General features: G+C 43.4%; 1 protein-coding gene and 1 non-coding gene across 2 annotated transcripts; one reads left to right on the top strand and one right to left on the bottom strand.

The window, feature by feature from the left end:
- Positions 1-24,310: 24,310 nt before the first annotated feature.
- On the top strand, positions 24,311-71,347 carry IL1RL1 (interleukin 1 receptor like 1). Its single transcript, XM_029048882.2, has 12 exons — positions 24,311-24,484; positions 41,691-41,744; positions 45,210-45,282; positions 45,551-45,761; positions 48,961-49,126; positions 49,229-49,391; positions 53,395-53,463; positions 54,349-54,496; positions 54,607-54,746; positions 62,387-62,533; positions 66,372-66,539; positions 70,869-71,347. The coding sequence occupies exons 3-12, from the start codon at positions 45,219-45,221 to the stop codon at positions 71,195-71,197; spliced, it is 1,605 nt and encodes a 534-aa protein (XP_028904715.1). The 5' UTR covers positions 24,311-24,484; positions 41,691-41,744; positions 45,210-45,218; the 3' UTR covers positions 71,198-71,347.
- On the bottom strand, positions 33,433-33,570 carry LOC114809706. The gene has a single exon (XR_003757483.1). It is a non-coding gene; the product is annotated as a small nucleolar RNA SNORA7 (small nucleolar RNA).
- Positions 71,348-72,089: the final 742 nt, after the last annotated feature.

Genomic DNA, 72,089 nt, shown 5'->3' with positions numbered 1-72,089 from the left:
CAGTGCTTGGCACATAGTAAGCACTTAACAAGTACTGTAATTATTATTATATATTTAAAAAATTATCTGGACAGAAGAGTGTCATTTAGATTGGAGAGGAGAGGCATCAAAGACGAGAAGGTCAGGGAGGAAGCTGAAGCATTAATTGAGTCAGGATATGAAAATTGCTTGGACAAGCATAGTGGCATTCTGGAAGGAGAAGAAGCATTTCTTCTGGAGATGTAAAGGAGAGCTTTAATAATTTAGTGACATAATATGGAGATTGAAAGAGAGAGAAGAGTCAATCAATCAATTATATTTATCGAGTACTTACTGTGTGCAGAACACTGAAGATAATACTCAGGTTGCAGGTTTGAAAGATACAGATGGTAGTGTTGACAACAGCGATGGAAAAGGTAGGTGGAAGAGAGGCTTTGGTGAGGATATGGGAGAGAAGATGAAGAGTTCATTTTTGGATCTGTTGAGATTGATGTTCCAACAAGACATCCAAGAAGAGGTGTCGGAGTTAGGAGAAGATGCAAGATTGTAGAGGAGAGAAATTGGGGCTATTAAGTCAGATTTGAGTGTCATTCACATAGAGGTGGTAGTTGAAACCTTTAGAGTGATGAGTTCCCCAAGGGAGTGGGAGTGGGAGAATAGAAGGGGACAGAGAACCAAGCCTTGAGGGACACCCACAGATAAAGGATGGGAAACAGAGGAAGAACCAGTGAAAGAGACTGAGGAAGTTAAGAGGAGGATCAGGAAAGGATTGTGTCAGGGAAATTAAGATTAGGTAGTCCTTCCGGGAGAATGGGATGATCCACAATGTCCAAGACAGCAGAGAAGTCAAATGGGATTAGGACAAACTCAAGTCCATTAGATTTGTCAAAAAGGGTCAATCAGTCAATTAGTGATTTTTATTGAGTGCTTACTATGTGCAGAGCTCTGCAATAAACACTTTATATCATTGGTGCACTTAGAGAAAGTATTTTCAGTGGAATGGAAGAGAGGAAGTGAAATTGTAGAGGGTCAAGGCATGAGTTGAAGAAGAGAAAGAAGAGAAAGTGAGTATAAACAAATTGCACGAGGAGTTTGGAAAGGATTAGTAAGAGGGATATGGAGTGATGGCACAGGAACTGGAGAGACTGTTAACTGGATTATGAGACACATTGATGTGTTTGAAAACAGAGAGAAAGGAACCATTAGAAAGGCTTGAAAAAGATCAGGAGCCCAGGAGGCCAATTTGGAATAGCAACAGGCCAAGCAATTGCTAATCAATCAATTAATCAATCAATCCATCAATCACATTTATTGAATGCTTATTGTGTACAGAGCACTGCACTAAGCGCTTGGTAGAGTACACATACCAGCATTACAAAAGCAACCTTTTTGTGCATATGGTATGGAATGGAGTCTTGTCTCACTTTTGTTTTTTTTCAGCTACATAAATACATTTATAGGCCTTCACGCTTTGGAAAATGCAGGACGACCTCACCAATGCACCCCAGGGAAATTAACTAGTCTCCCAATAACAATTCAGGATTATTCTTTCACTTATGATATACATTGGCAGATGACAATTTTTGCTCTAGTTTCCATGGAACAGAATACCAGACTGAGCAAAAATGAGTATATCAGCTAGAGAAAGTCTTATAACTTTTTCTGATGCTCTGAATTCTGAGAACCTATAAACCAAATGAAATTACACATTAGTTTACTTAGACCACAAGAAGTGATATTTCATTGCATCATTGCTTTGGTGGAAAATGATAGAGGTGAAAATCATTTGTTTGCCACCCAATCTGAAATCAGCCTTGAAACCAATCCATTGATCTGAGTCATTAGCTAGGTGGATCACTTTCCTGCATACTGAAAGATGCTGCTGTTAGTTTTGCTACTGCTGTAGATAGTGTGGTTGAGGAAATCGGTATGTTAGAAGATGAATTTGGGAGGCACTGTGGCATAGTGGAAGGAGAATGGGACTGGGAATCTTGAGAGATCAGTTAAGACAAAGTTTTGATTCCATCTCACCAATGTGCCATTCCTAAATTCATCACCCCAGCCTGTCAATAAACATGTGCTCACCTCCCTTCTCTCCTTCTACATCCCAGCCTGCACACTCTGCTCCTCTGGTGCCAGCCTTCTCACTGGGTCTGTCTCACCGCCGACCTCTGGCCTGGAACGTCCTCCCTCCTCAAATCCACGTATCACTCTTCCCCTCTTCAAAGCCCTACTAAAGGTGCACCTCCTCCAAGAGGCCTTAGAGCCTGGGTTTAGGAGTCAGAGGTCATGGGTTCGACTCCCGGCTCTGCCACTTGTCAGCTTTGTGACTATGGGCAAGTAACTTAACTTCTCTGTGCCTCAGTTACCTCATCTGTAAAATGTGGATTAACTGTGAGCCTCACATGGGGCGACCTGATTACCCTGTATCTCCCCCAGCGCTTAGAACAGTGCTCTGCACATAGTAAGCGCTTAACAAATACCAACATTATTACCTCGTCTCACTCCCTTTGCTCTTCCCCTACCTCCCTGTCCCACAGCACTTATGTATATATGCAAATATATATAATTCTACTTATTTAGTTTGATGCCTGTTTACTTGTTTAGATGTCTGTTTCCCCCTCCTCTAGACTGCAAGCCTGTTGTGGGCAGAGATTGTCTCTCTTTATTACTGTATAGTACTTTCCAAGATCTTAGTACAGCGCTCTGCACACATAAAGTGCTTAATAAATATGATCGAATGAATGAATGAATGTGCTAAGCTCCTAGTGTACACATGGTTCTCTAAGAAGAACTTTCTCCAGGAGAGAAGAAGCATAGCCTAGTGAAAAGAGTTTAGGTTTAGGAGTCAGAGGATGTGGATTCTAAACCTGGCTCTGCCACCTGTGTGGATAAATCACTTTACTTCTCTGTGCCTCAGTTATCTCACCTGTAAAATAGGGGTTTAGATAGTGAATCCCATGTGGGACAGGGGCTGTGTCCAACCTAACTACCTTATATCTACCCCAGTACTTAAAATAGTGTTTGGCACATAGTGTACTGGACGATTTACTATCCTGTCTCTGTTCTGTCTCCTTCCATATTGTATTAGACAATTGACCATCCTGTCTCCGTTCTACCTTCTTCCAGTATTGTACTAGACATCCTGTCTCCATTTAATCTCTTTCCTGTGGTAGATCAATCAGTTAAGTTTGGGTAGCAGTGTGTCAATTACATTACCTTATGCAGACCACTCCTAAGGACTGGTTCTGATTGGAGGGTGGAGTACGGGCAACACAAGAGGAATTGGGTAGGATTTTGGGTGCGCTCTGGAAGAGTTGCCGTCGAGTGGAATGTGGAAATGCTTGCAAATAAAGGTACCAGGTTGGGGATGGCTCGGTGCTGTTCATCACTCGTACCCCCTTGGGGTGAACGGGCGGCAGCCACTTTCCACCCTTTCCTGCTCTCTCGGCTCGCTCTCTTGAGTCTGTTCATTTCTACACCAAGGTCACAAAACCCTCTCATGCGATTGCGAGATCAGAGTCGTATTCTCTGATGAAATTCCGTAACAATAGTAAGTGCTTAACTAATACCATAAATGTTATTATCATTATTATTATTGTCCCAAAGTTTGGTCATCTTTGTCAGCACCGATGTCATCATCATCAAGAAGATTGACTGAGTGACAGTTGTGTATGTAGCCTACTGTGATAGTTTACCAGGCCTAAGGACATCTCTTCTAATCAATCAATGGTATTTACTGAGTAATTACTGTGTGCAGAGCAATGCATTAGCTCTTGGGAAAGTACACAGTTGGTTCATGAGATCCCTGCCCACAGAGAGCTTACTAGTTCAACTTGAAACAGTTTTAGGACCACCTGCTGAAACCTGGGCCACAAGTCTCTGTTTTGAAGGAGAAAAAATGTCTTCTACATTTTGGATGACTGAATTGTTCATCTACATCCAGGTGTCTTTCTCTCTCCTGTGGTAAGGAGCAAAGCTGGAGTGGCTTTCTCTGTCTGCTCACCAAAGTCACTGACACAATTGTCATGTTCCTTCTTGTTACTGGAATGGTGACTGGGGAATGTTGCTCGGGATTATAAGAGTGAAAATTTGAAGTTTTCATTTAGAATCTGAATATGGGCAATGATGAAGCTGGGTCCTCTTGACTTTGGGGAAAAAAAGAGTACAATTTAAAAGATGATATGATGGCCTCGTCATTAAGATCATTTTGCCCCCTCCTACCTCACCTTCTTTCTCTCCTCCTACAGCCCAGCTGGCACACTCCGCTCCTCTGCCGCTAACCTCCTCACCGTGCCTCATTCTCACCTGTCCCGTCGTCAACCCCTGGCCCATGTCCTACCTCTTCAAAGCCCTACTGAGAGCTCACCTCCTCCAAGAGGCCTTCCCAGACTGAGCTTCCCCTTTTCCCTCTGCTCCCTCTGCTCCCTCTCTGCTCCCCTTCTGCCCTCTGCTCCTTCCCCCTTCCCCCCTTCACCTCCTCTCAGCTAAGCCCTCTTTCCCTCTGCTCCTCCCCCCTCTCGTCCCCTCCCCTCAACACTGTGCTCATTGGTATATATTTTTATTACCCTATTTATTTTGTTAATGAGTGTACATCCCCTTGATTCTATTTATCATGATTATGTTGTCTTGTTTTTGTCCATCTGTCTCCCCCAATTAGACTGTAAGCCCATCATTGGGCAGGGATTGTTTCTATCGGTTGCCTAATTGTATATTCCAAGTGCTTAGTACAGTGTTCTGCACATAGTAAGCGCTCAATAAATACTATTGAATGAATGAATGCCCTCCCCCCCCAACATCCACCAAACTAACTCTCTTCCCCTCATCAAATCCCTACTGAGAGCTCACCTCCTCCAGGAGGCCTTCCCAGGCTGAGCTCTCCCTTTCCCTCTGCTCCTCCTTCCCTCCCCACTGCCCCACTCCCTCCCTCTGCTCTCTAACCCCTTCCCCTCCCCTTAGCACTTGTATATATTTGTATATATTTGTTGCTTTATTTATTTTATTAATGATGTGCATTTATCTATGCTTCTATTTATCTATTTTGATGGTAGTGATGCCTGTCTACTTGTTTTGTTTTGTTGTCTGTATCTCCCTTCTAGACTGTGAGCCAATTGTTGGGTAGGGATTGTCACTATCTGTTGCTGAATTGTATTTCCCAAGCGCTTAGTGTTCTGCACACAATAAGCACTCAATAAATATGATTGAATGCATGAATATGGAAAAGCAAACCTGATACACATGATTCAGTTTAACAAAACAGTTTTGGTCAGCCAAGGGGGAAGGAGAAGAGAGTTCCCTTTAGAAAACTAGCAAATATTTTGGATTACTCTCATTTAATGTTTGCAAATGATACAGAGGAATGAGAAAAACTAAGTACTGTTCAGCATGCAAAGTATAATGAACTCATGGGAAAGGAATTGCTACTATTTTTCAAAGAAAAAAAATTACTTTAGAGAACAGTTGTGACAAATTTTGGCAAAGTCTGCCTGAGAGAAACCACTTTCCATGAGACTGTGAGAATGAGCAAGCTGGATCAGTTGGGAATATAGGAAAAGAGCAAAAGAACCATTCCCCTCCTAAAAAGGGTTGGAAACTGCGAATGTAGAGTTCATTCATTCAGTTGTATTTAGCAAGTGTTTACTGTGTGCAAAGCACTGTACTAAGTTCTTGGGAGAGAACAGTACAACAGAGTTGTCTTGGACCATGTACGGTGTTTACATCAAAATCATTCATTTAAACAATCAATAGTATTTACTGAGTGTCCATAGAGTGAAGAACGCCATACTAAGAACTTGGCAAATTAAATTATAAACAAGCACATGTCTCATATCCTCAAGGGGCTGACAATTTAATAGGAAAGACAGACCAAGCCTCAGAACTTCTTCCTTCCACCTTCTTCTCATCATTTCATTCTCTTTCTCCTCTCCGCAGCTGCTGTGCATGCGCCCCCTTGGCACCCTTCCCTGTCCAGTCCTAGCCCCACCGAAATTGCATTCCCAGAAGACAAGGAGTGCTAGCCTGTAGAATAGGGCAGAGCAGAGTGCTGCTGCCATAAATCTTCAAGTTTATCCCTGCATGTTTCAACTCTGCCCTTTCCTTTGCCTGGCAAATTATTTCTCCATCCTTATTGACACCCATGCCCATTGCCCTGGCCAGTTGTTCCAGACGTTTAACTCCCCCCTCAAACTCCCTGCCCCCCGACCTCCCCTACCCCTGGCCACCTACTTTATTGACCTCCTTCAGATAGGTGGCCTACTGGGCCACTTAAATGAGAAAATTGACACTATCAGGCGTAATCTCCCTAAAATCTCCTCCACCCCTCCCTAGTACCTTGCCCCTTCTGCTCCTTCTTCAACTCTCCCATTTTTCCCAGCAGTAACTCTTAGGAGAATTCCTGCCTTCTCTCAAAATCCATTCCTTCCATCTGCACTTAGAACCCCATTCCTTCGCACCTTATCAAAACACTTTTGACCCCTCCCTTCTTTCCTTCTTAACTGCCATATTAAACTGTTTGCTCTCCAGTGGCTTCTTCCCGACTGCTTTCAAACATTTCCTCTACCCTATAAAAACCCTCCCTTGACCCCATGGCTACTTCCAGTTATTGCCCCATATCCATTCTACCATTCCTCTCCAAACTCCTTGAGTGAGTTGTCTACACAAGCTGTCTCAAGTTCTTCTCCTCCAATTATCTCGTTGATTCCCTCCATTCTAGCTTCTGTCCCCTTCACTCCACAGAAACAACCCTCTCAAAAGTCACTTGCCAAACTCCTACTTGCCAAATCCAGCCTCTACTACACCCTAATCCTCCTTGGCCTCTCAGCTGCTTTCGACACTGTCTACCATGCCCTGGTACTGGAAACATTATCCAACCTTGGCTTCACTGACACTGTCCTATCCTAGTTCTCCTCCCATCTCTCCGGCAGCTCATTCTCAGTCTCTTTCATGTGCTCCTCCTCTCCTTCCCACCTCCTAACTAACCCAAGGTTCAGTTCTGAGTCCTCTTCTATTCTCCATCTACACTCACTCCCTTGGAGAACTCATTCACTCATGAGGCTTCAACTACCACCTCTATGTGGATGTTACCCCAAAATACATCTCCAGCCCTGATCACTCTCCATCTCTGCAGTCTCAGGATTTTCTCCCGCCTTCAGGATCTCTCTACTTGGATGTCCTCCCACCACCTCAAACTTAACATGTCTAAAATAGTACTTCCTTTTTTTTCACCCAAACCCTGTCCTCCCTCTTTCACATCATGTAGACTACAACCATCCTTACTGTCTCATGAGCCCATAACACTGACGTTATCTTTTGTTCCTCTCTCTTATTTAACCCATATATTCAATCCATCACTAAATTCTGTCGGTTTGGCCTTCACAACATCACTAAAATCCCCCCTTTCCTCTCCATCCAAACTGCTGTCACATTAATCTAATTTCTCATCCTATCACATCTTGATTACTGTATCAGCTCCTTGCTGAACTTCCAGCCTCCTGTCTGTCCACACTCCAGTCAAAACTTCACTCTGCTGCCCAAGATGCCTTTCCTGACTAAACCGTCTTTTCCTTTTCTTCATCTCCCTTCTGCATCACCCTGACTTGCTCTCTTTATTCATCCCCCCTTCCCAGCCCTGCAACACTCATGTACACAGTTGTAATTTAATTATTTATACCAAGGTCTGTCTCCCACTTTAGACTATAAGGTCGTTGTGGGCAGGGAATGTGTTATATTGTTATATTGTACTCTCCCAAGTGCTTTGTACAATAAGCACACAGTAAGCACTCGATAAATATGATTGACTTCCTGCCTGGAAGTGGCAGCAGCAATGAGGGCTAGAGCACTGGAACTGTGGAAAGTTGTAAGATATGATAAAATTGGGAGTAGGTGCACCAAGGAAGTAGGCCAAGTGAACTCAGAGGGTGTGGAGAGGGGGTTGGTGAGAAAGAAGCAGAAGTAGGGGGCAGCTGGGCTAGGAAGAAGGGGGTGGGGCTACTTCCTTGGAAAATTCATAAAGCAGGGGCTTTTAATCGGCCATCACTTTGAGAGGAAGTGATTTTGGCTGGGTTGACATGGAAACTTCAGAATGGGGGAGAGACTTCTCTACAGCTCTGTTAAATAAACCAGTAGTTCTATGAAGGCTTTGAAGTGGTTAGAAGAGATAAAAGGAAATGAACTTTGGCTAAATTCCCCAAGCACAGGAAATGGAAGGGGAACTCCAATTCAGAATGGCAAAAATGAATGAAACTTGAGCAGGGAGAAATGAGTCAGACAATACACTACAGAGAACCCAGGAGAGTCTGACTGAGGTAGAGGCTTTGTATGAAATCAAGCCTGATCTGAAGTAGATCAAGCAGAAGGAGAGCGGTAATGTCTTCTGCCCTCTGTCATTGTCTTGCAGACTTGGGACCACTTGGATGTTGAGTCTTACCAGTTCTGAACAGTTTGCTTTTCAATGATTTTCTATATATGGCCACTGAATCCATGTAGTGAGAGAGACTGAGTCTTTTTGATAAGTGTAAAGCACCTAGCCTACTATCTTACTACCATTATGCCTTCGGGCTTGGTAGGCTTGTGCTGGCAACCTAAAAAAAGTGAAATAATTCCTCCCCTGCATTATCTTCTTCGATTACGAGCTATTTAAGTAGTAAAAACACCCCAGAAGTACCATATGTACCAACATGCGGTCCCAGCACCCCAAGGCAGGATCTCCAGGGTTTACACAAGACTTAGTACAGTCCTCTGCACACAGTAAGCACTCAGTAAATTTGATTGATTGATTGATTGACTAGACTATGCCCAATGTGCTAGCCACAGCGCCTATCTCAGTGAAAGTTCCATCCTTGAGGTCCGCCATTTTTTTGATAATATTTGTTAAACGCTTACTATGTGTCAAACACTGTTCTTAGGGCTGGGATCGATACAAATCAGTCAGGCCAGACAGAGTCCCTACCTCACATGTGACTCACAGTCCAAGTAGGAGGAAGAGGACATTACCACACTGAGGCCTATTGGAATGGAGTGTCATAGGTTAGAAAATAGACAGTCAGGAATGGAGAGGGGCCTGATCACTAATCTCTCTCTCTTTCTCTCTTTCTCTCTTTTTCTCTTTCTCACTCCTTCACTCTCCCTGTTGCCAGCATCTGAAGTCACAGCTGTCAGAAAACAAGCTTTCTCTTCCTGTGTTAGGGGTGATATCCAGGGTGTGGTTATGGCTGTACCCCAAGACCAAAGTTATGTATATAGATTGGCCCCTTGACACAGTCAGGCGTCAGAAAAATCATCTGTAGTGAGTTGGATTCCTGGAAATGATTTTTTTGTTATGTACAGGCTAGGGCCAAAAGTTACTGAGGAGATTGCAAAACAGCCAGTCCCTTGGTAACTTTCTGAGAGAAGTTGGTTTCTGAAGAAAAATCTCTGCTCCATTTACCTCTGTGTCCAGCTAGCCATAGAACATAGCCTATAACTGTCCTTCAGTTTGAATAGTCTGCTGTTGATAGTAAGATTATAATCATTAATTTGATCTCTTGCACACTGTGCCCATGAAAATACTATTGGGATCTTTCTATGTTTCCTGGCCATTCAAGAGAGCATTACTGAGACATAAGTGGTTAAGAAGGGAAAGGAAGGCCTACTTCCAACAGAACCCACACTGGAATAGTTTGTATAGCCAACTGCACTGAGCCAACCACACTCTCTCCCAGACCGCCCTGTAAAGTAACAGCCATCGCAAGGTGGCTGGTAGGCAGAATGCAAAACAGATTATGAGGGACCTCGTAGAACACTAGAATCTATTCAACAGATTTTCTCTCTAAGGGTCCTAGAAGAGGAGGGGCTGGAAAATTGGATTAAGGAGGAAAGCCTGAAGGAGCAGCCAACATTTGTTTTAGGTAAGAAGTTATCAGGGAATTTAGTGAAAGCTTTCAAATCTGTCCAGAGTCTGGTGACTGGTTCTCCTTTTACTCTAGCAAGGACCAAGCCCCCCCCAAAATAGGTTAAATTTTTTGGAGAGGGGTTGACTTTAGTACTATAAAGAAGACTGTCCCTCTGTTAAACATAGGAATAGTTACTGAGAGAGGCTGGGGCGCTGGATAGTATAGTGGATAGAGCTCAGGTGTGGGAGTCAAAAGGTCATGGGTTTTAATCCTGGCTCTGCCACTTGCCTGCTGTGATGTGCCACTTGGGCAAATCACTTCACTTCTCTTCTCAGTTACCTCATCTGTAAAATGGGGATTGAGTCCCTGAGCCCCACATAGGACAGGGACTGTGTCCAACCCAATTTGTTTGTATCCGCCCCAGTGCTTAGTACAGTGCTGGCACATAGGAAGAGCTTAACAAATGCCACAATCATTATTATTATTATGAGAACAGTCATCACCCAGGAAGGATAGCACTACTTTCAGCAGGTGGGCTCTCTGGGTGTGGAATCAATATTGCAAAGTTTGGCCAGGCAGTGTGACTTAGTGAAAGATTAATCAGTGGTATTTACTGAATGCTAACTGTGTGCAAAGTAATAATGATTATGGTATTTGTTAAGTACTTACTATGTGCCAAGCACTATATGTAGCGCTAGGGTATATACTAACTAATCAAGTTGGACACAGTCTCTGTCCCACATGGAGCTCACAGTAGTAATCCCTATTTTACATATGAGGCAGCTGAGGCCCAGAGAAGTTAAGTGACGTTCCCAAGGTCACGTAGCAGCCAAGTGGTGGAGCCAGTATTAGAACCCACATCCTTCTGACTCTGAGGCCTATGCTCTATCCACTAGGCCATGCTGCTTCTCTACTACAAGCAATACACAATATAATTGAATTGGCAGGCATTATCCCTATCCTCAGTGAACTTATAGTCTAGAGAGGGAAGACAGACATTTAAATAAATTACAGATAAGGGAAATGCAGAATAAAACAATACATATATGTGCTGTGGGGCTGGGTTAAGTATCAAAACTCTTTAAGAGTACTAATCCCAAGTACATAGGTGAAGCAGAAGGGAGGGTGAATAGGGTGGGGGGTATGAGAGATTAGTAGAGAAGGCCTCTTAGAGGAGTTATGATTTTAGGAGGTCTTCGAAGATGAGGTGAGCGGTGTTCTATTGGACATGAAGGGGAAGGAAGTTCCAGGCCAGGTGGCAAGAGTGGGCCAGGTTTCAGCTGTGAGACAGATGTGATTGAAGCACTGAGAGTAGGATGGAGTCACAGGAGCTAAGTAGGCAGGCTGGAATGTAGTAAGGAGATCAGTGAGGTAAGGTAGGAATTAAAGAGGTGTTAGAGAACCTTAAAATCAGAAGTTAAAGTAAGGAACTCCTATTCAATGCAGAGGTGGCTGGAGAGCCACTGGAGGTTCTTGAGGAGTGGACTGAATATTTTGGAGAAAAATGATCTGGAATGCAGAGCAAAGTATGGGCAAGAGTGGAGAGAGACCATAGGCAGGGAAGTCAGCAAGGAGATGACTCAAGGAGAGAAGCACTGGATCCTCTTTGTTTGGCAAAGGTCTTGCCTTGTTGAAGTGGTGGTTTATCAAGAGGAGGTGGATTGCAGTCAACTAATCACTTGAGAGCAGGCCTTCCAAGTCTACCCAGAGGTACCAGGAGTTAGAAGTGTCTCAGGTTGCTGCATGACCCCCTGAAGGGACCACTTTTGCCTTCCTATTTATAGATCCCCTAGTATAATGCTCTTCTTTTAACACTTCTTTTGCACTACGGTGATTGAATAATATTGCCTGTATTAGCACTTTCTCACTCAGGATAACACTCTGGCTTTTCAGTCAGTGCTGAATGTTAATGTTTTCAACACCTCACTCTCTGTACATCCCCTGTTACTGAGCAGCTATGCAATTTTAAGTGAAATGACGGGCATTCAAATGAAGGGTGTGTGCTCAACATTTAACCATGATTTATTTGCATCAGGCAGAAAAGTCTTCTTTTAGGAAAGCTCCCCTTTAGTCTAAGGACCCATGTCTTGCCCCTACCTGTTAATGAGCTGCTTTTTCTTCACATGCGTGCCCTGTCCAGACTGTCTCCCCTTCAAGCAATGTTTCCCTCAAACCTAAACTTTCCTATACCTTTCAAAAATTCTAACTTGACTAGAAAAAGTAAAAGATGGTTTCAGTGACATTCAATGGGAAAGCTGAAGAATGACAGTACAAAGAAACCCTTTTACAAATAGGATGTGAAAGATAAACACTGGGACAATTAAATCTCTACACACATGTATGCAGAAATATAATCCACACATATAAGGAGCAGTGTGGCTTAGTGGGTAGAGCACAGATCTGGGAGTCAGAAGGTCATGGTTTCTAATCCTGGCGCCACTACTTGTTTGCTTTGTGACTTTGGGCAAATCACTTAACTTTTCTGGGCCTCAGTTATCTCACCTGTAAAATGGGGATTGAGTGTGAGCCCTACATGGGACAAGGACTGTGTCCCATCTGATTAGCTTGTATCTACCCCTGCATTTAGAACGGTGCTTGGCACATAGTAAGCACATAACAAATTCCATTATTTTTATTATTATTATCTTTTGTTGGTTCATATTTATGCTGCTCTTTGACCATGTAACACTAATTATTGTGTTTTTTTCACTTTTAAAATATAATGACATTTCTTTGATAATTTTTTGGATCCAAGGTACATACCACTGTATTTTTTATTTCCCATGGAAAATATACTTTATTTAACAGTCTAATAAGTGTTTTATTTTCATAGGACCAATTAAATGCCCTAGCCAGGGTGTATTGGTGCCAGGGAAAGTGTATTTGTATGGCCAAATTCTGCATTCTCTGTCAGCTATTTCTAGAAGCAGGCACACAGGGGATCATGTGAGTAGTTGAGTCAGACCCTGTGCAAACCACCAGTACTACTGCCAAAGAAACCCCTTTACCCACTGGTGTCTCAGCAAACTCATCTGAAAAGGCAAAGATCCAGAAAAGGTATTTTTTTCACCAGCACAGAGTGCAAGAAAGAATGAGATTCCCTTTCAAGAACACTCACACTCCTGGATGTATTATCACTGACAGAGGGATTGTCTTCAAACCAAATGACAACTCTACTCCTGAGACAGTTGGTGTGGAATTTCTTCTTTAAAAATTGGATGGATTATTCTGTCTGAGATAGTGTAAATCCTGTCCTCTCCCTGACTTTCCCTTCACTGTGGATGACATTACCATCTTTCCCATATCACAAGTTCACAACCTTGGTGTCATCCTTGACTCTGCTCTCTCATTCACCCCACATATCCAATCTGTCACCAAAACCTGCTGGCCTCGCCTTCACAACATCGCCAAGATATGCCTTTCCTCTCCATCAAAACCGCTGTCTTGTTAGTACAGTCACTCATCCTATCCTGACTGGATTGCTGCATCAACAATTTTCTGATCTCCCAACCTCCTGTCTCTCCCCACTTCAACCTATACTTCACTCTGCTGACTGGATTATCTTTCTACAGAAATGCTCCCCTCCTCAAAAATCTCCACTGTTGCCTATCAACCTTCGCGCGAAGCAAAACAACACGCTAGGCAGTGGGCCAGGGGTCGAAGGTGAGACAGGCGAGAGCGAGGCACAGTGAGGAGGTTAGCCGCAGAGGAGCAGAGTATGCAGGCTGGGCTGTAGAAGGAGAAGAGGGAAGTGAGGTAGGAGGGGGCAAGGTGATGGAGAGCTTTGAAGCCAAGAGTGAGGAGTTTTTGCTTCATTCATTCATTCAATAGTATTTATTGAGCGCTTACTATGTGCAGAGCACTGTACTAAGCGCTTGGGATGAACAAGTTGGCAACAGATAGAGACAGTCCCTGCCGTTTGACGGGCTTACAGTCTAATCGGCGGAGATGGACAGACAAGAACAATGGCAATAAATAGAGTCAAAGGGAAGAACATCTCGTAAAAACAATGGCAACTAAATAGAATCAAGGCGATGTACAATTCATTAACAAAATAAATAGGGCAATGGAAATATATACAGTTGAGCGGACGAGTACAGTGCTGTGGGGATGGGAAGGGAGAGGTAGAGGAGCAGAGGGAAAAGGGGAAAAAGAGGGTTTAGCTGCGGAGAGGTAAGGGGGGATGGCAGAGGGAGTAGAGGGAGAAGAGGAGCTCAGTCTGGGAAGGCCTCTTGGAGGAGGTGAGTTTTAAGTAGGGTTTTGAAGAGGGAAAGAGAATCAGTTTGGCGGACGTGAGGAAGGAGGGCGTTCCAGGACCGCGGGAGGACGTGGCCCAGGGGTCGACGGCGGGATAGGCGAGACTGAGGGATGGTGAGGAGGTGGGTGGCGGAGGAGCGGAGCGTGCGGGGTGGGCGGTAGAAAGAGAGAAGGGAGGAGAGGTAGGAAGGGGCAAGGTGATGTAGAGCCTTGAAGCCTAGAGTGAGGAGTTTTTGTTTGGAGCGGAGGTTGATAGGCAACCACTGGAGTTGTTTAAGAAGGGGAGTGACATGCCCAGATCGTTTCTGCAGGAAGATGAGCCGGGCAGCGGAGTGAAGAATAGACTGGAGCGGGGCGAGAGAGGAGGAAGGGAGGTCAGAGAGAAGGCTGACACAGTAGTCTAGCCGGGATATAACGAGAGCCTGTAGCAGTAAGGTAGCCGTTTGGGTGGAGAGGAAAGGGCGGATCTTGGGGATATTGTATAGGTGAAACCGGCAGGTCTTGGTAACGTTTAGGATGTGTGGGGTGAACAAGAAAGACGAGTCAAGAATGACACCGAGATTGCGGGCCTGAGAGACGGGAAGGATGGTCGTGCCATCGACGGTGATAGAGAAGTCTGGGAGAGGACCGGTTTTGGGAGGGAAGATGAGGAGCTCAGTCTTGCTCATGTTGAGTTTTAGGTGGCGGGCCGACATCCAGGTGGAGACGTTCTGGAGGCAGGAGGAGATGCGAGCCTGAAGGGAGGGGGAGAGGACAGGGGCGGAGATGTAGATCTGCGTATCATCTGCGTAGAGATGGTAGTCAAAGCCGTGAGAGCGAATCACAGAGTTTTAATCATATAGGGTAAGGGTGGGAGCTTGAGATGAGAGGAAATGGCAGGGACAGGCCCTAGAGTTGAAGAGAAGCATAAATAAGGAGGAGAAAACAAAGACAAAGTGAACTGGGCAATGCAGAAATTTTTTTCTTCCTCAGTTAAATCCTGGCAATGAGCCATCAGTAGAACCATTTCTGTAAGTGTAACCCAAGATAATAACCTGGTGTGGCAACCTGGGGTAGGGGAAGGTGGTATTAGAGTCAGGAGTTTCTGCCTTTAAATGTACTCCCTCGTCCCTTCCTGAGGGACTCCCAGCACCCCTGGGCTAGGCAGTGTAGGAGATCATGCCCATCCTGCCAAACAGCACTATGGGCAGGTGTCATCATATGAGGGTCACGAGGGAGTTGAGGGAAAAGAAGCCAACTCTTGAAGCTCTGACTCTTGCTAATGCTCATGCCATTCCCCAACCTAGAATGCCCTCCTTTCTCAGCCTTACCAAATCATACCTATTAGTCAATCAAAGGTATTTACTGAGCACTTACTACATACAGATCACAGTATGTAACCCTTGGGAGAGTACAGTACAACAGAGTTGGTAGACATGTGCCTTGCTCCCAAGGAGCTTTCAGTCTAGAGGCAGTGTTACCAAGTAGAAAGAGCACAGAATAAAGAAGCAGGAGACCTAGGTTTGAGTTCCAACTCTGTCCCATACTGTTAGACCACAGACAAGTCACTCAGTTTGCCTTAGTTGTAGTTTCTTCATCTGCAAAATGGGAAAAGATAGATTATAAGCTACCCTAGGAGAGAGGATGTGTCCAATCTCATAGCCTTGTATTTATCTACATCAGTATTTAGCACATATAGGTGCTTGGCAAATGGCAAAATAACAAATTATTGTTATTATTTACCACTGGTTCTTGTTATCTTGATATGAGAAGCAGCGTGTCTCAGTGGAAAGAGCCTGGGCTTGGGAGTCAGAGGTCGTGGGTTCTAATCCCTGTTCCGCTGCTTGTCAGCTGTGTGACCTTGGGCAAGTCACTTCACTTCTCTGTGCCTCAGTTACCTCATCTGTAAAATGGGGAAGAAGACTGTGACCCCTTCATGGGATAACCTGATTATCTTGTATCTACCCCAGTGCTTAGAACAGTGCTTGGCACATAGTAAGTGCTTAACAAATACCAACATTATTATTATTACTATCTTCATTCACTTTTGCTTACTTGTTTTTAGTTTCTTTTCATCTTTTCTTAACTACCGCAGGTCAGTTTTATGTGCTTATCTTTCCCAATCAATTATAAGGGCAGGGATAATTTCTTAATACTATTTCTATATACACCACATGTTTCTAGTCCAGTGCTTTGCATAAAGTAGATAATCAGTTCTGAGTAGGATCAGGAGGTCAGTGGTAGCAGTGTAAACAGAGCTGCCAGCTTAGCAGCTCTGTGGGCCATTAGACCTTCAGAGCCTTAATAAGGTCACATCTCTGCCAAGAGACCTTCCCTGAATAAGCCATCTTTTCCCCAACCCCCTCTCCCTTCTGTGTTGCCTATGAACTTGGATCTGTACCCTTTAGGCACTTGACGTTCACTTCATCCTCAGCCCCACATCACTTATGTACATATCTGTAATTTATTTCTATTACTGTCTGTCTCCCTCCATAGATCTAAAGCTCCATAGATCGAACGTGTGTACCAACAATGATGCACTGTACTATCCCAAGCCCTTGGTACTGCTCTGCACACAGTAAGCACTCAGTAAAGACACTGCTTAAAAATAAATATGAATTGATTAATGGATTGATTGGTTCATGACCCCCATGGTGACGGGTCTTCAGTGGAGTCTAAGTGGGAGCAGAATGATACAGAGCAGAGCCCTAGAAGTCTGTCCCCTTTACTTTCAGGATAGGCAAAGGTCATTTCTATGGGGCAGAGACTGCATCCAACCTGATAACCTTGTATCTATCCCAGAGCTTAAAACAGTGCTTAGCACATAGCACTTTACAAATACCATTATTATTACTATTATTATTATTATTACTATTATTTCTGTAGGGTACAACCTTGGGTGCCTCCGTCTCCCACTCTATCTCTGCTCACCTAGAAAGGGGAGAATTCCATGCTTCTCCAGATGGGTTTGGGTAAAGCCTCAGGCAAATATACCCCTCATATTTGACTGAAAATACTGATAAATAGGTGGGAACTCAATAATACATAGGGGCAGAAGTCTGGCACGCTTTATATAGATAGGATTTTGGGTAGACCAGTAGAGGATTTACACCTTTGGAAATAAATTTAGCAAGAATAATTTATTTGCTGCTGTTGCAGTTGTCACCGCTGCTGCCACTGTGATAAAAATGAGATAAAGACTCAACTAGGTTTGAGGCCCTTTCATACCAAAGAGGAGCTGATGAAACCGTTAAGAAAGAAGATTATCTGATGGCGCTTTTCTTATCATGTTCTCAGAAAAGTGTCATTTAATTATGTTGTCATCTCTTCAAAAGAGCAAAAGGCCATAAGCGGTGTCAGGCCTAATGCCCCTCCAGCCTACGTTTTTATCTTGGAAAAGGAATATAAAGTCTGAGTGGCAGAATCACATGATGTTTGACTTTCTGGGAATCCATCATCATCATCATCATAATGGTATTGGTTAAGTACTTACTATGTGCTAAGCACTGTTCTAAGAGCTGGGGTAGGATACAAGGTAATCAGGTTGAACGCGGCCCCTGTCCCACATGGGACTCACAGTCTCAATTCTCCATTTTACAGATAAAGTAACTGAGGCACAGAAGCTAAGTGCAGAGCCGGGATTAGAACCCACATCATCTGACTCCCAAGCCTGCGCTCTTGCCATTCACCTTCAGTATTAATGTATACACGTATTCAATTCATTCATTCACTCATTTGTTCAATCATATTTATTAAGCACTTACTGTGTGCAAAGCACCATACTAAGCAATTGGGAGAGTAAGTATAACAACAAACAGACACAGTCCTGCCCACAGTGAGCTCACAGTCTAGAGGGGGAGACTGACAGATATTTAAAGATATATACATATGTTTTGTGGGGGTAGGAGGGAGGATGAATGAAGGCGCAAGTAAGAGTGGCACAGAAAGGAGCAGGAGAAGAGGAGAGGAGGGTTTAGTTAGGGAAGGCTTCTTGGAACAGATGTGCCTTCAATAAGGTTTTCAAGTGGGGAAGAGCAATTTTATGTCTGCTATGAGGAAGGAGAGCATTCCAGACCAGAGGTAGCATGTGGGCAAGAGGTTGGCGGTGAGATAGATGATAATATTCAATTTGGTCACTTCACCCCAATATAATGATGTTACTAATCACTACATCCTTGTTCTTGCTCCTGCTACACCTACATGATTGACATCTGCTGCCCCACTAGGCCCACAGTAGGGATCATGGTTTTGGCACATGGCTGTGTTTGCCAGAACAGTAAGCACTAAAATACCAGCCACTGTCTTAACTAACAATTAATCTCAGTATAACCAGTGTAGTCAGAAGGTCCTGTCTGATTAGAGCTTTGCTTATGAACTTAATCTTTAAGAAGTGTGACCTAGATAACACTGTAGCATGACTTATAGCCACAGCCAATTTTCTCTTGACCAAAGAGGTCATTTCTTGGCCACGAACCGCCAGTTTTCTCTTTATCTAATGGTGTATTTCAATATAAGTTTCGAATGATCCTAAATTCTATAGTCCTTATATTCAAAATAAGATCCAGGTCATCCACCTAATGAGAATAGGAATCTCACAAAGAGACCTAGTCCTCATCTATAAAACCCACTGTTTAGTTCTTGGGTTTTATGCAGGCAGTATTATGGAGACTCAGATCTGACCTAAACTCCAGATGTCTGCTGCAATAAGCATCTTCTTGCTTTAAAGGTTCAAGACATAGCCTTTGATGATGAGAGCTTTTTGTGATTATCAGAAACATCCTTCCAACATGGCTATGCAAATTCCACCACCTTTCAACAGGAGCTTGATGACCTGCTGAAATAGCATACAACTGTTCTGAGGGAATAGTGGCCTGGAGAATCCATTCTTCAGTGTGGGCTGACTCTCAGTCAGCAATGAACGGTTGCTGGCCTGCTTTACTTTCTCCTTGCTGTTTTGTGCTGTGTCTTCCCTGCAGCTGTCCCTCAAGGGGAGGGGGGGAGGAGGTGGAGGGGTCTCACTTTCTCCCATTCCTCTCTTCTTTCAGGAAAAGGGGAAGGATCTGGCCTTCTCCCCACCTTCTGTGGGCTTGTACACTCCCAAGCACTTAGCACAGTGCTAGGCATTCAGTAGGCGCTCAATAAATACCTCTGATCACTTCTAGCATAATGAAGTTGTTGTGTTATTTCTTAAAGTACCTTGGGTTATGGGGAAATCATTTCAAAGTACCTATTGATTTAATGATATAGAGGGTAATTAGTCTGAAGATATCATCATAACTGACATTTTCTATATTCCTTTTTTTAAGCATACACCACTAGAATAATGCTTTCTATCCTTGCCACTAATTGTTCAGTAGTGCAAATCTGCAAAATGACACAAAATAAAAGTATGGTGCAGTACAGTAAGGCTGAGGTAGAGGCTGGGAAGTGTAGCTGCATCATGATTTTAAAATTCCACAGGCATTCTCATAAGCATTTCTTCCTAGATTGCATCAATTTACGGATAGTGATAGCAGATACATGTTATGGGAATAATATTCACTCATACCCCATCATGAGTTTGAGCTTTCACATTGAAGTTAATTCTAGGAAGAAGTGATCATTATATTTAGAATATGTGGTGACAAACATTATGTACATATAAAAGGAATCCTAGCTGCATTGTAACTAAATTGGAATCTGTTTTATTAAAAAACACAGATGGCCGGGAAATGTCACTTCCTGGATATCTGGCGAGTGTTGTGAGCTTAGATGGATGACGTCAGTGGATGCAATCATCACTGGAGAACAGGGTAGAATTCTGGTCACCTCATTTAAAAGAGAAGCAAGAGAGGTCTCAAAAAAGAGGCTCAAAATTCACTCAATCAGTGGTATTAATTTAGTACTTTAGGATGGAGAGTGCTTTAGTCATGTTTCTACAATGTGGGGGTACATTCTTAGTATATTTTAATTTGCAAAAAAAGTTAAGGTATTAGTTTTTCAATCCAGAAAAGAGAAAGTTTGGTTACTCAAACAATTAATGGTATTAATTGAACACTTACTTTGTACAGAGCACTGTACTAAGTGCTCAGGAGAGAGCAATTCAACAGACTTAGGCGATATGTTCCCTGCCCACAACGAGCTGACAGTCTAGGGGGCAGACAGACATTAATATGAATAAATTTATAATATATAATTTAAAGATATGTACATAAGTGCTGTGGGGTTGAGGGTGGTGTGAATATCAAATGCCCAAAGGTAACAGATCCAAGGGGGCAGATAAATCAGATGGGGTGAAGGCAGAGGGAGTCAGGGGAAAGGTTTAATCAGGGAAGGTCTCTTGGAGGAGATGTGACCTTAATAATGCTTTGAAGGTGGGGAGAGTTGTGGTCTGGCATATATGGAGAGGAGGGAGTTCCAGACTAGGAGAAGGACATAGGAAAGGGGTTGACAGTGAGGCAGATAAGATGGGGAACAGAGAGTTCCCCATCTTAATGGGCAGTAATTAAGGGAGCAAGTCAGGGTGGGAGGGGGTGGGGGGGGTGCAGGGAAGCTGTGGTCTCCTTCCTGGTGTTTTTGGTAGGCTTCCGAGCCCGGGGCTAGGCTACAGGTATTGTGTTCCAAGGCAATATCCGCTTACAGGCCTCTTCCACTATTGGGGTTGTTCAGTTATCAGACTCTTCTGTTTATCAAGGTCTTGCTATTGGGGAAACCAGTGAAAGAGCACGGGCTTTGGAGTCAGGGCTCATGAGTTCGAATCCCAGCTCTGCCACTTGTCAGCTGTGTGACTGTGGGCAAGTCACTTAACTTCTCGGTGCCTCAGTTCCCTCGTCTGTAAAATGGGGATTAAGACTGTGAGCCCCACGTGGGACAACCTGATTCCCCTGTGTTTACCCCAGCGCTTAGAACAGTGCTCTGCACATAGTAAGCACTTAACAAATACCAACATTATTATTATTATTATTATTATTATTATCATTATTGGCAGTACGGGGAATGCAGAGAAGGCACAGGCTAGTCCGGGAGTGCCCCAGGTTGCCAACCTGGAGAAGCAGAGTGGCTCAGTGGAAAGAGCACGGGCTTTGGAATCGGAGTTCATGGGTTCGAATCCCGGCTCGGCCACTTGTCAGCTGTGTGACTTTGGGCAAGTCACTTGACTTCTCGGCGCCTCAGTTACCTCATCTGTAAAATGGGGATGAAGACTGTGAGCCCCACGTGGGACAACCTGATCCCCCTGTGTCTACCCCAGCGCTTAGAACAGTGCTCGGCACATAGTAAGCGCTTAACAAATACCAACATTATTATTATTATTATTAGAGTTAGCTTTTGCTTGAATGTCAGCAAGTAGGAGGATACAGTGTAATCAAGGCAGGATAGGATATGTGCTTAGATTAACATAATAGCAGTTTGGATGGAAAGGAAAGGGTGGATTTTAGAGATGTGAAGGTCATAGACACAGTGGTAGTAGCTGAATACTAATTAATGAAATCTCCTCCATGCAGAAGAAGGTTTGATTTGTAGAGGGTGGGTAGGGTTATATGTTCTACATCACTCTTCAGGATAGAATGAGAAGCAATTAACTGAAGTTGCCTTGTGTAAAATTTCAGTTATATCAGAAATACATTTCTAGTTAGTGAGTCTTGTTCTGGGTGAAATGAATTTGTGAAAGAGGGTAAGAGGTAATTTTGAAGCAGGTCTGGGGTGGCTCTTCTTAATGGTAGGGGCCTGGCCTAGACTACCTAAGTGATCTTTCAAGGTACTTGATTCCTAGGTTAGAACATTCAGATATTGATCGATGCTGCTAATTCCACTAGGAAATCTGCTTCTCAATTGATGATTTCTTCTTAGTGTCTTTCTTTTCAATGTGTGATTGTTATTGTTTATTCATTCACTTGCATTTGTTATTGATATCTGTCTTCTCCTTTTTAAGTAGGGTATATTTGTCAGGACTAGAACAACAACTTTTATTTCTACTATATAGTCCCATATACCTAAGCTTGGTGTTCTACACATGCAGGCAACTCAGTCCAGTGTTCTTCTCACAGTAGCCATTCAATCATTCTGGTTGAGTACAGTAAGCATCATGTTATTCCTCTTCCTTGAATGAATGCCAGGAAATTGGAGTGAGGGAGGGACATTGTAAGCTGTTTTTATAACAGACTTTTTAAGGATGTTGAAGTTTTTCCTTCCTCCATTAAGGACGGGACATTCCAAAATATATTCAAAGTCCTAAGAAATCACCACTTGTATGGCTTTTTCATGTATTCCTCTTTCAATTAGCTGTTGCCTTAAACCCATCTAGAACTCTGAATTTGCAACTCACTACTAACTTTGTTATGAAGTAGTTTTCTAAGCAGTCATGGAAAGTCTGAGTTGGTTGACATTTGCTCTCCACAAATTCTCTCTGAAGGCACAAATTCAGATTTTTCTGCAGCCACAAACTTGACTGACACTAAGGTCAGAGGGGCACAAGCTTAGTTGTTAAATGGCTTCACTTGGTATTTGAATGTTAGAATTAGGGAACAAAATTAATGATGGAAAATGAAGAGTTTTTCTGAAGACTTAATGTTTTCCCAAGATGGTTAGGGTTAGCTATAGCTTTTAAAAAACTGGAGTAACTATGGAATAATTTTAATTTACCAAAATAGAATCATGGAATCACAAGGCTCAAATATTTCCCAGGGGGTCATCTGATCCAGCTCCTCTCTCCAGGCAAAAAACAAACCTAAACCACATAGGACAGATAAATGACATCTATTTTAAAAATAACCAATGAAATGTGACTTGCTTTAATTTAAGAATACTTTAGTTTTTCTGTTGTCTGTAGAAAAAGTGAATGACTGAGCAGCATTTTCTTCATAAAATCCTTCAAAGGCTCAAAGATCATTGTTAAAACCAAACTCCTCACCATCAGCTTTGAAGCACTTCAATTAGCTCACCCCCTCCAACTTCACCTCACGGATTTCCAACTACAGCCCATCCCACACAATTCGCTCCTTTAATGCCAACCTTCTCATTGTTTTTCGATCTCATCTATCTCAACACTGATTTCTCTCCCATGTTCTGACTCTGGCCTGGAACATCCTCCCTCTTCATATCTACTGGACAATTACTCTCCCTTCCTTCAAAGCCTTGTATTCCTTTAATCCTAGTATTCCTCTCCCACTGCTCTCCCAAACCTTCTGTCACCAAAACACCATCCGTCCAAGAAGACCTCCTTTCCTCTTCTCCCATTCTCTTCTGCATCACCTTGACTTGTTGTCTTTATTCATACCTCCTCCTAGCCCCACAGCACTTATGTACATATCTGTAATTTTATTTTTTTTTGATGTGTGTCTCCCCCTCTGGGGTGTAAGTTCTTTCTGTGCAGTGAATATGTGTTATATTGTTATATTGCACTCTCCTAAGTGGTTAGTACAGTGTTCTGTGCACAGTAAGCACTCAATCAATGGGATTAATTACAGCTTAACTGGAGAGACAGGCAGGCTTAAATAATTTACAAAGAGAGGGAGCAGGTGAAAGGACCAGGATAGTAGCCCGGAATATGTCAGGATGAGATAATTGAATGAGGGAATAAACAGTTTCATCTAGTGGATAGAGTACAGACCAGGGAGCAAGAGGATTTGGGTTCTAATCCCAGCTCTGCCACTTGCATGCTTTGTAACCTTGGGCAAGTCAGTTAACTTCTTTGTGCTTTTATTTCCTCATCTGTAAAATGGGGATAAAATATCTGTTCTTCTGCCTACTTAGACTTTGAACCAATCAATCAATCAATCAATGGTACTTTATGTGCACTTACTGTGTGCAAAGCATTGTACTAAGTACTTGAGGGAGTACAATACAACAAAATAGTTAGATGCATTCCTTGTTCATAAGGCGCTTACAGTCTAGAGGGGGAGACAGACAATAATATAAATTATAGATATGTACATAAGGTCTGAGTGGCTGAGGGTGGGGTGACTATCAAGTGCTTAAAAGGTATAGATCCAAGTAGATAGGAAATGCAGAAGGGAGAAGGAATTGGGGAAAAGAAGGCTTATTGGGGGAAAGCCTTTTGGAGGAAATATGACCTTAATAATGCTTGGAAGGTGGGGAGAGTGGTGGGCTGGAATATAAAGAGGGGGAGAGAGTTCCAATCAAGGATGAGGAGATTGTAAAACTGTAATAAAAGACACAAAATATTTTAAGAAAAGAGAACATGCAATCTAGCTGTTGCTGACAGTGCTATTTATCAACTTCACAGTTATCAGGAAAGTAGTTCCTGTGTTTTATAACTGATAAGATCAATGGGTGGGTATTGAACTAAGGGTGACTCTTAAAAGGGCATGAATTGCAGAAGTTTGCTTTGAGAGTTTATAAACATCTCTAGAAGGAAGCAGAGACGGGAAGCTCCTCATTACCTTTGATTTTGACTCTGTGTTGTAAGTATATTCTTTTTTTATGATTACATAAAGGGTTTTCAAGCTAAAAGTGATTTTAATATATAGTAACCTTGTATTCCTGCTGTTCAGAGTTCCACTGTGCTTGTGATTAGGGTAATATAAATGGCTCATTTTGTGGAAGAGGAAATGGAGACCTAGAGAGTTCAAGAAATTGAGTGGCTGTAATTTAGAGGCTCTAGAACTGGGCTCTGATTCCTAGTGAGAGGGTAGAGGGTGAAAGATCCAATATGATTCTCAGGTTATACATTCCTTGGTCCATGCAGGTTCCTGAGCTGCCTCAGTTACTGGGAGTCTCTGAATTTCTTGGCCAAGATCCAGAAACTGACTTGTCTAGTGGGGCAGAATCCCTGCCTTCCAAGGGGAGGAATGGCATTTAGTTTGCACAAGAGACCAAGAATTTTAGCAGCTGAAACTCAATCAAGTGCTTGATACAATCCTCTGCACCAATAAGCAATTGATCATTCATGTTTATTGAGGATTTACTGTATGCAGAGCACTGTGCTAAGTACTAAAGTACAGACCTGCAAATCCATAGGAGCTGTGTTTGAATCTCCGCTCTGCCACACCTCTGCTGTATGACCTCGGGCAAGTCACTTAACTTGTCTGGCCTTTAGTTACTTCTGTAAAATGGGAATTAAGAGTGTGAGCCCCATTTGGAACTGGAACTGTGTCCAACCTGATTGACTGGTATCTACTCCAGTATTTAGAACATTGCTTGTCACATAGCAAGAGCTTAAAAGTACAATAATAATAATAATTTATTACAATATAACAGAGTTGGTAGACACATTCCCTGCCCACAGCAAGTTTACAGCCTAGCGATGAATTTACATTCTAGAGGCCACCCAATAAGTACACTGATGGATCAAAAAATGTTGCCTGTTCTGTTTAAAATCACCTGGCTTTGCTTGGGACAAACTGTGATTTGAATGAGATTCACCTGGGTCTCATTGATGCCAACGATGGGAAGCGAAAGGTGAAGCTCCTGCAGACAGGGTTTAGCTTAGAACTAATAATAATGTTGGTATTTGTTAAGTGCTTACTATGTGCCGAGCACTGTTCTAAGCGCTGGGGTAGACACAGGGGAATCAGGATGTCCCACGTGGGGCTCACAGTCTTAATCCCCATTTTACAGATGAGGTAACTGAGGCACAGAGAAGTTAAGTGACTTGCCCACAGTCACACAGCTGACAAGTGGCAGAGCAGGGATTCAAACTCATGACCTCTGACTCCAAAGCCCGTGCTTTTTCCACTGAGCTACGCTGCTTCTCTTAACCTCACAACATCTGAGCAGCCTGGCATCTGCATGGTTGGTTGTTGACATCCGGGGGAGTGGGCTGTGTCTGAAAGCCTTCCAGTCTTTGGTGGGGAGCCAGGGACATCGAGGTGGGAAAACTTGGAAACCCAATCTGTTGAACAGGGGAGTGTGCTGATGCAAGAGTTTGGGGGTGACACTACAGCAACTCTAAACTAGTGCTCAATAAAGCTGTCTCCCCAAATTGGAGGTGTGTCCATTGGGGAGATCTGGAACCCCAGAGGGGTCTTGCTTGGAAAAATTCAAAATGGTCACTTGTATTGCTCACTGACACCCCTATCCTCTGTGGAGACCCTCAAAACGAGGCAGATTCCTGTTACCAGTCGCCTGGGGATGGGTTAATTGGGGAATTGGCACAGTGAGAGAGGGAAAGAGAGAAATCGGGGATGGAAAGGCTGAGTTTTATACAAAATTTATTCTGCGAGGCAAATTGCATTATTTGATTATTTTAGATGCAGCTAATTGCACTTTCCTTTTGGGAGAAATATGATTATTTAATGATATTAGAGTTTCCCTATCAGGAGGAATATACTTATGTGTTACTCACATGTGGCAAAACACTCAGGTCCCACACAGGAGAAATTTACTTCTGGTTTGTTTGCACGTGGTGAGGTGACTAGCTCCCACTTATGAGCACTTCCCACTCAGGAGGAATCCACTTATGTGTTACACACCCGTGGTGAAGCCCCTAGCTCCCACCCACGAGCACTTCCCACTTGGGAGGAATCCACTTATGCATTACATGCCCATGGGAAAGCACCTGGCTTCCAGCCCCATGAGCATTCAGCAGGACGGGACACTGACCCAACCCACGGCTCCTCACTTGGTGCAGGCAGAGTGGCCTTCTCACACTCTGGGCAGAGGTGACCTGCAGCTGGCTCCTGCAAGTTTCGTTCTGTTGCACAGAAGGCCAGAGGCTGCAGGTAGTAATCACTTGTGCTCCAATGCCATTCCAGCTTCCAGCCTCAGTTTATCCAATCTCCACCCTCCCCCCCTCCATACCTAATTTGACTGGCATGGGGGCAAGGGACTCTTTCGGTATTTCTGGCTTGGGCTGTCAATCTAGCAGTTTTGGTTGTGGAGGCGGTGTCCCACCCACACTTCTGAGTTCCACCTGCTGGCTTGGGGAATCCCGAGATAGCATTTGAGATGGTGGATACCTTGGGGTCACCTTGGGACAATTCCTCACTAAGCCTGCCATCTTTAGTGAAAGTAAGAGTACTGGGGGCAATCTTCCTTTTTCTCACAGAGCAGAAAATGGCAGCATTTTGGAAAATAAGATTTCTTTAACTGCAAAGATGACAATAGCATTATTTGATATCAGAGTTTAGGTTCTCTGATAATGTAAGTTGTCCTGCACAGGAAACTATGGCTTTAGAAAAATTCCAAGTTCAGAGTTTTGGTGGTCCATGGTAGAAGAAAGGTGTGGTAAAGCAGGAGGGCAATGTACAGGATGCTTCTAGGAGCAATGAGCAGGGAGTGTGGAATTCTCTGAGGTCAGAAGGGAGATAGAGCAGGTAACGGTGTCATTTCTTGCTCCTCTGTATTGTGGGCAAAGCTAGGTCTGCAGGTTGTGGGACCAAAATTCCACTGTCCCTGGACCTACCTGGATGTCCCCAATGCCTAGAGTATGCAATCATCTGGTTTTATTTCAGACAATCCAGTTTTCAACTGACTTGTCCCTTGTCTCAATCAAAGATACTTCTTAAGTGCTTGCTGGGTGCAGACCACTGTACTAAGAACTTAGATGTAAATATGATAAATATGAAAACTGAAGCAAGAGAGTTTAAGGGACTTACCCAGTCAGAGAACAGAACAAGAACTGGTATTAGAATTAGACTCCACTGAAACCACCCTCTCAAAGGTCACCAATGATCTCCTTTTTGCCAAATCCAACAGCTCCTACTCCATCCTAATCTTCCACAACCTCTCAGATGCCTTTGACATTGTGGATCACCCCCTTCTCCTGGATGTGTTATCCAACCTTGGGTTCACTGACTCTGTCCTCTCCTATTACTCCTAAACTCTCTGGCCATTAATTCTCAGTCTCCTTTGCAGGATCCTCCTCTCCCTCCCACCCCCTAACTGTGGGGGTCCCTCAAGGTTCAGTTCTCAGTCCCCTTCTATTCTTTATCTACACTCATTTCCTTGGAGAACTCATATGTTCCCATGGCTTCAATAACCATCTCTAGGCAGATGATATCGAAATCTACATCTCCTCTCCTAATCTCTCTCCCTCTCTCCAAGCTTGCATCTCCTCCTGCCTTCAAGACATCTCTACTTGGATGTGCTCCTGCCAACTCAAATTTACCATGTACAAAACAGAGCTCCCTGTCTTCCCTCCCAAACCCGGTCCTCTCCTGAACTTTCCCGTCAATGTAGATGGCACAACCATCCTTCCCATCTCACAAGTCTGCAACTTTGACGTCATCCTTGACTCAGCTCTCTCATTCAACCCACACATCCAATCCATCACCTGTCTCACCATCACAACATCGCTAAAATCTGCCCTTTCCTCTCGATAATAATAATAATAATGGCATTTGTTAAGCACTTACTATGTGCCAAGCACTGTCCTAAGTGCTGGGGTAAATATAAGAAAATCAGGTAGTCCCATGTGGGGCTCACAGTCTTATCTTGAGTCTTGAGAAGCAGCGTGGCTCAGTGGAACGAGCACGGGCTTGGGAGTCAGAGGTCTTGGGTTCGAATCCCCACTCTGCCACTTGTCAGCTGTGTGACTGTGGGCAAGTCACTTAGCTTCTCTGTGCCTCAGTTACCTCATCTGTAAAATGGGGATGAAGACTCTGAGCTCACATGGGACAACCTGATTACCCTGTATCTCCCCCAGGACTTAGAACAGTACTCGGCACATAGTAAGCGCTTAACAAATACCAACATTATTATTAATCCCCATTTTACAGATGAGGTCACTGAGTCACAGAGAAATTAAATGACTTGTCCAAAGTCACACAGCAGACAAATGGCAGATCTTGGATTGTAACCCACAACCTCTGACTCTTGAGCTCATGTCTTTCAACTAAGCCATGCTTTCCATCCAAATCACTGCAACTTTAGTACAATCACTCATCCTATCCTGCCTAGAGAACTGTATCAGCCTCCTTGTTGACCTCCCAACCTCCTGCCTCTCCCCACTCCAGTCCATACTTCACTCTGCTGTCCAGATTATCTTTCTATAGAAACATTCAGGGCAAGTCACTCTCTCCTCAAAAATCTCCAATGGTTGCCTATCCACCTCTATATCAAAAAAAAGCTCTTCACCATTGGCTTTAAAGCTTTCCATCACCTTGACACCTCCTACCTCACCTCCGTTCTCTCCTTCTACAACCCAGCCCACACACTTCATTCCTCTAATGTTAACCTTCTCATATGTGCCTTGATCTTGTCTGTCTTGCTGCCAACCCTGGCCCACTTCCTACCTCTGGCTTGGAATGCCCTCCCTCCTCAAATCCACCAGACAATTACTCTCCCCCTCTTCAAAGCCTTACTGAAAGCACATCTCCTCCAGGAGGCGTTCCCAGATTAAACTTCACTTTTCCTCATCTCCCACTCCCTTCTGTGTCACCCGGACTCACTTATTTTGCTCTTCTACTCCTCCCCACCCCACAGCACTTATGTATATATCTATAATTTCATTTATTTATATTGATGTCTGTTTACTAATATTGATGTCTGTCTCCCTCCTCTCTAGACAGTGAGCTTGTTGTGGACAGAGATTGTCTCTATTGCTGCATTATACTTTCCCAAGTGCTTAGTACAGTGCTCTGCATACAGTGCTCTACCTACAGTAAGCACTCAATAAATATGATTGAGTGAATTAATAGAATCCAGGTCTTCTGATTCACAGTCCCATGGTCTTTCTATTGGACCACCCTGCCAACCCTAGGATTGCTCTAGGAGCACAAATGCTATAAAAGGGCAGTTGAAATGAGGACAGTTGATCTGGAGAGGTGGGAATTAATCTGGGAGGCATGTTTTCAGGAGAGGATAAAGTGAGTGAGGGTGGCAATCTGGAAGATTCAGAGAGGGAAAGACTCCCAGGTATTAAGAAGGGCATGCAAAATAGGTCAGAACTGGGAAAGTAAAGTAAAGTAAAAAAGGGAAAAATCCCAAGGTGAGAGAAAGGTGGTGAGAGTTTAACTGAAAGAGAGAGTTGGTGGAGAGTTTGTAGTCAAGAGTCTCTCCTTTATGTAGAAGAAAATGGATAATTAGTGAAGGTCTTTGAGGAGTGGTGAGATATTTTTCTGACATTGTTTTATAAAGATGATCCAGACAGTAGAGTGCAGTGCAGACTGAAAAGGGGAGAGAATAGAGTCAGGGAGATTCCAGGGAGAAGCCTGAATCAGAAGCATAGTCTGGAGATGATGGATCCTTGAATCAGCGTGGTAGCCATTTGGATAAAGAGGAAGGGGCAGATCCACTAAATATTGTGGGAGAAAAACCAGTAGGATTTAAGCAGTAGATGAATAAGAGAGTTTGAAGATGGTGAGGAGCTGAAGGGGATTTGACGGTTGTGTATTTATGGTACAGGATGGATGGAGGTGTTGTTATTTCTGATAGGAAAGTTAAAAGGAGGATTGGGGTTTGGTAAGAAAGTTAAGGAACTGTTTTACCCACATTGAATCTGAAGGTCTGAAGTAATTCAAAATTCAGAAGGCTAAGGAAATAGAGAGCTTGGAAGAGTGGCGCTGTTGGGAGAGTTGGCTTTTAGCAAAGCCACACATGAAACTAGAGAGGTAGCATGATGTAGTGGATAGAGCCCAGGCTTAGGAGTCAGAAGGGTTCTAATCCCAGCTCTGCCACTTGTCTGCAGTGTCATTTCATTTCTTTGTGCCTCAGCTATCTCATCTGTAAAATGGGGACTGAGACTGTGAGCCCCACATGGGACAGGGACTAGATCCAACCTGATTTGCTTGTATCCATCCCAGTGCTTATAATAGTGCCTGGCACAGATTAAGCAATTAACAAATACCATTATATTTTTTTCCTCTCCAGGCCTGCCCCAAAGCCTGGCCATTTTGTTGTGAATTCTACAACCCTCTGCCTTCCATAAGAATAGGAGGGGATGGTCAAGGGGGAGCCAGGCAATGAGTGCTTCTTGTGGTTAGCAGTTTGGTAAAACTAGCTGAGATATTACCCCCAATTGGAGAGTCTCAATGGGTCTTTGGGCTTTCAATGTGTACTCTCCAGAAACCACCTAGGGAAAGCCTTGGACATCAAAAGAACCACAGAGCCCATCAGCCACTTGAGTATTCCATGTTAATTTTGTTATTTATGTTCTCAAATTCTTTCTCTGTTATTTTAATGAGTTGAATATTTGCTCTTACTATACTACCCCCACTTCATGTGTGGTGCTTTTGAGAAGCAGTGCGGCTTAGTGGAAAGAGCCCAGGCTTGGGAGTCAGAGGTTAGGGGTTCTAATCCCAGCTCCGCCACTTGTCAGCTCTGTGACTTTGGGTAAGTCACTTCACTTCTCTGTGCCTCAGGTCCCTCATCTGGAAAATTGGGATTAAGACTGTGAGCCCCATGTGGGACAACCTGATTACCTTGTGTCTCCCCCAGATTTTAGAGCAGTGCTTGGCACACATTAAGCACTTAATAAATGCCACCATTATTATTATTATTTCCCACTGAACTGTAAAGCAACCTGGCCTAGTGGAAAAGAGCATTGGCCTGGGAGTCAGAGGACCTGGGTTCTAATCCTGGCTTGGCCAAATGCTTGCTGGTGATTTTGGGCAAGTCACTTAACTTCTCTGTGCTTCAGTTCTCCTGTTCCCTCCAATTTAGACTATAAGCCCCATTTGGGACAGGGATTGTGTCCAACCTAATTAACTTGTATCTAGCCCAGTGCTTAAAATAGTGTTTGACACTAAGTAAGTGCTCAACAAATATCAGTTTTTTTAAAAAGACCCCTAGAAACTCTTGGCGGGACAGGGACAGTGTCTTTTCTGGGAATTGGGAACTTGGACCTGCCTCCGAAAATGTTCAAACTTTGGGGAGACTGTGGCAGATTGGTTCATAGGATTCTAGCAGGAATGGAGAAAGATACCAGGCCTGCCCCTCAAATGACTCTTAATTTGTCTTATGTTTTTTGACTCATGTTTTAATTTCTGCCATTGTCTGGGATTGGTCTAAAATGCATTTCTCCTTTCTGACTGTCCTTCCCCACATGCATTCATTCATTCTTTCATTCAATTGTATTTATTGAGCTCTTACTGTGTGCAAAACACTGTTCTAAGCACTTGGGAGAGTACAATATAACAACAAACACACTCCTGCCCACAATAGCTCACAGTCTAGAGGGGTGATAGACATTAATATAAATAACTAAATAAATAGATAAATACATTACAGACATATGCAGATATACACATATGTGCGGTGGGGATGGGAGGGAGGATGGATGAAGGAGCAAGTAAGAGTGACACAGAAGGGTGTTAGGAGGGCTTAAGTCTGGAGAGGTTTCTTGAAGGAGATATGCCTTCAATAAGATTGTGTCTTTTATGAGGAGGGAGGGCATTCCATGCCAGAGGTAGGATGTAGGTGACAGTTTGCTGGTGAGATAGAGGAGATTGAGGTACAGTGAGAAGGTTAACATTAGAGTAACAAAGTGTGTGGACTTGGTTTTAGTAGACGAGTAGCAAGGTGAGGTAGGAGGGGGCAAAGTAATTAAGTGCTTTAAAGCCAGTGATGAGAAGTTTTTGTTTGATACAGAGGTGTATGGGCAACCACTGTGAGTCCCTCATGAGACAGAAGCCCTGACAGAATTTGTTTACTCTGTACCCACATTTGCACTTAGTGAAGGGCTTAGCATAAAACAGTCACTTATTAAATTAAATGAAATATGGAGCTAAGTGGCCTAGTGGAAAGAGCATGGGCCTGAGAGTTTGAAGACCGAGATTCTAATCTCAGCTCTGTCTTTTGACTGTGGTGTGACTTTCGGCAAGTCTCTTAACTTTTTTGAGCCTCAATATCCTCGTGTGTAAAATGGAGAAGCAGCCTATCTAGTGGATAGAGTATGACCCTGGGAGTCAGAGGACCTGGGATCTAATCCTGCTTTCACCACTTTTGTGTTCTGTTATGTGAACTTGGGCAAGTCATAAACTTCTCTCTGCTCAGTTTAGAATGAGGTATAGAATGAGGATTAAGACTGTGAACCCCATGTGGGACAGGGACTGTGTCCAACCTGACTACCTTGTACCTACCAAAGGGATTAGTTCAGTACCTGGCACATAGTAAATGCTTAACAAATATCATGAAAAAATGGAGATTCAATGTCTATTCTCCTTCCTACTTAGACTCTGAGCCCCATGTGGGACAGGGACTGTGTCTGATCTGATTAACTTGCATCTACCCCAGAGTTTAGAACAGTGCTTGACACATAGTAAGCACTTGTCTTATGTTGTCGAGTCACCTCTGGTCCAAAGCAACTCCATGCCCCACTTCCATCTGCAATCGTTCTGGTTGGGTATCCATGGAGTTTTCTTGGTAAAAATACAGAAGTGGTTTTCCATTGCCTTCTTCACTCAATAAACTTGAGTATCTGCCCTCTACTCTTTCCCATGCAGCTGCTGCTCAGTACAGATGAGTTTTGACACATAGCAGATTGCCTTCCACTCACTAGCCATTGTCCAAGCTAGGAATGGAATGGGTATGCCTCTGCTTGACTCTCCCTCCTGTAGTCAAAACTGGTAGATTTCTGGAAACTCTCAAGGTGCAATCCTGAGAGGGTGAACAAGTACTTAACAAATACCATAATAATAATAATACCATTACTAGCTTTCTGTGATGTGTTTCCAAGTGCCTAGTTCAGTGCTCTGCATTCATTAGATGCCCAGCACAGTGCACTGCTTAGAGTAGGTGATTGTTTTAGTGCTCTGCTCACAGTAGGTGCTCAGCACAGTGCGCAGCCACACTGTAATTGCCCAGTATAGTGCTGTGCTCTTGACAGATGCTCAATCAATGGTGTTGGTGATCTTGATGATGAGAGCCATCATTTGGCTGATCCTGCTTTAAGGACCCATTTATGAAAGAGCTATAAAAGGAACTCATTGATGGCTCTTCAAGACAGAGTTCCACCCTCACCAGTTGTACATTTGACGTCAGTGTGAGAAAATCACTTCAGAATATCCACCTTCAGCCTCCCTTAAGAAACACATTGGCAGACCCATGTAAGTTGAAATGTCTTCACAAATGTCTGAAATCATTCTGCCTCTCCTGCTGCCATTACTGAGATCAAAGTCATGGAAACTTTCTGAGCTCTTGTTTCCATTTGCTGCCTATGTCAGGCTCTGTGGCTACTGGTGAAAATAGTATGATCTAGAGGCAGGAGCACAACTGTGGAAGTCAGAAGACCTGGGTTCTGATCCCAGCTCTGTCCCTGGGAGGCCTCAGACATGTCTTCTTAAACTTCTCTGAGCTTTGGTTTCCTCAACTGTAAAATGGGGAAAATAGACCCTTTTTTTCCCTACTTTAAAGGGATTTTGAGAAGATAAAATGAGGTATCTGATGTGAAAGTGCTTAGGAAAATGAAAGTGCTAGAAAACAATTAGTGTTATGCTTTGACTTTTTCATTTCCAGAATTTTCCTTTTCTCTAATTTCTTATTTATTATGAGTTGAGGGAGTATCTTGAAATGTTGGACTTCTGCTCTAGAAGTGAATGGAAAGCCCTTGGAAATATGGTTTGCCAGGGAAACTGACAAACATTTTGGGTTCCATCCTTTGGGGTGGTGGTGCTCTCTGGGATCTCCTATGCCAGCCAGTTCTTTTGAATCTTTTAACATCATTGGATGCTTCCTTGCCCACTCCACTGACAGAATTAACAGTCTATGTTGGATGAGTGATGATGGATGCCATTAATTTATTACCTGGGAACTAAAATCTTTGAGGGAAAGTTGACTGGTTTAAAAGCAGGCTGGGCAGTGGTAAATGCTTCAAGTTGCAAAGTTTAATACCTCTTGACATAAATCTGGTGGATTTGGGGGCTTTCTGAAAAATGTTATGAATGAAGTGATTTTGCGATGCCGCAAACTCAGTGAGACACACACACAGAGTCCCATGAATCAAGGTGCTTCCTGGTTTGAGGTATGGGGAACAAACAAATTTTTTTCTGTCAAATGGTGGTCAAATATCTGGAGCCAGTCCTGGTGCCAGAAATATTTGTTGCAGTTTTTGTTTAATGTTTGTCACATGCCAAACACTGGACTAAGTGCTGGGGTAGATGCAAGATCATCAGGCCCCAGAATAAACTCCTTTCAAAAGATGGTATCTATTGCTAGAAAGTCTGGCACTGTCCCGAATTTAATCAGTCAGTGGTATTTTTTTGAGTGCTTACTGTGGTCAGCTCACTCTCTTTAGACTATAAGCTCCTTGTGGGCAGGGAACCTCCTTGTGGGCAGGGAACATGTTTATCATCTCTCTTGTACTGTACTCTCCCAAGTGCACAGTAAGTGCTCAAGAAATACCACTGATTGATTTGATTGTATTAACCTCTTGAGAGTTAGACATAATACCTGCCTACCCAGAAACTAGAGGGGGAGACAGACATTAAAATAAATTACAGATCGATGTGTGCATAAATGGTGTGGGGGTGGGGTGAAAATCAAAGTGCTTAAGGGGTACAGAGCCAAATGTATAGACAACACAGAGGGAGGGCAAAAAGGGGAAATGAGGGCATAGTCAGGGAAGGCCTCTTGGTGGAATTGTGATTTTAGTCAGGTTTTGTTGATGGGGAGAGTGACAGTCCGATATGAATGTCAAGGGAGTTCCAGACCAGAGGGAGGATGAAGGTAGGGGTTTAGCAGTAAGAAAGATGATCTCTAAGTAGAGTGAGTAAGTTTGTATTAGAGGAACAAAGTGTGCCAGTACAATTATAGTAGGAAATTAGTGTGGTAAGGTAGGAGGGGGAAAGCTGATTAAGTACTTTAAAGTCAATGATAAGGAGTTTCTGTTTGATGCAGAACTTTTACTGAAGAATCAAATCTCTATCCCACTGCAATTAGACTCCTCCCATTCGATCTTGGGCCGGTGATTAATGCTTAGTTCTGAGAATCCATGTTACCCTAGAACCACTGGTTCATACTGAGACTAGTTAGCTTAAGCAGAGGCTAGCTTGCCCTAGTACCTTCACAGAAAGTAATTGGAGAGTCAAACCTAAATTGGCCAAGTAAAATTCCCTAATCCTAGCTCCAGCATAGAAGGAAGCTTCCTAGGTCCTTGAATCAGACGATAAGAGAAACACTGAAATAAGAACTCACTTATTTTTAATGAAAGAATGAATAAAAATTTGTCTAGAAGGAGGGGGATATTGACAGACCTTTTTCTGGCCAAAATTATGGTGGTTGCACCTGAGACACAACGAATCACAGGAAAGGACTGGGCAAAAGGAGGTGGGGGCTAGTTAAATGGAGATGAAGCTCCTCCACCATTTTAAGTTTAGTGGAAGGAGGGATCAGGAGGACCAAAAGCAGTGTTCATCCCGTAAGCCAAAACTCAGGGAAGGACCCTATGCCTGTATATCTGAAAACTGGAGTAGGGTTGATCCATCTATACTCACTCCCTTGGTAAACTCATTTGCTCCCACGGATTCAACTATTATGTCTATGCAGATGACACCCAAATCTACATCTCCTCCCCTGTTCTCTCTCCCTCCCTCCAGGCTCATATCTCCTCCTGCATTCAGGACATCTACACCTGGTTGTCCACCCACCACCTAAAATTCAACATGTCTAAGACTGAGCTCTTTATCTTCCCTCCCAGACCCTGTCCTCTCCCTGACTTTCCCATCACTGTGGACAGCACTACCATCCTTTCTATCTCACAAGCCCACACCTTGGTGTCATCCTTGACTCTGCTCTCTCATTCAACCTACACATCCAATTGCCACCAAAACCTGCCTGTCTCACCTTCACAACATCGCCAAGATCCGCCTTTTCCTCTCCATCCAAACCACTACCTAGGGAAGCAGTGTGGCTCAGTGGAAAGAGCCCGGGCTTGGGAGTCAGAGGTCATGGGTTTGAATCCCGGCTCTGCCATTTGTCAGCTGTGTGACTGTGGGCAAGTCACTTAACTTCTCTGTGCCTCAGTTACCTCATCTGTAAAATGGGGATGAACTGTAGCCTCACGTGGGACAACCTGATTACCCTGTATTTACCCCAGCGCTTAGAACAGTGCTCTGCACATAGTAAGCGCTTAACAAATAGCAACTTTTTTTCATCATATCCCGACTAGATTATTGCATCAGCATCCTTTCTGATGACCCAATGTCCTGTCTGTCCCTACTTCAGTCTATACTACACTCTGCTGCCCAGATATTCTTTCTACAGAAACACTTTGGGCATGTCACCCCACTCTTCAAAAATCTCCAGTGGTTACCTATCAACCTTCGCATGAAGCAAAAATTCCTTACTATTGGCTTCGAAGCTCTCCATCACCTTGTCCCTCCTACCTCACCTCCCTTCTCTCCTTCTATAGCCCAGCCCACACACTCTGCTCTTCTGCTGCTCACCTCTTCACTGTGCCTCGTTCTCGCCTGTCCTGCTGTCAACCCTTGGCCCACGTCCTACGTCTGGCCTGGAATGCCCTCTCTTTTCACATCCGCCAAACTAGCTCACTTCCCCACTTCAAAGCCCTAGTGAAAGTTCATCTCCTCCAGGAGGCCTTCCCAGACTGAGCCTCCCTTCTCATCTGCTCCTCCTCCCCTCCCATCACCCCTACTCCCTCCCTCTGCTCTACACCATCCCCAACCCACAATACTTGTGTATTTATTGATTTATTTATTATTTATTTGTATTTATATAAATATAAATTTGTATGATCATTATTTACATTTTTATTCTATTTATTTTATTAATGATGCATATAGATCTATAATTCTACTCATTTATTTTGATGCTATTGATGCCTGTCAACTTGTTTTGTTTTGTTGTCTGTCTCCCCCCTTCTATACTGTGAGTCCACTGTTGGGTAGGGATTGTCTCCCTTGCCAAATTGTAATTTCCAAGTGCTTAGTACAGTCTCTGGCACACAGTAAGCACTCATAAATATGATTGAATGACTGAATGGATTCATTGATTGATTAACTAACTGACTGATTGAGTTCCCCAACAGATCTGAGAATAGCAAGGGTAGAACAGAAAAGAGCAGAAGACAAGAGCCTTCAGGACTATGGCAGGAAAGTAAGAGAGACCTGAGGGAGGGAGAGTTTTTTTTTTTTAAAGGGTATTTGGTAAGCATTTATTATGTGTCTAGTGCTGGGGTAGATACAAGCTCATCAGGCCAGACAAAGCTCCTTTCCCACATAGGGCTCAGAATCTAAGGGGGAGAAAGACCAGACTGAATCTCCATTTTGTAGTTGAGGAAACTGATGCACAAACAAGTTATGTGACTTACCCAAGGTCACAAAGCAGGCAAGTGGTGGAGTCTGGATTAGAACAATCACACTACCCCCCTGCCTCCTTCATAGCCCTACTGAAGGCTCACCTCCTCCAGAAAGCCTCCCCAGATTAAGCCTCCCTTTCCCTCTGCTCCCCCTGCCTTCACCCCAACTTGCTCTCTTTGCTCCACCCCTCTCTTTGCCCCAGGGCTCTTCTGTATATATGTACATATTTATAATTCTATTTATGTTAATTATGAATATATAGCTATAATTCTATTTATATTGATGCTATTGTTGCCTCTTTACTTGTTTTGATCCCTGTCTCCTTACTTCTAGACTGTGAGCCCATTGTGGGCAGGGATTGTCACCATTTGTTGCTGAATTGTACTTTCCAAGCGCTTAGTATAGGGCTCTGCACACAGTAGGTGCTCAATAAATATGCTTAAATGAATGAACCCAGGTCCTCTGAGTCCCAGGCCCATGGTTTATCCATTAGGCCACAATGCTTCCTATATTTATCTCAGTTTTACTCCTGAGATGAATGTATAAGTTTAGTGAAAGGTAGTTTCAAATCTGGAATTTTGCTCATAGCTCCTACCTAATCAAGAATGTTATTGTTGTTACTTAGGTCAAAAGCTATTAAAACACTGACAAAGATCACTAAACACAAGTCCAGTTTGAGTAGAGGAGGCTCTGTATCAGTCAGGAGACGCCGTACTACAGTGCAGGGAAAAGGAAGTGAGAGAAACTTCCTTGAGCTCCAACAACCATTTCTAGGGAATCAGGACTAGGCAAGGGGGAGAGAAGGTTGTAAAAGGGGATGAATCCATGGGGTGACATTACTGTGAGTTTTAGAAACCACACTAATCTATGGAAGGAAAGACCCCACGACTTCCGACTGTAGACTTACAGTCCTCTAGACTGTAAACTCATTGTGGGCAGGGAATGTGTCTACTGATTCTGTGGTATTTTACTCCCCAAGCACTTAGAACAGTGATCTGCATACAGTAAGTGTTCAATAAATAGCATTTATTGATTTAGGATTATGAGTACACCTCTGGGGATCTGAGACCTCTTAAAAGTGTCTCAGGAGGATAATTTCAGCTAAGGAGAGAACTTGGAGGTTCCTTCCTCTCCTTCTCTTCCCTCCCCTTCCCCTCTACCTTTCCTCTCCCCTGCAAACAAACTCAGTTTTCCTGATCTGGAGAAGACACATTTACTTTTTTCTTCCTAATGAATACAATAATTATTATGATATCTGTTAAGTACATACTATGTGCCAGACACTGTATTAAGTGTTGGGTCAGATACAGAATCACCAGGTTGGACACAATCCCTGTCTCAGATGTGGCTCACAACCTAAGTAATAATAATCACTGTGTTATTTGTTAAATGCTTACAATATGCCAGGCACTGTACTAAATTGGGGTGGATACAAGCAAATCAGGTTGGACAAAGTCCCTGTCCCACAAAGGGCTCACAGTCTTAGTCCCCATTTTACAGATGAGGTCATTGAGGCACAGAGGAGAGAAGTGACTTGTCTAAAATCACATGGCTGACAAGTGTCAGGATTAGTACACATGACCTTCTGTCCCATACCTCTGCTCTATCCACAACGTTATGCTGCTTTTCTGGTAGAAGGAAGTAGGATTGAATCCCTGTTTTCAGATGAGATAACTGAGGCACAGAGAAGTTGTGACTTGACCAAAATCAGATAACCAAGTGGCAGAGTTGGGATTAGAACCCAAGTCGTCTGATTTCCAGGCTGCGCTCTTTCTACTAGGCCACGATGTTTCCCTACTTCTGATGTTTTTTTTAAAAATAATCAGAATCTCTTGGTGCTTTTTCCATTAACATGATTATAGCAAGCTTCCAGCTAGAACAGAAGGAAAAATAGAAGTTCAGTTTACCTTATTCATTCTATCGCATTTATTGAGTGCTTGCTCTGTGCAGAATACTGTACTAAGTACTTGGGAGAGTACAATTCCTTGCCCACAACAAGCTTCCCATCTAGAAGGAGGGGAGACAGACATTGATATAAATAAATTACAGATATATCCATAAGTGTTGTGGGGCTGTAAGGGGGGGAAGAACAAAGGGAGCAAGTAAGGGTGACTCAGAAGGGAGTGGGAGAAGAGGAAAGGAGGCTTAGTCAGGGAAGGCCTCTTGGAGGAGGTGTGTTCTCAATAAGGCATTGAAGGCTGGGGAGAATAATTGTCCATCGGATTTGAGAAGAGAGCGTGTTCCAGGCCTGAGGCAGGCTGTGGGTGAGGGGTCGACAGTGAGATAAACGAGATAGGGGCACAGTGAGAAGGTTAGCTTTAGAGGAATGAAGTGTGTGGGCTGGGTTTTAGTAATAATAATAATAATTGATAATTATGGTATTAAGCAATTACTATATGCCAGGCACTGTACTGAGCACTGGGATGTATACAAGAAAATCAGGTTGGACAAAGTTCATGTCCACATGGGGCTCATAGTCTTAATCCCCATTTTACAGATGAGGTAACTCAGGCACAGAGAACTTAAGTGTCTTGCCCAAGGCCATACAGCAGACAAGTGGCAGATCAGGATTAGAACCCATGTCCTCTGACTCCCAGGCCCATGCTCTATCATATATGCCATGCTGCTTCCCATGCTCCTACTGTAGTAGCAGAGTAGTGAGATGAGGTAAGGCAGGGGCAAGGTGATTGAGTGCTTTGAAGTATTTATTAAGAGCTTACTGTGTGCTATGCATTGTACCAAGTGCTGTGAAATGATAGCTGGGAATTAGACAGACTGTTCATCCTAAGACTCGTTTCCCCAACTTTTCCATCAACTCTCCCTTCACCCTTTTCCATCTCCTTTTCCCCTCTTCTCTCTTCTTTTCCTCTTCTCTCCATTCGACTCTGCCTGTTCCCCAAACTTTTCACCCCTTTTTTAAGCCACATTCATAACCCTCCTAAATGACCACAAAACTGGTCACCTTTCTTCCGTCTTTCTGACACACTCTCAGTGGCACTGGTCCAAAGGAACCCCTAGATTATCAGGGCTCTGGACGGTTCATCACCCCTGTTTAGTACATGATTCATGGGGCAGAAATCCAGCGATGAGGCGGAGTGTGTTTAAGAGGGGATGGGGAGGGAGGGAAGAAGTCCAGATGGAACAGTCCCTATTTGGAAACTCCATCCCTTGATTCTTCACAGAGGCATAGGAAAAGCACATCTTGGCTGGGACCCCTCTCCAGGAGCTGTCCTGGGAAATCTGGAAAAAAGGCTTTGTGAATTAAGAGTAAGAAAGATTCCAGGGATGGACTGTCACAAATACTTGAAGTTCTTGCTGTGATATCACTGAGCAGGTACAAACTGTCTCCATGCTCCACAAGGGAGGAGGTGGGGATAACTGCCTTGTTCTGACCTTTTAAGAGCTCAACAAAGTATCTGCCTAAACAAACCAAAAATTGAGGACTCAAAGGATTTTCATCTCTCTTAAACAGGGGCAGATGATTCCAGGTTTCTTTGGTTGCTGAATGTCTACAGACTTTAGGAAGGTAAGAGCTCATCCGCTTCACTCTTTGCCCTCCTGGAGCCGGGGCTCCTCACTCCTCAATAATTGAAGGTATTCTAGGTTTCTGTGACTGTTTTCATTCAGGAAAGAGACTGTTTCTGGTGTACTTGAGAATGTTGTTTAATGAAGTAGCTTTTGATTCAAGGATGACATTTATTTGGCAAGGAATAAGATACCATAATAGATAGGAACTCCCTGAATTGACTAAGGGAATAGTGAACTAATGTAATATTTACATATGCTTACATATAAATACATATTTGTGAATAAAAGGACATCAGGGGTGTCACCTGTGGATAGTCTGATTCTCTCCAAGCAACTCCTGGGTGACTGTTGGCTAGATGGACTAGATGTCTTTCAGGCTAGTAATAGAATGAGACCCTAGTTTCCAGGGAAGTGGCTTGGGGTGAAAATAGCCCAGGGGTTGGGAAGGAGTTTGGGGAGTTTCTAGTCCCTTTTTAGCTACCCACTGGGCCATTACAGGGGCAGCTTGGGCTCTCCTTTCCTCAGGATCAGGACTGCCGAGAGATCCCTAGATTGTAAAAGAGATCTCTAGACTCTAAGCTTATTATGAGTAGGGAATGTGACTGTTCACTGTGATACTGTACTCTCCCAAGTGCTTAGTACAATGCTTTGCTCAATAAATACGATTGAATGAATCCTACTTTCAGCTCTTGTGACCATCAGAGAGGTGGCAAGGAGCACTGCAAACCAGCTCTTTCCTCTCTGTCTCAGCCTTTCCTTCATAGGCTCCAGCTCCTTCCTTCCACATTCCATATACCCATTCCATGTCTTCCCATTTTCCCCCATGCCTATGACTCTCTACCTGCAGGTCTTTTCATGTCTATCTGGAAATCTATTTGTCGGTTACTTGGCTGCGGGTGCGTCTCAAAGCATTACCCATTTTTACAAGTTGCCCATAGTTTCTTTGCAGTTTTATTTTGGAACTTCCAAGCCAGTGTCAACGTTTTATCTTTTCAGCAATCTTGTTTGAAGAAACAGATGATTTAGGCTCAGTGCCTAGAGGATTAGATCAGCCTTATTTGAATAGTGCACATCAATGTGCTTATGCTCACTACATTCTATTTGTGACATGAGAGGGACTCAGCTTTAAAATCTCAGGGGCATTTAGGAATACTCATAATTTCCCCTGGGTCTTAAAGTCCTCTGGATTTTCCTTTCTGGGAACAGCACAATGTGGGTTTCCTGTCTAGCAAACCCCACTCTTGCACCCTTTTGGGCTACCATCACCAATGCTTGTCTTTCAAATTTGCACTTCTCCCAAAGGCAAAGGGATCATTGATAATCTAGCCAGCTGTCTCCCACGGTTGGTGACAGGAAGTTTGAAGGAGAGATTTCTGCCTCTCCCTCAGTTCCCAGGAAAACACATCTCCCTGGAAGTGCCTAAGTCCATGCCACTGGCAGACATGCATAGCTTAGAGTTATGAACAGTTTTTAATATAATAATAATAATAATTATGGTATTTGTTAAGCACTTACTATATGCCAGGCACTGTACTAAGCATTGGGGTGGATACAAGCATATCAGGTTGGACATAGTCCACATGGGGCTCACAGTCTCAATCCCTATTTTACAGATGAGGTAACAGAGGTACAGAGAAGTGAAGTGACTTGTCCCAAGTCACACAGCAAAAAAGTGGCAGAGATGAGATTAGAACCCAGATCCTTCTGACTCCCAAGTCTGTGCTCTATTCACTAGGCCAGGCTGCTTCTCCACGGAAAGCTTTAGTAACACAACAATTAGGTGACAATTAGAGCCAAATTCTGATCTAAAATACCTTTCCCTTTCTCTAGCACTTCCTCCCTACACTTTTTCCCAGCCTCCTTTCTACTCCCCTGTAGTGGTGCTGGTGCACATGCTCTTCTGGTTCTCTTCCCTCCTCTCTTGGGATATCCCAGGTACTGGTATTCCCCCTTCTGAATCCTTCCTTCAGGATCCGTGGATGCTGGAGTAGAGCGGTGCCTGATTGGTTCTCCTCCTCTGGGCTAAGACCCCTGTCCCAAGGGGATCCTTCCTTCAGGATCCCTACATGGAAAACCTTTCTCCATCTTTTGTCCTGATTTATCAGGATCACATCTCTGAAGCTTCACCCTTGAAATGGGTGAGGGCCTTCTCACTCAAGCTCCTCCCGCTCTCATTCCTCCATTTCCAATCCTTTTCTCGGATTGGCTGTTCCAGCTGGAAGCACCTGACAGGTCTTTCTATACTGGTTTTCTTTTTTTCTTTAATGGTATTTGTTGAGCTCTTACTATGTGTCAGGCACTGTACCAAGTTCTGGAGTGGATACCATCTAATCAGGTTGGATACAGTCCATGATCCACATGGGGTTCACAGCCTTAATCCCCATTTCACAGATGAGGTAACTGAGGCACAGAGAAGTTAAATGACATACCCAAGGTCACATAGCAGACAACAGGTGGAGCTGGGATCAGAATCCAGGTTCTTCTGACTCCCAGGCCCATGCTCTATCCACTAGGCCAAGCTGTTTCTCTAGCAAGGGATACCTAGATTCAATCAATTAATCAATCATATTTATTGAGTGCTTACTGTATATAGAGCACTGTACTAAGCACTTGGGAGAGTACAATATAACAGAGTTTGTGGACATGTTTCCTTTCTACAATGAGCTTACAGTCTAGATGAGGAGAAGGAGTTTCCTCCGCCTTTGGCAACCTCTGAAGTTTCTCCTCCCCCATCCTCTGAGCGAAGGGTCAACTCAAGTGACTGCTGCACTGTTTGAAATGAATTTGGATAAATACCAACAGAGAGACCAAACTTCTCATTAGTATGAAGCATGTGAAAGAATTGAATGCCAGAAGAAGGAGGTAGAGAGACCAGAGTCAGTTGATGACTGCATCTGCCTTTTGCACCCCCTAAATGTAGGAGACAGGAAATGTTGGGTTCATAGGCAGCGGAACAGACATTCACTCCACTTAATAGGTAATACTAGAGCAGTATTGGGGGAGTAATGAAGGATTGTAGCTTATGAACCTTTTGGAAGATACTATCTCATTGAATGCCAAAGATTCTCAAATTTTACAATGTCTTTATTGATCATTAATACTAATGCTATCTTCCAAAGAAAACCCATGTTCTAAAATGGAGTATAATTTAACCATTCTCTATTAAAATGTTTTCCCAAGAGTGGAAAAAAAAGAATTATAAACTAGAGCTGACAATGTCACACTGACATGGAAAGAAAAGATAGCAGGAATCATTAAATTGACATAGTTTCCTTGTGTAATTGTATATAAGCAAAGCATGCCTCATAATTCTCAATTGTTATGTTTTGTTTCTAGGCATGCAAATGCTCTCTATTTCTCAGAAAACTCTCAAAATCAGTCTGGTGATGAAAATCTATGTCATAGTTTTCCTTGATATAAGACTGGACCAAAATCCTCACTCACTCTTTTCTTTTTGTTTTAGAAATAGACGATGCAATCCTGTTCCCTGGTCGTTCTATGTATATTCCTCATCCCCTGCACAGCCACCTATAATAGTAAGTCTCACTTTATATTCTGTTCACATCAATATTTTCCTAACAAGATTGGAGAAGTGTTTGTTCTTGGTTGATGAACATGATGTAAAGAACAAAATTTCCCAAGAGAAGAGGAGTTTATGCTAATATGATATTTTGTCTCTCAGGTGGATTCAACTCAGTTGTAATTGTGTTACTTGTTAAGTGCTTACTATGTGTCAAGCACTGTTCTAACCACTGGGGTTTTTCCTCAAGCAGACTTAATGGCTTATACATTGTCCATTTGCAGTTCATTACTATGTGGCAAAGGAAGGAGAAGCTTTGATTGTGGCTTGCCCTTTATATCCACAAGCTGGCTTCCAAATTGACTGGTATGTTACACAAACAAATGAAAGCATTCCTGCCAGAGAAGGGGAACGTAGATATTCTTCCAGAGATATGCTCAAGTTCCTACCAACTTTGATAGAAGATGCTGCAAACTACACTTGTATCCAGCACAGGTAAGAGAAATACAGAACTCCTCATCTTCCCAGCTAAACCCTCTCCTCCCCCTGACTTTCTCATCACTGTAGGCAGCACCACCATCCTCCATGTCTCAAGAGCCCATGGCCTTGGCATTATCCTCAATTTATCTGCCTCATTCAACCCACATATTCAATCTGTCACCAAATCCTGTCGGTTCAGCCTTCGTGGCATAGCTAAAATTAGTCCTTTTCTTTCTATTCAAACTGTTACTCCTCTGATCAAAGCACCTATCCTAACCCACATTTGCATAATAATAATTCTTATTATCTGTCTCCTTGCTGACCTCTCTGACTTCTGTATTTCTCCTCTCTAGTTCATAATTCATTCTTCTGTGCAGATCATTTTTCTAAAAAAAATTCAGTCCATGTATCCCCATTCCTCAGTAACCTCCAGTCGTTGCCCATCCACCTCCGCATCATATAGAAACTCTGCCTTTGGCTTTAGACCTCTCAATCAGCTCACCCCCTCCTATGTTACCTCACTGATTTCCCACTGCAGCCCAGTCCACACACTTTGTTCCTCTAGCTCCAGTTTGTTCATTTTGTCCTAATCTCATCTATCTCACTGCTGACCCCTTTCTCACATCCTTCCAGTGGCCTGGAACTCTCTCCCTCTCCATATTTGCCAGACCACCACTCTCCCCATGTTCAAAGCCTTATTAAGGTAACATCTCCTCCAAGAAACCTTCCCTGATTAACCCTTCTTTTCCGGACTGCCTCTCCCTTCTGTGCCATCTAGGCACTTGGATCTGTATCCTTTGGGCCCTTGATATTCCCCCCCCGGCCCCACAGCACTTATGTACATATCCATAAATTATTTATTCATATTAATGTCTGTTTCCCCCTCTAAATTGTAAACTCGTTGTAGGCAGGGAACATGTTTAGTAACTCCTTTGTACAGTGCTCTGCACACAGTAAGCGCTCACTAAGCACGATTGCATGAATGAATACTGTACTCTCCCAAGTTGTTAGCACAGTGATCTGCACACATCAAGTGCTCAGGAAATACCATTGATTGATTGAAATACCAAATGATAAATCAGTCATTCCAGGGACATGGAACTTTGATCTCTGCTTTGAACTTCCCTCTTCCCCTGTAGGTGAGCCTCCATATCTTGCTTTTGCTCCTCAATCAGTTAACCAGTAGCCTATGTATTTACTAGGCAGGAAACGTCCAGAAGCTGACAAATAGCAAGCATACCAAAGAAACAAAAGAAAACACCCTATTATTTGTCTTCTCAAATTGTTTTGATGTGGATCAAATAAGAAACTGTGATAAAATGAAGTTCCTTAAGGGCAAGGCTCAGTGGAAAGAGCCTGGGCTTGGGAGTCAGAGGTCATGGGTTCTAATCCCGGCTCTGCCACTTGTCAGCTGGGTGACCATGGGCAAGTCACTTAACTTCTCTGTGCCTCAGTTACCTCATCTATAAAATGGGAATGAAGACTGTGAGTCCTACTTGGGGCAACCTGATTACCTTGTATCTACCCCAGCACTTAAAACAGTAATTTGCACATAGTAAGCGCTTAACAAATACTATCATTATTATATTCTAGTTACATTATACTCTCTCAAGTTCTTTATTGAGTAATAGGTTCTCAATTAATACTACTAGTTGATAAACTGATAAATTAAACTGATAGTTTGATATGGAAAGGAATTACACAGTAAAAATATATAATGAGAGCAAGATGTTTTGCATTTGGAAAAAGCTTTTGCCAGTTAATCATTGTCAGTCGAAAGAAGGATTTGAACACATCAGATTTGCATGGGGAAACAGAGAAAGTAGACAAACCTGTGAAAAAAGTCCACTCTTTGATACATGGAGAAAAAAGAGTAAATTGCTAAAATAAGAATAATACTAATGGACATTTCTGGCCTAGTGAATAGAGAAGAATGAGCTAGTGGATAGAGTACAGGCCTGGAAGTCAGAAGTACCTGGTTTCTAATCCTGTGTCCACCAGTCATCTGCCATGTGATATTGGACAAGTCACTTCACTTCTCTGGGCCTCAGTTCTCTCACCTGTAAAATGAGGATTACTGTGAGCTTCATACTGTATCCAAGCCAACTATCTTGTATCTACCCCAGCACTTAGAACAGCACCTGGCACTTGGTAAATGCTTAACAAATACCATTATTATTATTATTATTATTATGAATAATAATAACTATTGTAGAAATAGATCCAAACTAATACAGAAGATTACAAATGTGATTGTTCCAAATATAAGGAAGGGTGGCAAAAGGCAATGACCAAGTTTCACCTTTTTGGAAAATGGTTTCCACACGTGGCATAAGAAGCACAATAATAAAGCCTGCCCACTCACTCTATGCACTCTGGGCCCCACAAGAAACATGCCTGACAAGGACCAGACAATATGTCTGGTGGGCATAAATTATTCTCACTTAAATCATTTTCTTGGCCTAGATTTTCAGTCTCAAGATCTTCATGACGGGATCAGGGCTCCACAGTTCTTTATTCTGGGAGACTCCATCATAGCCTAAAAACAGAAAAAACAAAGCAGTGGCAAAGGGAGAAAGCCCCTCTCAGGATAGCATCTGGAGAGTTTCCAGTATTCTGCCATTCTTGACTATGGGAGGAAGAGTCAAGCAGAAGCATATCCATTCCATTCCTAGCTTGGGCAATGGCTAGCAAGGGAAAGACAATCTGCTACAAGTCAAAATTTCCCTGTGCTGGGCAGCAGCAGCCACGGGAGAGAGTCGAGGATGGAAACTCAGATTTATTATGGGGAAGGAAGAAATGGTAAAACACTTCTGTATTTTTACCAAGAAAACTCTATGGATATATTGCCAGAACAATGGCAGATGGAGGTAAAGCAGTTTGGGAGACGTGTCCATGGCGTCTCTATGGGTCAGAGATGACAAAAGCCTAAGACAAAAAAAAAAGGGAGAAATATCCTCAGGAAGATTTTGATGAATTGAAATTGATTAAAAGAGCTTGAACAGTCAATAGGTCAGAAACAGAACCAATCACTTTCCCTCTTTAACTTCCTCTTCTTGTTAGCACTCTTGTTGGGATGCTTCTCTCATATAACTGAATTTCTCAAATCCCATTGTTTTCAGTTCCAAAGGATAAAATCCTTATGGAAAGCATTGCTGAGGAATGCTGCATGACTGGCTTGTTTTTTAAAAAATGACTTGTCTTATTTTATCAGCAACAGTTCCAGGGAATCTGCATTGGTGAATGTGAAGATATACCCGAAACAAGCTGGTTGTGTCACCCCAGATGATTTGATCTATCGGTTCCCAATCGGGCTCTCAACCATCTATTGCCCTAATCTCGATATCTATAATAATTCAGGTGACATTCAGTGGTTTCAGGTAAATTTAAACCAATAAAGCTATACATGGAAATCAAGTCATTGTTAAAATTGGGTCATTTAAAGGTTGTCCTCCAACACTGAATGGAATTTTCCCCCTCAGAACTGCAAACCCTTGCGTGAAGCAAAATATTTATCAAGAAAGGACTTCTTGCTGATCATAGGTGCAACTGAAGCCGATTCAGGAAATTACACCTGCCAATTTGTCCACAATGAAAAAGGAACTATTTATCCGGTGACTGCAACAGTAGAATTCAAATTTAAAGGTAAGGTGACCATCTGGCATTTATTTCTGAGTCGTTGTGGAAGAAAAGAGAGGAAGTTTTTTGCTACTCTAAATAGAACAAAAAAATGTTCACTGGTGCTAACATTGTTTTAAAAAAGTAAAATAAAATTTGTGATTAATTTGTCATTCCATCAGTGGGTTGTTGTCTAGAAGCTAAAGTTGTGTGTGTGTGTGTAGTTGTGTGTCTGCGTTTGTGTGTGTGTGTGTGTACGTTCATGTTTGTACGTTTATGCATGCCATTGGGTTCTGTGAGGTCCTGGTTTACAAGAGTTTGTTTAGATGACAACTCATGTTTGTTAATGCCATTTTTGTAGGGTGCTTTTATTTTTCCAAAGTACTCTTATATCAGTTGTCTCATTATAAACTTCACCACAACACTTTAAGGTAAGGAGAGATAGGACTGATTATCTTCACTTTACAGATGAGTCTCATTAATGTTAAGTAACTCATCAACATCATGCAGTAAGCCAGCGGCAGATCTGGGTCAAGAATCTAGGTCTCCTGACACCCAGGGCCACAGTCTTTCCAGTAACCCACAGTGTCTTCACAGGGTATAGAGCCAAATTGTGTCATGTTGGTTGTCTCTGATGTTTTACGAAGGATATGATGGAGGGAATTTGAGAACATTTTCTGTACTACAGATTTTTTTTGTCAGCCTGCAGAATTTTTATGACATCTATTTCTCCATGTATAAACACTCCCTTTCCTATTCTAGCCATCTGATTCCTGGTCCACCCACAGTCATTTTCTCCTTCTATTTCCAACAGTCAGAAAAAAAATAAACCAACATCTGCTCTCATTAAATACAGTTTCTCAACAAACCAGATTTCCATAGGATTTCTACAGAAGCAGCATGGTCTAATACAAAGAGCATGAACCTGGGAGTTAGAAGACATGGGTTCTAATCCTAGTTCTGTCACATGTCTGCTTTATGATCTTGGGAAAGTCACTTAATTTCTCTGTGCCTCAGTTACCTCATCTGTAAAATGGGAATCAAGACTGTGAGCCCCATGTGGGACAGGGACTGTGTCTGACCTAATTACCTTGTATCTACCCCCTATGCTTAGAACAGTACTTGGCACATAGTAAGTGTTTTACAAATGCCCCAATGATTATTATTATTATTATTAGGTTCTAAATGGAAAAGACAAGAGAAGCAGAGCTTGAGTAGATCAAGTTCCCAATAGGCTTCATTGCCCTAGGCTCCATGTCTGCAGAGAGGTTTGCCAAGCTGTCTGCCCTACCGATGACTTTTGCACAGTTTTCTCTGTGATGGAAGGGACAGAGCTCAGCAGTCTTGCCCCTCCTTCACTCCTCAAAAGTGGCACAATGTGGCCTAATCAAAAGAGCACAGACCTGGAAGTCAGAAGGTCTTGGATTCTAATCCTGGCTCTTGTGACCTTGAGCAAATCACTTCATTTCTCTGTGCCTGTTATCTCATCTACAAAATGGGGATTGAGACTGTCAGCCCCATGTGGGTTAGAGGCTGTGTCCAACCTGACTTGCTTGTAGCCACCCCAATGCTTAGTACAGTGCCTGGCACACAGTAAGCACTTAGCAAATACCGCAATTATTATTATTGCAATTTATTTTAATTACTACCTCCCCACATAGACCGTAATCTCCTTGTGGGCAGGGTTCGTGTCTACCAGTTAAATTGTATTGTGCTTTCCCAAGCTCTCAGTGCAATATTCAGCACACAGTAAACAATAAATACCTGTGATTGATTGTCCTCTCCCAAGTGCTCTGTACAGTGCTCTGAACAGAGAAAGCACTTATAAATACCATTGACTGATTTTTTAAAAAAAATTCGTTCATTCAGTTGTATTTATAGGGAACTTACTGTGTGCAGAGCACTGTGCTAAGCTCTTGGGAGAGTACAATTCAGCAACAGACACATTTCCTGCCCACAACTACCTCATGCCTATACTCGTCTATACACACCTATACAAAAAAAATATAGTTTTGTACTTGCCTTCCCCTTCAGATTGCAAGATCCTTAAGTGTAGAGATTCTGTCTTGTACTTGCTTTGATTGTTTTCAAATGCCTAGTAAAGCACGCTGGACATAGGAAGGGCCCAGCCAAGTCTGTTGATGGTGAGATCTGTTCTGAATCTAGTAACCACTCTTAGGTGAATTGGTCTAAGTCCCTCAACATGCACCAGGTATTTAAAATTCTATCCCTTCTTGGGACAGATTGGATTCCTCAGGGGATTTCACCATTTCCTCCAACTCTCCAGATTAATGGAGTTGGCTAGGGTTCAAAACAGATCTTCCTGGGAATGTTCTAGTCTGAGATCCCTCTTCTCACCCCAGATTTGATCTTCCCTTTTAATTAATTCATTCATTCGTTCAATTTATTCATTCACATTTGTTGTGTGCAGAGCACTGTACTAAGCACTTGGAAGAGTACAATAAAACAATAAGCAGACACATTCCCTTCCCACAATAAGCTTACACTCCAAAAGGAGAAGCAGACTTTAATATAAATAAGTAAATTTTAGCTATGTTCAAAAGTCTGATGGGGCTTGGAGTGGGGATGAATAAATGGAGAACATCAGAGTGATGCAGAAGGGAGTGGGAGAAGAGGAAGGGAGGGCTTAGTCAGGGAAGGCCTCTTGGAGGAGATGTCTGCCTTCAGTAAGGCTTCGAAGTGGGGGAGAGTAACTGTCTGTTAGATATAAGGAGGGGACATTCCAGGCCAGAGGCAGGACATGGGCAAGAAGTAGGTGGTGAAATAGACAAGATTGAGGTACACTGAGAAGGTTAGCATTAGAGGAGCAAGTATGAGAGCTGGGTTCTAGTAGGAGAGTGGTGAAGTGAGGTAGGAGGTGGCAAGGTGATTGAGTGCTTTAAAGGCAAAGGTGAGGAGCTTTTGTTTAATGCAGAAGTGAATGGGCAAAAACTGGAGGCTCTTGAGGAGTGGGGGAAAAGGACATGAACCTCTTTGTAGAAAAATGATCCGGGCAGCAAAGTGAAGTATGGACTAGAGTAGGTAGAGACAGGCTGCAGAGAGCTCAGAAAGGTGGCCAGTATGGTAATCCAGCACTTAGTACAGTGCTATACACCCAGTAAGTGCTCAATAAATATGATTGAATGAATGAATGAATAATCAAGGCAGGATAGGACTGATGATTTTCCCCACACATTCCTGGACTCCTCTTGGATTGCAGTGCCATTTAAGAATCCAGGGGCTTCAGACTTGCTAAGGCTCACAAGGCTAAATGTGTGAAATCCAGCTTCCTGGTTTCCCAGCATACAGTTAGTGTCAAAAGGCCCATATATTTTAGCCACTTCCTGAATGTGGGATGCAAGGGATACAGAGGGAAGAGAATGGAGAGAGGTCCAATTAAACGGTGATATTTGTTAAGTGCTTACTTTCTACCATGCACTATACTAAATTCTGGGGTAGATACAAGATAATCAGGCTGCACCCAGTCCCTTACCCACATTGGGCTCACAATCCAACGAGAGAGGTAGAAGAGGTATTTGCTATCCAATTTATAGATGAAGAAATTGAGGCTAGGAGAAGTTAAGTGACTTGCCCCAGGTCACACAACAGTCAAGTGGCAGAGCCAGAACCCATATCTTCTGACCCCAAGATCGGTGCTCTAGGCCAAGGACAAAAGATACCTGTGAAGCTAGAATATTAGCCTAATGGAGAATGAAGGACCATTTAATCTGGTATCCTGAGCAGAGTATTTATACAGTTGTAGTTGGAGAAAATGGCACTTTTTAATCTAACTAGGCAAGTGCCAATCTCAAGGTCCATAGAGGTGGAAGTTCTAAGCCTGTCAGGGTTGTTTCTTGCTCTGCAGATGGGGGCTCCATGTTTGGGAACTGGAGAATGCCCAGGACTAGCTGTGTTGTAACAATTGGGATCCTTTTTCAGCTGCCACTCTGGTGCTTTTGGGTTTAACATTGTGCATGCTTCTTGTTAGAATGAATACTTTATTATCTTTCCTTATCCTTCATTTCATCAGAGAGACGAGCCTCATTTCATCCCCAAATTAAAATCCCTCCTAACAATGCTGTGGAAAAAGTAAAACTTGGTAAGTGATTGGCTGTTGTATTTATTTTGATAAATCAATTGATGGCATTTATTGAGTGCCTACTATGTGCAGATAAAGTTGCCTCTATCAATGTAGAGGTGGGAGTTGTGGAATAAGCAGGAGGTGAACTTGATGTGTATCTCAAAAATCTAGAGAAGCAGCGTGGCTTAGTGGAAAGAGCACGGGCATGGGAGTTAGCAGGACCTGGGTTCTAATCCCAGCTCTGCCACATGTATGCTGTGTGGCCTTTTGCACGTCACTTAATTTCTCTGTGCCTCAGTTACCTCACCTGTAAAATAAGGATTAAGACTGTTAGCCCCACGTGGGACAACCTTATTACCTTGTATTGACCCCGGCACTTAGAACAGTGTTTGGCACATAGTAAATGCTTAACAAATGCCATCATCATTATTACCATTATTATCCAGGAGGAGAAGGAATGAGAGTGCAAAATTATGACCTTGGACTGAAAAAATCTGCCTGAATCAATCACTGGTATTTATTGAGTGCTTACGGTGTGCAGAGGTTGGGAGAGTACGGTCCAATAGAGGTGGAAGACATGATGCCTTCCTTCAAGGATCCTACAGTCTAATGCTTACATAGGATAAGCCTCTGCATGCTTCAGGAGGAGAATAAACAGAGGCAACCAGGAGTTTGTTCTTGTCTTTGTAGCTCAGGGACTGCTTAGGGCAAATCACTGGTACAAAATACAGTGATGACTCCCTACTGCAGGAGGAGAGAGTAAGCTGGGAGGAGAATGAAATGAGGTAGTGGGAGAGTAGAAGAATAAAAGTCTCGTTTGGGGCCAAAGAGTTTCCAGGATACATCAAATAGATGTATAAGTAGAACACTGTGTGGCTTTTAACTCTTTCAATTCCTGTCTAGGTGCCCCTGTAACTATTTCCTGTTCAGCCTGCTTTGGGAAAGGCCCCCAAGAGATAGCTATTCTCAAGTGGCTTGTTGACAACACCGTTATTCATAGGTTCAATGACTCCAGATTTCATGAGTATCCAGGAAAAATGGTTTCAGCAAGGTAGGATTACAAATGTTGAAAATTTATGTCCCTTTCTCCTCCCAACTTGTTTTGACAACTTGTAAGAAACCGTGAAATATAATGTTTGCTTTCCTTTCCCCTAATCTTAGAGGTCAACTCTCTTGCATGAACAACACATTAAAAATCACACAAGTGGAAGACAATGATTTCTCTTCTGAGTTTCAATGTGTGGCCATAAACCAGCATGGATGGACAGCACATTACCTTAAATTTAAAAAAAAAGAGTCACGTAAGAAGCAAAGGTCTTGATTTTGCTTGAGGGAGGGAAAGGGTGCTGTTAAATGATCTTGAAGTAGAGGGACAAGGACCCTGGTTTTATAATTCTGTTTCCTAAATGGAGGGTTGGGTCATCTCCGGACAACAGCCTAGGAAAATGGACCAATTCAAAGCTTTAGGGTGCGATATTTGGGAATGTAATATGGAAACAGCCCATTCCCCCATGCAACCTGCTCAGCTGCAGCCCGGGCTCAGGATAGCAGTTCCAAATTTGGGGAACCCCTGCCTCTCTACCTGATCCACTACACTTCCCAACTCCTGACAGAATTCTGCTTCCTCTTGTTTACCAATCCCTGCTTCTCCCTCCTTCACTTGCCTCCTCCCAAATTCACAATATTTGTGGGAAAATCTGGGTACAACCCAACTGAATTAACTAGAGAATTCACTTGCCCCTGGATATTTCAATTATATGAAGGGTCCAACTGGGACCAGCTCCTGAGGGAAATCTGAGGCCAATGGAGACAGCTCAAGCCAATTGTTCCACCACTAGTAACTGGGCTGCCTTTCTGAAGCCACCGATTTCACCCTGCCCCTGACTCTGAGTGGTGAAATCAAGGAGGCAAATTTGGTCACCTCCTGACCCCTCCTTCAGGTGCATCCTGTGATCATTTCTCAATGCTTAGGCAGCCACTCCATCAGGAATTTCCTATTTAACCATCTCCATTTCTAGTGCCATATAATTTTGGGGTAAACTATTGTGTTTGTCTAGACAAGTGTCTGTCTGGATTGGTTTGGTTCAGTTTTACACAGATGCCAAGATGACTTGTTATCCTGTTTTGATCTGATTCTGGGCAGAAGATTGCCTCATGTTATTAATGAATTGGGTTGTCTCCATCTACCGATTCCTGTGCAATTCAGTATTATTCTTTTTCTGATGTATGCATTAAATAAAAGTAGATGCAGCCAGTGTTTATTGTTGCTTTTACGTTGCATTGTTTTGTGTGCAAGTTATGATGCACCCTGCAGTTTTCTAGCATTCTGGATAGAAGGTGGTTCTTCATGTTGACTGATTTGGAGGACTACCAACTTCCATGCCCCAGTGTAACCCTCTCTCACTGGTCACAGCCCCATAACCTAGGGATCAGAGCAGTAGCCAGAGTGGCCCTGAGAGGGATGAGGAGGCAATTATATTCCCTTGCCTCTTGTTGGCAGTTGGCACAGCTGCATCCCTTCCCTAGCCCTCAGTGCTGCAGGAGAGAGGTAAGCTACATCTAGGAGCCAGAGGCTACTTATCTGTAGCCTATTTGTCCTGCCTGAGGACTACAGAGGTGCCTCTAGTGCCATTGGCTGGACTGAAGGAGCTAGTGAGAGGGATCAAGCCACCAGAATAGGGACAGGGCTAGCAGCAGGTAAAGAGCACTGTAGATCAGAGCAGCTCCAGGAAAAAGTAAGAAATGAAGCCACTTCCCCCATTCGTTCAATCATATTTACTGAGTACTTGCTGCGGGCAGAGCACTGTACTAAGCATTGGGGAGAGTACAATATAACAAAGTTGTTAGACACATTCCTTACCCACACATAGCTTACAGCCTAGAGGAGGAGACAGAAATCAATATAAATAAATTATGGATCTATTACATAAGTGTGGTAGGGCTGAAGAGGAGGGTAAAAAAAGGGTGCAAATCCAAGTGCAAGGGTAATGCAGAAGGGAGTAGTTGAAGAGGAAATGAGGGTTTAGTTGGGGAATACCTTGGAGGAGATGTGCCTTCAGTAAGGTTTTAAAGGGGGAGAGAGTGATCATGTGTCAGATACGAAGAGGGAGGGCATTGCAGGCCAGAGACAGGTTGTGGGAGAGAGTTCAGTGGCGAGATAGATGAGATCGAGATACAGTGAGTAGGTTGGCATTAAACGAGTAAAGTTTGCAAGGAAAGCAGAGAGGTAAGATAAGAGTGGGCAAGGTGACTGAGTGCTTTAAACTCCCACCCTGCCTGATTCCTACTCTTCCAGGATCTATGTCTGGAATTCTGGCCAGCAAGCTACACTTCTGGCAGCTTCAACTGCTGCTTCACTTACCTCTTATCCTCCTGCTGATGCTGCACCTATCTTCTTGGTGCTAAGGACATCTCGGTGAGCAAGTAGCTCATTCTTCCTAACAGTTATTGTTTCTGTGCTTGTGTCAATGTCTGTCTCCCATCTTTCTCTCCCACAGAGTGTTCCTTCTCTTGAGACTTTCCCATCACTTTGTCCTTCTCTCATCATCTTCTATCTCATCTTGTCTCCCTCTGTGTCCTTCTATACCTCTTGTAGCCTCCTTGGTCTCTGTCTCCCTTATTACCCCCTATCTATTCCTCTAATACACCTGTTTCTATTCCTTTCTCGGGTTTTTAATTTTTCTTCTGGTTGTGGAATCAAACATTTAGCTACATGTTCATTTAGCTACATGTTCCATCTTAAAGCTCAAAAACTCAAAGCTCTAAAACTCCATTAGAATCTCCTGGCTTCCCCCACCCCCATCATGTAAGTATTTTTGTTTCCATCCCTATGATACTGATGCCTCTTACTAGAGACTATTGGTCCGTCTTCTGCAATAGAGTTTCTTATTTCCTCTCCCTTCTTCTATCCCCTTCACAGAACACCACATAAGGAGCTCCCACACATGGGTAATAACAGAGGTCCCTGGAGCAGATGTGCTATAGCATGTAGTCTTTGACTTTGCAAAGACACATGCAGGAGGCTTTTTACATTTTTTCCCAATCTGTCATCCATGTTCCACCTAATGTGTCCACTACTAATTGCGCCTCCCTACTCTTGCTCTACCTCCACTTACCCCACCACCCAGCTCTCTGAAGCATCATCTCCCCTTGTCCCACCTCCCTGACCCAATCCCTGCCCATTTGGGTATGCCCATATGGCATTTTCTTTTTAGACTTGTCCTGGCCCAGCCTCTGTGTCCCTTCCCTGACATGTGGTTCACTTACAGTCCCCCAGAGTGGAGCACAGGCCTGGGAGTCAGAAGGACCTGCATTCTAATCATGTCTCTGCCACGTGTCACTTGTGTGACCTTGAGCAAGTGACTTTTCTGGACCTCAGCCATATGTAAAATGGGGATTAAGAGTGTGAGCCCCACTGTGAGTGTGAGTGTGTGGGAGAGGGTCTGTGCCAAACTGTATCTATCCCAGTGCTTAGAACGGTGCTTGGCACATCATCTTCTTCTTAAAATGCCAAGTCGTTTCTTACCCATAGCGACTCCATGGACACACCCTCTCCAGCACGTCCCATTTTCTGCCATAAAGTCATTCTGGTATGTGTATCCATAGAGTTTTCTTGGTAAAGGTACAGAAGTGGTTTAGCACTGCCTTCTTCCGTGCAGTAAAAGCTTGAATCCCTGCCATTATCTTTGATCAATATTTTGATTACTTGATCGTCTGCCTTTGATTCTTTCCCATGCCGCTGCTGTCCAGCACCAGTGAATCGACCTTGTCTAACACTTCAGCTTAGGCCTTTCCATTATGGATAACCCTATATAGCATAGTTCTAAGCTTCATCAGCATACACAAACTCTCTTGCCACGATAAGGCGTCGATTCCTAGGAGAGGCTTGGCACATAGTAAGCACTGAACAAATATCGTAATTATTATTTTTATTATTAGTAATGCCAGGACTGAACCAGAAGGGGAAGAGGCCACAGTCACCCCAGTCCCTGTTCTGTCCCCATGGCTCCTGGGTCTTAGAAGGTGTCCTCTGCAAGGAGAAACTGAGCAGCAAAGGATGGGGTTTGGGGAGCTGCATCTGGACAAGGTTAAAAATAAAGCCAGGTGGGTGGGTCTGGTCTGGCACAGGTTAAGAACAGTGCGGGTAGGTACAGAAATGGAAGGTGGATTCTGTTATGCAGCTCACAAAGGAGTGAAGAGTGGAGCTGGAAGGGACCAGGGAGCCATGGAGACAGAGATTTTAATAATCCATGGTGGAGGGCAGGGCGTTTTTTATTTTTCATGGTATTTTGTTAAGTGCCTACTATGTGCCAGACACTGTACTAAGTGCTGTGGCAGATTCAAGCTAATCAGGGTTGACACAGTCCATGTCCCACAGACTCAATCCCCATTTTAGAGATGAGGTAACTGAGGCACAGAGAAGTTACTTGACTTGCCAAAGTCACATAGCAGTCAAGTGGTGGAGAGGCATTAGAACAGGTCCTCTGACTCCTTGCTCTGTGTATTAGACCACATTGATTCCCCAGACATAATAATAATAATTATGGTATTTGTTAAGAACTGACTATGTACCAGGCACTGTACTAAACACTTGGGGTTGGGGATGGGGAATACAAGCAAATCAGGTTGGACACAGTCCATGTCCTACGTGGGGTTCACATTTTTATTGCCCATTCTACAGATGAGGTAACTGAGACCCAGAGAAGTGAAGTGACTTGCCCAAGGTCATACAGCAGACAATTGGCAGAGTTGAGATTAGAACCTTGACCTTCTGACCCCCAGACCCGTGCTGTAGAAGGAAGGGTGAGAGGGCAGAGGAGGGCATAGAGGGCAAGTCATCGGACAAAAAGGGGGGAATGTGAAAAAGCTTGTTTTACACACATTATCACAAAGACAAAATGGCACCACGGAAGCAAGAGCTGTGCCTCCTGCTGGAGCAATCAGTTCTTTGTGGAGACAACATGATCCAGTGAATCAGCACAGTTCAATTTTTTGCTTTCTCCTCTAGAAGTCCCTCAACCTTTGCCCTCTGTCAGGTCTCCATCTTTCTTATCCCACTGATGCTACATTTTCCCTCAGCTACCTTAGGCTTTTCTTTCTCTTTGCCACTTTGTACTCATCCAGCTCAGGCTGCTATAGAGCGGTCCACCTTACAGAAATCATCACGTGATCCCTTCAGACAGCCGACAGCGCAGCCACTTCTGCTGCACTGTCAGACGAAGCCCTCCGAACCTGTCGCCCTCTTATCAAGGTAAGTAAACCCTCCCCGCCCCCTCCCAGACACTCCCTGCCCCCTCCCTGTCCCCCTTAGAGTTACCAAGACTTAACTCCCCTGCCTCCCCCTCAATCAATCAATCACTCTATGAGTGGTATTTATTTAGCGCTTACTATGTGTAGAGCCATCCTCTCAGGGTCACACCTGGAGAGTTTCCAGTGCTCTGCCAGTCTTGACTACGGGAGGGAGACTCAAGCAGAGACATATCCATTTTCATTCTTAGCTTGGGCAGTGGCTAGCAAGTGGAAGGTAATCTTCTATGTCAAAACTCACCTGTGCTGGGCAGCAGTGGCATGGGAGAGTGGGAGAGAGTCAGGAGTGGAGAGTCAAGGATACCACATGGAGGGAAGCAATGATAAACCACTTCCGTATTTTTACCAAGAAAACTCTAGGGATACACTGACAGAATGGTCGCAGATGGAGGTGGTTCGTTCTGGAAGAGATGTGTCCATGGCGTCGCTATGGGTCAGAGACCACTCAACAGCATAAGACAAGATGTGCAGAGCACTGTACTGCTTGTGAAAGTACAGTACAACAGAATTGGCAGACAGGTTCCTTGCCCATAATGAGCTAGCAGTTTGGAGGAAGATCTTACAGTCTAGAGGATGAGCTTACACTTCAAACTCACTCTCTCCACACTTGTTCTCTGGCCCCCTCCACCAGGCTTGCCCATTGTCCAAAGCCAGTCAGGTCTTTTTCTTTTATTTTACCTTTTTTTTTTTTAATAACTTGACAACTGCCTTCATTCCCTTCCCTGGCTTGGAGTGCCCCTTCGTGTCCCAGTCAAGGCTGAGGGATGGGAAGCATCCCGGCTGTGTGGCGAGTACTCGAGGTGACTGGGGAAGAGACCTGGGAGCAGACCATGAAGATACAATTAAAGCAACAGTTTAAAAAAATCTGGACCAGTGTTGGTTACAGCGTGGTTCAGTGGAAAGAACCCGGGCTTAGGAGTCAGAGGTCATGGGTTCTAATCCCGTCTCTGCCACCTGTCAGCTGTGTGACTTTGGGCAAGTCACTTGACTTCTCTGTGCCTCAGTGACCTCATCTGTAAAATGGGGATGAAGACTGTGAGCCTCAAGTGGGACAACCTGATTGCCCTGTATCTACCCCAGCGCTTAGAACAGTGCTCAGCAAATAGTAAGCGCTTAACAAATACCAACATTGGTATTATTATTACTGGTCTGGCCAGTTGAAGGGCTACAAGAGCTAGGAGTGGGTAGGAAATGAGGGCAGTTAGGGTACATGGGAAAGGATGTAGGAAACTAGTGAACCAGTACCTCTAAATCCAGGTAGGTTGGGACTGAAAACAGGACTTCCCCAGCTGGAGGGTGGTCAATTCTCCAATTTTCAGCGAATTTGTCCCAACTGGAAACCTTCAGTTCCTCTTTTTTATTTTGGCATTGAGTGAACTGGGACCACCAAGTTCTGTGATCTGGATGCCGCGCTAGACTTCACACTGACCTAGGTGGGGAGCACAAAGACTCTGGCCATAATGGGGGCAGTTCTGTCTGGGGAAATCTTCTAGGGTCATAGCGCCTAATTATGTTACTTGTCCCGCATAAACTACATGACATCACGGGTATCTCCCTGTCCAGTATTCAGGAGAGCCACCCTAGCTAGAGTTGCAGCTACACTCCAAGTCCTTTCCTCTATTCCTTTCCCATCTTCACTTACCCTCCTCCAGAACCACTCATGTCCCTTATAATAATAATGTTGGCATTTGTTAAGCACTTACTATCTGCAGAGCACTGTTCTAAGTGCTGGGGTAGACACAAGGGAATCAGGTTGTCCCACGTGGGGCTCACAGTCTTAATCCCCATTTTACAGATGAGGTAACTGAGGCACAGAGAAGTTAAGTGACTTGCCCACAGTCACACAGCTGACAAGTGACAGAGCTGGGATTCGAACCCATGACCTCTGACTCCAAAGCCCGTGCCCTTTCCACTGAGCCATGCTGCTTCTCATAATAATAATAATGTTGGTATTTGTTAAGCGCTTACTATGTGCCAAGCACTGTTCTAAGCGCTGGGGTAGACATGGGGAATCAGGTTGTCCCACGTGGGGCTCACAATCTTAATCCCCATTTTACAGATGAGGGAACTGAGGCACAGAGAAGTTAAGTGACTTGCCCACAGTCACACAGCCGACAAGTGGCAGAGCCGGGATTCGAACTCATGAGCCCTGACTCCAAAGCCCGTGCTCTTTCCACTGAGCCACGCTCATGATCCTCTGGGTTCCATTTCTTCCCTGAGAGGCAACCAAGCCTCTGCAGGTTTTATGAAACAAAGAATTTGTGTGTAGGATTAATTAAAATGTATAGTTGTCATTCTTAGTTGAAGATACCAACAGCAGAGACATTCATCAGTGGATTAGTATGGCTTGAAAAACCCAGTGCGGGACCCAGAATCATGACCACACAGTGTGTACACACACAAAGACTGGCCTTTGTTGTGCTGTCACGTTTGTTGTTTGCAGAGTCTGGCACTGTTTTTGCTTTGGCTTTCTTATCTTATGATCCATATGATGCTTCTGCTTGAAATGAGCTCTGATCTCTCTCCCTGGTATGCAGACAGAGAATCATAGCAATTATCAAACTGCCCCACCTGCCCTGGCTCAACGATACATTCTTTCTCGTTCATTCTCCCCATCTTTTTTTTTTCTTTACAGTTCATCACTGGAGCACCATCTACTTGCTCATGGGGCTTCTTATATTATTAGCCCTATTAGCTGTCTTATTTATATTGTTAAAAATGTTCTGGATTGATTTTATCCTCCTGTGGCGAGAAGTAGCTAGACCATATAAATCTAGAGAAGGTAAGTGAATTTTATTTTCAGTTTGTTTTTTCAAAAGACAAACCTTTCCACTCGTTGGTTGAGGGATAAGGAAGGGGAGATGAGGAAAAGAAGAGAGGAAGAGGGAAATCAGGGGATTGGTAAGGAGGAAGGAAGCTTTTTCAGCTCTCCCAGATTGGCTTGTTGGCTAGGATCATTTCCTTTTTCTTTCCTAACCCCCCAAATATTGCAGACTTCCAGAGCTGAAAACAATTTTCTCATGGGCACACCCAACAGGCCCGTCTCTCATACTCCTCAGGCTTCCTGGTCTTCTCTGCTTCCATGGTTACCAGTTAGTCAATCAATCACATTTATTGAGTGGTTATTGTGTGCAGAGCACTGTACTAAATGCTTGGGAGAGCACAGTATTACAGTAAACAGACACATTCCCTTCCCACAATGAGCTTACAGTCTAGTGGGGATACAGACATCAATATAAATAAATTACAGTTATAATAATAATAATAATAATGGTATTTGTTAAGCACTTACTATGTGCCAGGCACTGTTCTAAGTGCTGGGGGAGATACAAGGTAATCAGGTTGTCCCACGTGGGGCTCATAGTCTTCATCCCCATTTTACAGATGAGGTCACAGGCACCAAGAAGTGAAGTGACTTGCCCGAAGTCACACAGCTGACAAGTGGCAGAGGTAGGATTAGAACCCACGACCTCTGACTCCCAAGCCTGGACTCTTTCCACTGAGCCACACTGCTTCCCAGTTAACTTAAATGATATGATCATAGTTATAGTTGAACCTTGTATTTGATGACCATCTGCTGTAGGCTAGATTTATATATCTGTATCTCTCTATACATATATCTCTATATATGTACATAAGTGTTGTGGGGCTGGGAGGGGAAATGAATAACGAGAGCATGTCAGGGCAACACAGAAGGGAATGGAATAAGAGGAAAGGAGGGCTCATTCTCCTCAGTTTGACTTTCTATCAAAACTGAATTTCAGTGATCATTTCCAGTGAAATCCCCACTTGGTGAAGAAATGCATCTCTTCCTGTTGATACTATAAGAACAAATTTTGAAAAATGGATTCGTACCAAGCATTGTGATAGGAAACAAATGTGCATCTACCCTATGGGTTGTTGGGCAAAGACTTAATGTTTTCTGCTCTAGTTCAACCTTTTGTACAGTACATTAGAAGAGTCTCAGAATTTATGGAATTAACTTAAATGATATGATCAGAGATATAGTTTGGACCTTGTATTTGATGACCATCTGCTGTAGGCTAGATTTATGTATCTCTATCTCTCTATACATATATCTATATATAAAGTGTGTATAATCACCTCTTGATTACTTTAGGGCTGTCTAATAATAGTAATAATAATAATAATAATTGTAGTGTCTGTTAAGTACTTAGTATGGGCCAGGCACTATACTAAGCTCTAGGATGGATACAGGCAAATAGATTGGATTACTGTGTCCCTGTCCCATGTGGGGCTCATAGTCTCATTCCCCATTTTACAGATGAAGCAACTGAGGCACAGAGAAGTCAGTGACTTGTCCATGGTCACACAGCAGACACGTGGCAGAGATGGAATTAGAACCCATGGCCTTCTGAATAATAATTATGGTATTTGTTAAGTGCTTAACTTGTGCCAGGCACTGTACTAAGTGTTGGGGTGGATATCAGCAGATTGGGTTGGACACAGTCCCTGCCCCACGTGGGGCTCACAGTCTCAATAATTTTGGTATTTGTTAAGCACTTACTATGTGCCAAGCACTGTTCTAAGTGCTGGGTAGATACAAGGTAAACAGGTTGTCCCACCTGGGGCTCACAGTCTTGATCCCCATTTTCCAGATGAGGTAACTGAGGCACAGAGAAGCTAAGTAGCTTGCCCAAGGTCACACAGAAGACAAGGGTCAGAGTCGGAATTAGAATCCACATCCTCTGACTCCCAAGCCTTTGTTCTTGCCACCCCTGTCATACAGTGAGTTCATAGACTTTGACATTGGGAGAGCAGGTATTTTATCCCCAATTTACAAGTGAGGACCTGAGGGTCCATGAAGTTAAGTGATTAGCCCCAAGTCAGAGTCAACGAAGGGGCAGAGCAGGGACTAGAACCTGGGACTCCTGGTCCCATTTTCTTTCCACTAGGCCACACTGTCTCCCCAGGCCTAATTAAACTGGAATATTGAAACATGTAAATCAATTACAGAATTCACTGAGCCCTTACTGTGTTCAGAGCATTGTACTAAGCATTTAGGAAAGTACAATACAGTAGTGGCTGGTAGACACCATCCCTGCACACAAGGAGTTTACAGACTAGAAGGGGAGATAGTCAAATGAGTTACTGATAGAGGAAATACAAGACTATAAGTATATGTACATAAGCGCTGTGGGGCTGAGATGAGGTAGATATTAAGTGCTTAAAGAGCACAGATCAAAGTGCATAGGTGACACTCAGGGGAGGCTTGGTAGAGGGAATGAAAGCTCAGACAAGAGAAGGTCTCTTGGAGGAGGTGTGAATTTAGGAGATTTTGAAAGTGGGAAAAGTGGTGGTCTGTCAGATAGTAAGGGGGAAGGTGTTCCAGGACAGAGGAAGAATGTTGACAAAGGATTGGAGGTGAAATTGAAGAAATCAAGGTCAGAGAGTGGGTTGTTGTTAGAGCAGTGGAGTGTGGTGGTTGTGTTGCAGTAGATCAGTGAGTTGATAGGGTGGAGAGAGCTAATTGAGCGCCTTAAAGAAGATGGTGAGGAGTTTCTTTCAGACGTGAAGATAGATGGGCAAACATTGGAGCATTTTGAGGAGAGGGGAGATGTGGACTGAGCATTTTTTTAGCAAAATGGGGCAGCAGAGCTAAATATGGACTATAGTAGGGAGAGATAGAAGTCAAGGAGGTCAGGGAGGAGGTTGATGCACTAATCAAGGAGGAATAATAATAATAATAACAATAATAATAATAGTATTTGAATGGATAAGTGCTTGGATCAACATGATAGTTTGGTGTGGAGAAGAATGGGTGGATCCTAGAGTTGTTGTGAAGTTGGAACCGACAGAATTTCATAACAGACTGAATGTGTCAGATGAATGAGAGAGATGAGTTGAGGATAGTGCCTAGAGTCCAGACATTTAAGACAGAGAGTCTATGGAGATAGGGAAGTCAGGGGGAGGACTTGGAAATGTTAAATTTGAGGTGTCAGTGGGGAGGTCTTGAGTTCTAGTCCTAACTCCACTGCTTGTCTGCTGTGTGACCTTGGACAACTCACTTCACTTCTCTGTGCCTCAGTTCCCTCAACTGCAAAACAGGGATTGAGACGGTGAGCCCCATGTGGGACAAGGACTGTGATCAACCTGGTTTGCTTATATCCACCCCAGTGCTTAGTACTGTGCCTCACACATAGAAAGCACTTAATAAATACCATAATTATTACATAGATACCCTGAAGGCAGGAGGAAATATGAGAGTGCAGAAAAGGAGACAGGTCAGAACTGGAGAGCGAGATTTGGTAATCATCTACATAGGGATGGTAGTTGAAGCCAAGGCAGCAAATGAATTCTCCAACAGAGTGGGTGTAGATGTAGAATAAAAGAAGACCCAGAACTGAGCCCTGAAGGACTCCCACAGATAGAGGGGCAGAGGCAGAGGAGGAACCCATTAAAGAGACTGCAAGAAGTGGTCAGAGAGATTGGAGGAGAACCAGGTGAGGATAGTGTCAGTGAAGCCAAGGTTAGAGAGTGTTTCCAAGAGGGAGGGGTTCAGTGCCGCGCACACAGTAAACACTCAATGAATACCAATGACTGAATGATCAATAAATAGCTCTTTTAATCCACTAAGAATTATGCTTCTGTACTTTCAGATGGGAAGATCTATGATGCTTATGTTGTGTACCCCAGAAATGACAAAATTAGTACTGATGGTGCAAGTTCTGTGGAATATTTTGTTCATAAAATCCTCCCTGATGTTCTGGAAAGTAAATGTGGCTACAACCTGTGTATTTATGGACGAGATCTGCTACCTGGGGAAGGTAAGTGTCGCAATAGACTTTATAGATTTATGAGATTGTGGATTCAAATTGATCTTTAGGTGACTAATTCTAATTGAGTTATAATATTTGTTTATAAGAGATTTTTGCATTTTATTAAAAGTTTTGCAGTCAGATAATTGCAGGTCATCTAAGTGCAGCCTATTGGATAGAACATGAGCCTGGGAGTCATAAAGTCATGAGTTCTAATCCTACCTCCATCACTTGTCTGCTATATGACCTTGGGCAAGTCACTTTAATTCTCGGGGCCTCAGTTACTTCATCTGTAAAATGGGGATTGAGACTGTGAGCCCCATATGGGACAGAGACTGTGTCTAACCCAATTTGTATCCACACCAGTGCTTAGTACAGTGACTGGCAGAAAGCAAATGCTTAACAAATACCATTTAAAAAAAAGTGACCATAGTGACTCTGAACTTCCTCTAAAACAACAGGTCTAGTCCAGATCTATATTTGTCCTTCATATTCAAAGAAGATACCACTGACAGTGAAATTCACCTATGTATGCCTGTACGACTCAAAAGGCCCATGTGTGACTCATCATTCTGGCCATACTGTGCACACAAAATAACTTGTATGCTGTCAACTTCATATTTGCAACACTTGGCACTGTTTTCTCTTTTGCTTCTTGCCTTTTGTCCTCACTGAATTTTTGCATGAAAGCTGCTTCTTTCTTGACAATTTGAAAATACATCATTCTGACAATCAATCAGCGGTATTTATTGAGGGCTTAGTGTGTGCAGAGCACTTTATTAAGCACTTTTTAAAATGACATTTGTTAATTACCATTCAGACCCTGTATGAACTAAGCACTGTGGTAAATAGAAACTAATAAGATTGCAAGTTATGGGCAGGGAATGTGTCTGTTTCTTGTTATACTGTACTCTTCTAAGAACTTTGTACAGTGCTCTGTACACAGTAAGTGCTCAATAAATATGATTGACTGACTGACTCGCTGACTGGTCCATGTCTACATGGAGCTCACAGCCTTATTTCTCATGAGTCACAGAGAAGTTAAGTGACATGTCCAAGTTCACACAGCAAATGTGGCACTCATTCTTAGTATCTTTTTCAGGCTCCTCCACAGCCTCCCACTACCTAAATGTAGGAGTCCCTCAAAACTCAGTTCTGAGTCCCTTTCTTTTCTCCATCTTTGCCCACTCACTTGAAGAACTTATATTAATAATAATGATGATGTTGGTATTTGTTAAGCACTTACTATGTGCAGAGCACTGTTCTAAGTGCTGGGGTAAATATAGGGGAATCAGGTTGTCCCGTGTGAGGCTCACAGTTAATCCCCATTTTACAGATGAGGTCACTGAGGCACAGAGAAGTGAAGTGACTTGCCCACAGTCACACAGCTGACAAGTGGCAGGGCTGGGATTCGAACCCATGACCTCTGACTCCCAAGCCCGGGCTCTTTCCACTGAGCCACGCTGCTATTGGGTAGGGATTGCCTCTATTTGTTGCCAAATTATACTTTCCAAGCACTTAGTACAGTGCTCTGCACACAGTAAGCACTTAATAAATACGATTGAATGAATTTCCACCACTTCAATTACCATCTTTTTACAGATAATTTCCAAATCTGCCTCTCCAGCCCTGTCTGCTCATCTTCTCTGCAATTTCACATTTCCCCTGGCCTTCAGGACATCTCTATTTGGATGTCTGCCATTACATCAAACTTAAAATGTCCAAAACAGAACTCCTCATCTTCCCATCCAAACCCCACCCTCTCGTTGTCTTTCTCAGCATTGTAGGCAACACACTTTCCTTTCTGTCTAACAACCCCATAACCTTGGAATTATCTCTCTCATCTCTCTCATTCAACCCACATATTCAGTCTGTCACCAAACCCTAACATTTCTGTGTTCACAACATTGCTAAAATCCACCCTTTCCTCTCCATCCAAACTTTTACTATGCTGATCCAAGCACTTATATCCCACCTTAACTAAAGCATCAGCCTCCTCACATCTGACTTCCTTGCCTACTGGCTCTCCTAGCTTCAGTTCTTACTTCACTTTGCTGCCTGGATCATTTTTCTAAAAATCCATTTAGCTCACATCTTCCCACTCCACAGAAGCCTCCAATCCATCCACCTCCGCATCAACTGAAAACTCCTTACCATCACTTGTAAAAAGCTCACCAATACAGTAGAGTTGGTAGACATGATCTTTGCTCTCAAGGAGCTTGCAATCTAGTGCCCTGAAGCTCCTACAACTTTCCAATTTCCAATCTGTCTTCTTGTGCTGAAGTGAAACATTCATCAATGGCATACAGAATGTTGAAGGGTATAGTAGTAACTGTGGATACTGAGCTTCCAGAGCAAATCTGTGCCTTGTCCACATACTGCACCCATTATTCCTGCCAGCCACCTCACAGTTTGTGCCACTGGGCACAGGAAGGGGCCCACAAGATAGTATGGGTAACTTAGCACAGACCATCACATTACTACATAAACAAATCAAATGCATGTCCTTCTGGTGTTGGGATATATCTTTCCTCGCAATCAGTCCCAGCCTGGCTTCTTGCTGAGAGAAATAGTGGAGTCATTCAAAATCTCCCTTGGTTTCTGAGCACCCAGATTGTCAGAGGACCAGGAAAAAGTTCATTTCTGTATTTTATCAGGTGCAGTGTGCAAGTGTCTAAGGAATTCTCAATAAAAGGCACTCCCACCCTTGGATACAATTTCAGCCTTGGCAACATTACCTTCAAACCAAACCACAAATACTCCTTAATACACTCCTGTTTTGAAGGGGATTCTTTGCATTTTAAATGAGAAGCTTCATATTGTGCTCCAATGCAGGGCGGCTCTTGTGTTCTTTCCTCATTGGAAACACTCTTGAAATTTGATCGCTCCTTAACTTCTAAGAGGAGACCTCTGTAGGGAAGGTGACAGGCTTTCCAGGGCCTCGAATCCAGATGGTAGGCGGGAATTCTGCGCACCCGTCTTGCTGGATTGCTGAGCCCCATAGAAAGGATGCTTCCTCAGTAAATAGGCCTTCTTGCCCCATGTCTGCTTTAGGCTAAGGCCTCACATTCTTCTCATCCTTAGATTAGGTGGCTTGTGGGGTTCAGAAAATGGAAAATGATGGTCAAGAAGCTTTCCCCCAGGTTGTATCCATAGCTCCTCCTGAATCCAGCCTTGTATAATCCATGAAGTCAGATGAGGAGCCTCTCCTCTCTCTCTCTCTCTCTCTCTCTCTCTCTCTCTCTCTCTCTCTCTCTCTCTCTCTCACACACACACACACACACACACACATACACACATATATATCTCACCCTCTTTGTTGAGAAGGGCCTAGAGAAGCAGTGTTGCCCAGTGGTAAAAGTATGGGCCTGGGAGTCAGAGGACTTGACTTCTGATCACAGCTCCACCACTTACTCCTTTGTTACCTTGGGCAAGTCACTAAACTTCTCTGTGCTTCAAATTTCAAATTTTACTTCATCTGTAAAATAAGGATTAAAATCTTCCTCCCTCCAGTTTTGACTATGAGTCCCACCTAGGGCAAGGACTTTTTAAAAATTATTTATTAATGTATTTGTTAAGCACTTACTATGTGTCATGCACTTTTCTAAGTACTGGGGTAGATACGAGTAGAGACAAATTAATCAGGTTGAACACAGTCAGTGTCCCACATGTAGTTTTATGTAGGAGGGGAGAACAGGTAGTGAATCTCCATTTTATAGTTGATGAACCTGAGGCACGAGTTAAGTTAAGTGACTTGCCCAAGGTCACGCAGCAGACAACTGGTAGATCTAGGATTAAACCCCAGGTCCTCTGACTCCTAGGCCCATGCTCTTTCCACTGCTTCTGTGTCTAACCTGAGTATCTTGTATATACCTCAACCCTTAGAACAGTGCGTGACACATAATAATGGTATTTTTTAAGTGCTTACTATGTTTCAGACACTGTAATAGGTGTTGGGGTAGATACAAGCAAATCAGATTAGACACAATCCATGTCCCACATAGGGCTCACATTCTTAATCACCATTTTGCAGGTAAGGTAACTGGGGCACAGAGATGTCATGTGGCTTGCCCAGGTCACACAGCAGACAAGTGGTGGAGCTGGGATTAGAACCCAGGCTCTTCTCACTTCCAGGCCCATGTTCTAGCCACTAGGACTCATAATAAGGATTTGAAAAATACCATAAAAAAGGGCCATCCTATGATTGAATTTGAAGGCTTTGCATTCAGAATGGACCTCATTAGGAAACCACTCCAGTCTGGGAACAGAATGAGGTCAGTGCTGTTGCTGGCTAGCTGCAGCAGCCCTTGACCCACCAATGTGGTTATCTGTCACCAGATGCAGCCACTGCAGTGGAAACGAGCATTCAGAAGAGCCGGAGGCAAATGATCATCTTGGACTGTCAGGTGATGCACTGTGAAGAGTTTGCCTATGAGCAGGAGCTTGCCCTGCACAGCGCCATGATACAGAATGACTCCAAAGTGATTGTGATCGAGATGGAGGGAGTCGGTGACTACAGTGGGCTGCGGGAGTCCCTCAGGCACATTATTAAACAGCAAGGCACCATCAAGTGGAAGGAAGACCACGTGGCAGATAAACGCTCCCTGAACTCTAAATTCTGGAAGCAAATAAGATGTCAGATGCCTTTGAGAAAGACAGTTTCATAACTGAAGTTGAAGAGTGTCCAAAGAGAAGAGACAAGTGGGATTCTGACATTGGTTGACTTGGATGGTCACCTTTGATACAATGATTGTGGCCTTTACTAAGCGCTTTGTGCTAAGTGCTAAGGTAGATTCAAGGTTATGAGATCAGAAACATACAGCCTGTCTCATAATAATAATGTTGGTATTTGTTAAGCGCTTACTATGTGCAGAGCATTGTTCTAAGTGCTGGGGTAGACATAGGGGAATCAGGTTGTCCCACGTGGGCCTCACAGTCTTAATCCCCATTTTACAGATGAGGTAACTGAGGCACAGAGAAGTGAAGTGACTTGCCCTAAGTCACACAGCTGACAAGTGGCAGAGCTGGGATTCAAACCCATGACCTCTGACTTTAAAGCCCGTGCTCTTTCCAGTGAGCCACGCTGCTTCTCCAAGAAGCAGCTGCTTCTGCTGCGACTCATGTATGGCTCATGATGCATTTAACACCCCATTTCATAATAATGAATAATTATAGCATTTGTTAAGGGCTTACTATGTGCCCAGCACTGTTATAAGCACTGGGGAGGTTACAAGATAGGTTGGACACAGTCCCCGACCCATATGGGGCTCATAGTCTAAGTAAAAGGGAGTAGTAATATTGATAATAATAATAACTGTGGTACTTGGTAAGTGCTAACTATTGGCCAGGCACTGAATTAAGCAGTGGGGCAGGTGCAAGATAATTGGGTTGGACACAGTTCCCATTCCATGTAGGATTTATAGTTTTAATCCTTATTTAACAGATGAGGAAACTGAGGCACAGAGAAGTTCAGTCACTTTCCCAAGGTCATACAGCTGACAAGCAGATATGCTGCTTCTCAGGATTTAATCTTGATTTTAAAGACGAGGAAACTGACAC

Source organism: Ornithorhynchus anatinus, chromosome 2 (assembly GCF_004115215.2).
Source record: "Ornithorhynchus anatinus isolate Pmale09 chromosome 2, mOrnAna1.pri.v4, whole genome shotgun sequence".
Lineage (NCBI taxonomy): Eukaryota > Metazoa > Chordata > Mammalia > Monotremata > Ornithorhynchidae > Ornithorhynchus > Ornithorhynchus anatinus.
This window is presented reverse-complemented; position numbering and strand designations above follow the sequence as displayed.

Bases quoted from the DNA above. Each gene is read 5' to 3' on its own strand.
- IL1RL1 (XM_029048882.2), top strand. From the start codon at position 45,219: ATGCAATCCTGTTCCCTGGTCGTTCTATGTATATTCCTCATCCCCTGC. The intron at 49,127-49,228 runs GTAAATTTAAAC...TTTCCCCCTCAG, and splicing joins GTGACATTCAGTGGTTTCAG to AACTGCAAACCCTTGCGTGA. The intron at 54,747-62,386 runs GTAAGAAGCAAA...TTTTCTTTACAG, and splicing joins ATTTAAAAAAAAAGAGTCAC to TTCATCACTGGAGCACCATC.